General features: G+C 41.2%; 1 protein-coding gene and 1 long non-coding RNA gene across 14 annotated transcripts in view; both read right to left on the reverse strand.

Annotated features, from left to right (window-relative positions):
- Positions 1-2,402: 2,402 nt before the first annotated feature.
- CD47 (CD47 molecule) lies at positions 2,403-54,290 on the reverse strand. Of its 13 annotated transcripts, XM_053663039.1 has the most exons (13): positions 54,039-54,290; positions 41,325-41,672; positions 30,650-30,739; positions 15,983-16,090; positions 14,767-14,859; positions 13,633-13,731; positions 12,137-12,229; positions 6,587-6,618; positions 5,863-5,922; positions 5,197-5,221; positions 4,541-4,573; positions 3,294-3,341; positions 2,403-2,632 (listed from the first exon to the last, which is right to left on the reverse strand). In XM_053663039.1, exons 1-13 carry the CDS (start codon positions 54,082-54,084, stop codon positions 2,628-2,630), a joined length of 1,080 nt encoding a protein of 359 aa, XP_053519014.1. In that variant the 5' UTR covers positions 54,085-54,290; the 3' UTR covers positions 2,403-2,627. The 13 variants fall into 13 exon arrangements, 10 of the variants coding, with proteins under 10 accessions (XP_053519014.1, XP_053519015.1, XP_053519016.1 ...); XM_053663040.1 differs by lacking the exon at positions 3,294-3,341 and having other exon boundaries at positions 54,039-54,289; XM_053663041.1 differs by lacking the exon at positions 5,863-5,922 and having other exon boundaries at positions 54,039-54,288.
- Positions 54,291-66,149: 11,859 nt separating this feature from the next.
- The window catches only part of LOC128627049 (uncharacterized), a 7,451-nt gene continuing 1,511 nt past the window's right edge, over positions 66,150-72,089 (reverse strand). The window contains exon 2 of the long non-coding RNA XR_008391123.1: positions 66,150-66,364. This is a non-coding gene — a long non-coding RNA (uncharacterized LOC128627049). The remainder of the gene's footprint in view (positions 66,365-72,089) is intronic.

Below are 72,089 nucleotides of genomic sequence, written 5' to 3' on the forward strand. Positions count from 1 at the left end.
GAGAAAAAGGAAAAAGTAAGACAAACCCAGAGAGCTAAGCAGAGACACATGAAGTGCTGGGAAAGGTACGTGAGGACAAAAGAGGCAGCAGGTAGGCAGATGGGGACAGACTGCAAAGGGGAGACCGCGGGGAAGGGACGGCTGGAGGATGATGTTTCATGGCAGAGGGGAAATTTGATTTGGCCAGAAAGGTTGATAAGGTTGTTGCACAAATGGCAAATGGCATCACTCGGAGGACATGCAATAAATAAAACTGAACCAAAGAGTCAAGGGCAAAAATCATATCAGTGAGTAAAAAATCAGATTAGAGGGGGAACACATATATGATGCCCAAAACATTGTTAGCAATTTTCATTACGTGTGACAGAAAACTGGGAGCCATTACAAGTCTGTTCGAAAGAGAATGAACTGGCCCAGTGATGCCCAGGCGAGAGGGTTGCTGCTGCTGTGGTCCCTTTTCCAGGGCAGCTGACCACTAGTAAGAGCAAGAGTTGATTGCGTCTGGCCTTTCTCCTGCTACCTTGCTGCGTTGTCTAGGGCAGTGAGTGCCTCAAAGGATGGGCAGCATCAAAGAGAACACAAAGGACAGGTAAGTCCCAAGACTGAACCCCCAATGAAGGAGAGTTTACTATGTATTAAAAGGTATGATGTTAATTCATTAAAAAGTTTACTAGAAACATTTTCATACCTGACTTTTTCTTAAGAGAATAGGAATTTGGATCTTTTTCAAGTCCATCGGTTTTTTTCCTCCTTTCATCAAAATTGGTTTCTAAAGTAACAAACGATATTACTAAAATACAAATATTTTCAGAAGAAAAAAGAGCAGTGGGAGCCATGAGATCTGTATAAAGGAATACAGCTCCCTCTACATAGGGTAATATTGTGGACAGCAACACAATCAGGGAAAAATTATTTTTGTTGTGTTTTTCAAGACCTGTCTTCATAGTGTGCTCAGTTTTCTGAGAGGCATCAGCAGGTCATAAATTTTGGTTTGCCCTGGACAAACCGCTTGGTCCCAACACGAAAAATGACAGTTAATTTGGCATAAAAGAGGCACATGGGGACATTTAGTGGACTAAGAAATAACTATCTGTAACACAATTACAAATATAAATGTCTTATTCTTACAGAAACAGGAAGAATCGCTAGTATTTTTAGACAGGATTGGTGAGCGGTCAACAGACTTGGCAAATCACCTAGAAATTTTGAAAGTTTTAAGTGATCCATTATTTGCATCCAATATAATCCCACCTGACAAAGATCTTTGTTTTTCAATGTTTTGCTAAGAGCGTGAATTAGCATTGGCTCTCCTGCAGGTCCCCCACTGCTGTCCACACGGAGGACGCACGCGCCCACCTCACACATGTGCACACAGAAACACACGCCCACAAAGGAGGAAAAGGGGTGCTAATAATCTAAAAGTACTCCAGGCAATCACGACGGTCAGAATGTTGATTTTCTTCTAATGGGGTAAAAAATGGGGGGGTTTATGTTTTCTTCCTCAATCTTCGAGTCAGGGGAATATGAGGCAGGACTACAGGAGGAAGATGATGCGTGTTTATCATGCAACAGAGACACAACAGCAATAAAACCACCCTGTCGAGGGCCTGACGGTGACACACAGTATGTTGCCATGCAGGAGACACATAGTTAAAACCTCAATCTCGGTTTTTCATGCCCCAGATCAGAAAAGAAGTGAAGAAACACCATAGATTGTGCCTTCGAATCCGAGGAAGGGAATACATATGTTACAACCATCGCTATTTTTGCTGACAAGTGTGAACATAACTCTCTGAGAACAAGTCTGGCTCCTTTCCGCAATGATGCTACCATGTCTCTGGACCATGTTCAAAGAAGAGAAAAGGTGCTACAGCTTGCACAGCAGAAGCAAACAACAGGAGGACAAGACAGGGTTTAAAGGGTTGTGTGAATAAAAGAAAAAGACATCCATCAATAAAACTACCCTAAATCTGGAAAGGATCTGTTACACTGGACGTTGAAGAATATGTGAACGGCAACCCCCAAGAATGAGGAGCATAATCTCCATCAACGGCACATTTCACGTCAGCAGTGCATAAAATGCTTCCAGCCCAATTCCTGTCTGCACTTAATTGGTCATTACTCCCTTGATCCAGAAGGGCAGGCACATTATTCAGCTAACACCGTGACTGCCCATGTGGCTACAAACCTGAGTTTGCTGAAGTCTGGTGGAAGCCCCCGCTCTTCAGCAACATCTCTGGGTAACAACGAGGTTAATGCCAAGTAATTCTCAAGTTGAACCAATTTAAACCGATGACCTAGAGTCAAAAGGTCCTAGGATCTGAAAGTCATCATTCTTGGAAGTTGCCCACTCTACTTTTGCCCCTAACTGAAGAAAAATAAAAAGAAAAATTGGATCTCAATTGGGCACACAACACATCATAATTCTTTTATTAACTAAATCACAAATGCTTTGAATAAAAACTTAACTGGAGTAACCATCCAAAAGTCAATGATTTACTTTTTATTAAAGATGAAAGTCATCTTCTCTTGCCGAGGGAGCAAATCAAGGCCGTGGTGCTTAGACACAAGTGCATTCTTTCCATGTCTTACTACTTCCCAAATCTGAGTCCATCACTTCAATTCAGCTAGTCTGAAAAATTGAAAAATGAGTATTATATACTATTCATGTTTCTGTTCTGTGCATTAACAAGTTGATGTAGCCTAAAGATTTGGAGTTGTTTGAGGTATATGATATCTAAAAATAAAGCCAAGGTATTTAATCTTAGATGTGCAAAGGTCACAGATAAAAAGCAGGCAAACCGTTAGCCTTTTTGGTCGCAGTAAGTAAAAGGGCAATGCCAAATGAAAATAAAGATCAACCAAGTCTGGTCATTTCCAGTTGCTGGATTAGCTGAGGAGAAGCCAAGAGGTGTTAATTTTTCAAAGCAGAAGATATTGCTCGTAGATTAATATTCCATCACATTCACTTTAGGTGTACAGCATTCATTTGATGTTAAGTGAAATAAACATGTGATTAGGTATAAGCGAAAGAGGAAACGGCTCCATGACCCCAGGGGAGTACTATGAACCTTGGCTGCTGACGAGGCAACCACACTGTGAGCATCAAGCAGTTAGTTGTCAGCTGGAAAATCCCACCAGACAGACATTTAAAAATAACTGGCAAATTCTGAACAGCTAAATATTAGTAAAATTAAAGACATTTCAAAGGTCATGGTAGATTTTACACGTTATGAACAAACAAGCACTGCTGTATCTCCTGATACAGTAGATCAAAAACAGGCACATCTTACGGGAACTCAAACAAAGGAAGAGGTACTCAAGGTCCTTATACTGATTTTCTGACAATAGAGAAAAAGACTTCAGCTTCTCTACACCACTACAGAAGAATGACTCCACAGCAGAAAAAGGAGAGAACAAAATAAAACTTAAAAACAGAATACCAGAATAAAAACATGAACAAACCATGCTACAGTTCTAGGCCTCAGTTCTTTTTTTTACATACCATTTGAGTTATTCCTACGAACTACAATTTTTTGCAGGGCCATGGTTAGCACAGTAAAACGTGCATTTGTAATAAAGGCTGTGACGCGAACCTACAGAAGCGGGGTCATTCTGTGCCTCCCAGCTGAACGCAGCCTCACCATTGTTTTAGACTTAACCCACCAACCCACAATCAGTGTCATTTTACTCTTGGACTCAGGGGAGTACAGCACCTCAAGTTCAATGCTGCACTCTGCTCCAGAGGTGAGCAGGTAGGTCACAGACTTTAAAACAGCAAAATGGAAAGTGAAATGTTCACATGATCAAGGCATGACTGCAAACACCACAGGTATGAAGAAGTTTGTGATAAGATAAAAACAGAGCTGAAGTATGGCAGCATGTTAAGGTAAAATTAAAAGCAAACACTTCTAGGATTCAATATCTCTGACTTCTTTAAGAACAAATGTGTCTTCGAAATACTTAATAAAAACTTTAAGTTGTTAGCCCAGCACCCCCCGCGCCAAAAAAAGCAAAAGCTGGAGTGATTAAACGTTTTTCCCTTTAAATCCTCTCCCAAAAGGTTAGACCCAAGTTCCTTTGTGGAAAAGCAGAGATATTAAGCCTCCATGAATTATATGAAACAAAATCACCAACGCAAGCACAAAAGAAACTCTGTCAAGATTATAAAGATTTGTGTCAGGGTATCTGTGTCATATAAAACCCTGTGATTTTTACATGTAACTTTTAAATCTGGTGACTTTAAAGTTACAGTCACCAGACACTGCATGTAAAATACAGTTTTTAAAAAGCGGTCATTTCCCTTTGCTACGAGCAGCGTGACGGACAGCCTGGTCAGTGGCACCCTGCAAGCTTTTCCATCACCATTTCGCGATTTCGACAGAGTGGATTTAAATTGGGTAAATCAAGAAATGTAAACCTTTATGATTTGACAGTGTCCCTTTTATTTAAAAAGCCATGTTTTCAAGAAGCCATTTTATTTCTTTTTCAGTGTCCATATTTTAAGCAGTCTATAATTGTAGGTGCATTTTACACTTACCATCATTCATCATTCCCTTTGATTCTTTAAATGCTAAGAATTAGTAACAAGCCAAACAAGCAATTAGTAAGGTTCCACAATTAAAAATCATTTGTAAATAAACAAATATGCAGTAATATCATGCCAACTACTCCACAGCTGTCAGTCCACACGGACTGTAAGGCATCTGATTACAATGCCTTTCTGTGGACCCTGCCCAGAGCCCCCACCGCGGACACACAGCCAGTGCAGCAGACAGATCTAGACTTGGGGAGAAAGAAAGGGAAGTGTTTTGGCCTCACTCCATGGTGATAGACTGTATCATTCTAAATTTATAAATCAGAGATGAAAGCCCATGGAGATTTTTCTATACTGGGGCGCTACACTTCGTCACGGCCAATACAAAAAGGCAACAGCCCCCGCTGAGCCTCACCTGACCAGTGCATACAGCCACTCGTGAGGCAGAGAGCAGCGCGCTTCCCTCAGTGGTGAGGACATTACAAAAGCAACAGTGCTAATTCTTGATTAACAATCAGAAAAGAGGCCAAGGCAAGGAAAAAAAACTAGATTCTTCCCAAACCATAGACAGAATATTCTAACTGATTTGGGGACCAGTTCAAATTATGATCTGGTAACAGATGAAGGAAAATATATACAAGTTTGTAATAACCACATACCATTAAGGGGTTCCTCTACAGCTTTCTGGAAAATATTTAAAATATATTTATATAAAAATAGAATATATTTCATGTCCTTCATACTGAAATTTACATAAGCTAACGTTTAAACTATAGTAACCAGTGAATCCTATAGTCCCAAAACAAGGCAATAAAGGTTAAATGCAAAGCCTGCCAAGTCTCACTAATAGTTTAGTAATAACTGTACTGTTCCCTGAACATTCACTTTCTAGGCAAAATTTCCCACCCCACCCAAGCCTCTCTCAATTCAAGAAATCCTAACTTCTCAAAAAAAAATTATTAAAGTCCAAAGTAAACAGCAACAAAAGCAATACAGTTAAATAAGAAACAAGAGCAAAACAACCATTTTTAAATCACGCAAATTAAACTCAGTGACAGGGAGAGAGGATGTGTTAGTATCTGAAGGTCTGCTGGCTGGATTGTCTCTAATGGAGGCACGTGAGAAACTGCTGCGTGTTTGTGACTGATGTGGCCCCGCACCATTCTCTTCGGAACAAATACCGGTGGCAGACACTCCCTTCTCTCCCTGGCCTGCCAGGTTTGTTGGTTTGTTGCAGGCTTATCAGATTGAGGAGCATAAGTAATCCCCACTTCCTGCCACACACTCTTTGGGCATTCCCGCACAGCTATCGTTAAATCCTTTACCGGAAGATGGGTACGGCACAGCACTTTCCAGGTTTTATTCGCATAAAGTAGCTCCTGCACCTGTCACCACAACAGATCTCTATTTATAAAAGTTTTGTTTAACTCCCTCATTTATTCCCCTCAGTTTATCTCCTAAATTTACTCTTTTTTGTTGGAATTTTCTCAGGTAGCTTAATAATGTATCCAAGATACAGTCAAAACTAAAGTACAGTTTAGAGGAAGAAAAATGCTTATAAAATAATGAGGTAAGGAGGGAAATAAATCATCATTCCAAATAGGTATTTTAAAGCAATGTTTACATTTACTTTATAGATTATTATTTTAATAACATCAACTCGCTATGAATCTCTCCCTCATCTGAAGTCCGAATACTATTTTGTACATGCACATGAAGTAAATCCGACAGGTGAGGAGGCCCTGTGCTGCAACCAGCTTTGCTCCAGCAGAGATAAGGGCCATTATTCCTGGACATAAACTTTCTAGTTCCGGCTACAAGAAGTTAGCATCATCTTAAGGAATCATTTATTCTACCCCGTTGCTACTAAATGACCAAACATTTAAAAGTAGAATTAGATCTATTTGTGCAAAGGTCATGACATGACTTCAACGTGTTCTCCATTGGTTGTTACACTAGACAGTAAAAGGGCTCAGCATCTCGATCATCTTTCCTCAGTCTATGTCATCACGTGATCAGACCCAATTCATGTAAGAAATGTTAACTTACCCTAGGAGGTTGTATAGTCCTCTGATCAGATGCTGGTAAAATTAAAAAATAAGAAAAGAAACGGAATAAATGAAAGCCACTAAAACAATGCAATGCACCATTTAATTTTAAAATAAAATGTTCAGGCTGAAACTAGAGGTGCCAGAAAGTCCATTGAAAGAGTCCCAGTTTTGACAGTCTATTAAAAAATACAGGACATTCCTGATTATATGAACTGAGAGAATAAAATGATGCAAATAATCCACCTCCATCAAATAATAAACATACACATTCCCTTGTTTGCACATGCCAAAACTTCCCCCACTCTATGGCGGAAAAAGTCTGCCATCCGCTCACACCATCAACTCCATATCCCTCCCTACTAAGTGGACAGAATGTGACAATGACCAGTCTCTGTCTCTACTCCACCCTTAGCTCCCTGCTCTCGTGCCTTAAAGCCCAGTCGTCTTTTTTCTTTCTTTCATCCTTCAAAGCTCCAGATAGCTACAATGAAAGAAAATATTCCGATCCCTCTGCGTTTAAAGAATTATTCTAGACAGGCAGTTTTAGCTGCAATCAGGCCCTTCTCTATGTGTTCCTTCTTAGCTGCCCCTTAGCGTAGCTTCCCCTTAGCTTAGCCATTCAGAAGTGCTGCTCCTGAATACACTGACTGGTTGGTGAAGATGAAGGGTATGAAGGGTACCCAGGGTACCCTTCCAGGGTATGAAGACAGTGACAAAAGGACAAAGAATTGCTCTAGTTGTGTCAAGAAGAGAACACTTTCTTACAAAAACGAAGTGACGAGGACCCAGAGCAGCTACAACCAGTCCTCAGGACAGAATCAGAGTCCTACAGACACGAAAGTAGCAACCAGCAGCAACGCCCTGCCAACGACTCTAGAAGGGTGACGCTACTGGTTAGTGGATTCCACTGCTCCACGAACTGGATGATAGTACGGGAGCTGCATGTTAGCAGATGGAGGCAGGCCCTCAGAACTGCTCTCATTTTCTATGTTACTTATTTACTATCTCTCCGTAACCGCTTTATGAAGCTCCCAAAGCTGATGGGAAATACGGGTGAGTGGGAGCCGACCCAAGGGCAGCCACCTACAGGTGAACCAGAAGCTGACAAGCCTCTGAAACAGGGAAAATGGCAACAGACTGGCCTGGAAAGTTTCTTTATCCTGGGGAAATCTGAAGGGGGAGAGATAGAATAATGACTAGAAAGTTGCTGACAGTAAAGGAAGGTGATAAGGAAAGTAAGCAAGGAGAAGCTCAAAGCTTAGAGCTCTAGGTAAGAAAAACTAGCACTAGAAGACATAAATTGGATGCAAGGTAAGGACATAAAGAGAGAGGATGGGCTAGTTGGCTAGTAGGTGAAGAATCACAGAGAGAGGAACTAAGTAATTGTAAACATAGGAAGGATTAACCGACTCTGGTCCCTCAGAGGGCAGCCAAGATGACTCAGACCTTTGAGACGTACTTCCAATTCCTTAACTACTTACTGTTCCACTCTGTGAGGCCCAGTTATGTATGAGGTGGGCTCCTTGTAATACAGGCTTCCCCCTCTAGGTGAGTGTTCTAGGAACCCACTGGTATCATGTACCAGCTGGCGTTGTTGTGAAAGCCTGTGTTTGGTTTGAGTGAAAATTTTTTGAACACTCTTTCAGCGTGTTTGCCCATTTCATGAAGGTGATCTGCTAGTGCACCTGCCCACGCTGCACTGAGTGTTCACTCAGTGACCCTCATGTCCCACCCTGCCTATTTACCTGATCTTGCCTTGAGGAACTCTTTTTTGTTTTGTTTTGTTTTTCCAATGTAAAAAGCCCTCAGAGGGAAATGTTCTGCCGATGCAGAAGAAGTGAAACAAAAATGGCAGAAGCACTAAAGGCATCAAAATTGATGAGTTAAAAAACTGTTCTAGGCAGTGGAAAAAAAACATCTCAATACATGTATTGCACTTAATGGAGAGTACTTTGAAAGTGACTGAACTTTAAACATGTCAAAATAAATACAGATTTTTACTATCAATTCTAGGGGTTTGGGGTCCCCCCTCATATCTGCTCTCATGAGATTCCCATCTCTGTTACTCTCATGTGTGGCTTTAAAGTAAAGCTCCCTTATTGGGAGCACATGGAGAGTGGTTTGGTCCTTGCAACCGAAGAAGCAGGAAGCTTCTTTTTAAAGCACTATGGATCACTCCATAGTGATCCCTAGTGGATCCTATAGGTTTGGGAATATGAGTGAATTCACATTTAGCAAACTTCCAAATAAACCAACAGAATTACAGAACTTTATTAGGCCTATCATGACTGTTACATGTATAAATAACTTACTTCAACTAAGCCATGTCCTGTATCTACATTCCATCTGGGAAACAAAGAACTGAACAGCTATGGAAACTACTAATTGGTAATATGAAGAATCAGAGGCAAGATTTTAGAGTTAAATTTTTGAGCTCAGAAACTTATTCATCAGAATTAGTACTAAGAACTAACTGCCAAGTAGCTCCTTTTCTATCCTAATGACTTATAAAGAATAGTTTGTGCGTTCCCCTTCTCAGGCACAGGAATATCACATTTAGCTAGCTGATTCTGAAAAAAAAAAAGAGATCTATAAAGAACAGTGATTCAAAGGCACATAGATCTACTGAGATCCCTTTAATATGATATACCCAACCAGTGCAGAAGTTAATTTCACTGGACTTAATCCTCTCCAATAAGCATATGACCTATGTAACGATTGTGATTTATCTGCTGCCGCTGGGGGCCTGAGGCAGTGGCAGCCATAGCTCCGTAGTTTTAAGACCTCGAAGCCTTAAGCATTTCACATGAGCTCACTTGCAATGCTTCTTGATTTGTTCTTCTCTCCCTGAAATGCCTGAAACATGCCATAAATATGAATACTCTTAGATTTTGAACTTTCAGAAATACTTTTTGCAATTGATACCAAATGCACCTCTCCTCGACCACGGGCAGGAAAATGTCCCTAATTTATATACATATTTCATGTCGTTCTAATATATTTGAGATGTGGTAAATATGCTCTCTGACGGCCTGTAGGTTGATTTGTATCAAAACACGATTATATGTACTTGTAGTGGTAATGGCTTTAAAATTTAACAAGTATATAAACACCCTACATAAATAGCAAGTCTAATTTTACTGCATTTAGTTAGTTCCTTTTAACTTTCTGTACGCTCTCCCATTGTTATTGTCCCCAGACCCTAATTTCCTTTCATAAAGTTTAAGTGTTTCCATTAAAAAGATATCTAACATAATGGAAAGACCAGAAAAAAATGAAAGTTAAAATCTTACTCTTTAAAGTAACAAGTAAGGCCACAAATTTAAACTTGGAAATAATGAAAATGATAAAAGTTAAACCTCTCGTTGGGACATTAATTTTATCTTAAGAAATACCTTGGATTTTTAAAAAAACTATCTGAGAATTTTATTGCATTTAAGCCGAGACACATTCATTAGGCTTTTCCAAAGCAGAGCATCTGCGAAGAATGAAAGTTATTTTGGAAACATTTGTAATTTTAGTTCCTGATTCGAATGTTCAAATTTGCAACCTTAATGTTACGTATAATCAGATTTACAGATTCCGTAAGAAAAACGCATCCATCCTCCCAGTCTCGTACAGTAGCCAGAGAACAACTTTCCTGTACCTTTTCTCTTCTCGCCCTTCAACTGAGGGAAGGTGTGCCTCTGAGCTCTGGTATCGGACAAGTTGATTGGAAAAGTTAATTTAGATTACCCTCATCATGTCAATAAAATTGGACTAAATTCTTAACTTATAACAGGTATATTTATATGTTAAACTATGATAAAAAATAACCCGGGGAAATTTTCATCCTTTCACTTTCACTTTGATTTTAATGTGAGAACAGTGCGTTTGTAGCGATACTGGTTCCACAGGCTTCTGAGGGGTGCCAGCAATGGAGAAGGGGGAGAGCAAAGTCAAGGGCGTGGCAGCTGGACAACGCCTATCTCCACTTGAGTCAGCATCTCCAGACCCACTGCCAAGTGTACTGAACATCATTCTTTGTTACACGTGGAAGGCATGGCGGACCATGGCAATGAAAGGGAGAGCAAGCCAGATAATAAGGGAAGAAAGAACAAGGGTCTGACCATCAGGCAGGGACACCGGATACTGCAGAATGTCGTGTGGAGACTGTAGCTTACGTACTGTTCTCAAGCACTCATAGGGAGGGACATAATCAGCAGTGTCATCTTCAAGAACCAGACCAATGGTGACTGGACGAATCGACCAAACAGAGTGTGTATCAGCACCCACAATGTGATGCTCACCATAGCTACCAAACGAATGTCACTCTGCTTTAGAAGTCTTAAATGTGCTTTAGGATGGAGGCAGGAACTCAGAAAATTGCACTGACGAAGAAACTATGACTTTATGAACACATAAACTAAAATAGGTACAGTTAAGTATTGTATTTTAATTGTGTACCTAATAAGTATTAATTAAAAGAAGACAAAGAATATGTAACAGATATGAATTTCAGTGATCAGCCAGCAAAAGCTGAAGTTCAAAAATAAAGATTGGATTTCTTTGAAAGTACTGTGCAAGTCATATGGAACATTATTTGACTATGTGGATTTGTTAAAGGCAACAATTATTTGAATTTAACAATCCAAGCTTTGTATGAATTTTTAGAAACACACACAGTAAAGTTCACTTAAAGCAAAGTAGAAAGACTGATTTTTTTTACTCCAAGAGTTTGTAACTTCTGACTATTTTACTAGGGGTTTAAAAGCACTTGCTTTACTTCATAAAGGAAAGCAAGTAAAAAAGTTTTTTTAAGGGATACTAATATAAACCAGACTTTAGGAAACATCTTTCGGCACTAATAAAAGCAGTTATCTCTATATATGTATTAAAAATAACTTATACAGAAAGCTGTCAACTGCTAATTGGCAGATTAAATGCAAAGTTTAGAAACAATAAGCTAATTCCACACTTAGTAACAACTGATTTTAAAAGCAATAAAAGCCTAAATTTAAAAATTCATATTCTAAAGTCGAGTATCAGCGGACACTGTTCTTTAATTAGCAAAAGTGACAGGTTTTGAACTTCAATTCCTGTCCACTTATGGGTGTCAAGGTGTAGGAACAATCTTCAGGAAGAGATCCTCTGTGAGAGAGTGCTATCATAAAAAAAATGGGCAGATTAAAAACCTTTTCTATTTATTAAAATGAATCCTCAACCAGCTCTCCTTTTCTATAGTATAAATAGGTATAAAACAGTATAGCAATATTTAATCTATAATCTAAACTTTCCATTTATGTATAGGATTTCTACCCTCTTTCGTGAGTTACCAATACATTTCTTTGATCCTAACTTAAAGAACCAACCAAAAAGCACTTTCCTAGTGACACAGGGTGAGGCAGACGTAGGTTTACAGTAGTTTAGGTGGAAAACAATAGAATAGTAAATCATAATATAAGAATAAACTCTGTATTTGTACGTACTCACGACTGTAAACCTACTTTTGCCTGACCCTGTATATCTGAAATCTTATCACAGACTAACAAAAATAAAATTAACTTACCATTAAATTTCATATAAACTAGTCCAAGTAACTCTGCTAAAGCTACAACACCCAAACCTGAAATCAGAAGAGGGCCGTGCACTGGGGAACACGCTGTAAAACAAATAAAATCTTACATTAGAAATTCACATGAAATAACTGAACTTCTTAAAAGAAACAATAAAAGTAATAACATCAAGTTGTAAGGAAAATAATTATTTTTCTCATTATCAAGAAACAAAGTTTACCTACATATATGTTCACTCATTCTTCACTCAGTGAAATGACTCCAATTCAATCTTTTTATTTTTAAGTGACTCATTTAATTTTTTATTAAAATAAAAAAACTCCTTGTTTACATAATGTGTACCTTCTATCAGGAATAACGGAAGACAGTCTGTAAAGCCTACGTCTCCAACCATTTGAAGCCTGGTTATTTTAAAAGTTCTCCCATGATTCTAAGCAGTTTGGAGGCAAGAACAATGAGCCCATAAGCCACATGTAGCAAAACGTGGAAAGCACTGATCTCAGTGGGAGCAAAAATGAGAATTTCAAATAAAAAGCTCACAACACGCAGTGCTGACAAGAAGACAGAGCAACAGAAATGTCCTTTCGTTGCCGGCAGGAACACAAAGTGGCAGAGCCACTGTGGAAGACAGTTCCCTAATTTGTTGCCAAACTAACTATACTCTGAATGTGCAGTCCAGCCATCGCACTCTGTAGTATCTATCCCAACGAAGTGGAAAAATTATATCCACACAAAACATGCACTTTTATATCTTGTGTCTAGATCTGTGATTTTAGAACAAATTAGTACCTTTCCAAAGTACCAAAAGCAACCAAGATGTCTCTCAAAAGGTGAATGGATAAACAAACTATGGTCCATTCACACAACGGAATATCACTCAGGGCTAAAAGGAGGTAAGTTATCAAGCCACAAGAGACATAGAGGAACCTCAATACATACTAGTAAGGGAAAGAAGTTCATCTGAGAAGCCTAGATATTATATGACTCCAAGTATAAGGCATTTTGGAAAATACAAAACTATGGAGGCAGGAGAAAGATCGATGGTTGCCAGGGTTTTCAGGATAGAGAGGATGAACAGGCAGAACACAGAGGATTTTTAGGGCAGTTAAAACTTTTCTGTATGATATTCTATGACTATGATCCATGTCATTACACATTTACCAAAATCACAGAACATACAACACCAGAGTAGACCCTAATATAAACTATAGGCTTCGGGTGATAGTGCTATGTCAATGTTGGCTCAACACAATGCAACAAATGTAGCACTCTGGTGGGGGCCGCTGATCGTGGAGGAGGCTGTGAGGATATGGGATACAGAGGACCTCTCTGTATTTCCCACTAAATTTGCTGTGAACCTCAAATGCTCTAAAAAAATAAAATCTATTAAAAGAAAAAGAATAAGAAAAACAAAGAAAAAGAAAGTTCTGTCCAAGAGAAAGTCCTGGTAAGAAGAGAAATTGGGACCAGAGAAGAATGTGACCCTTACCTGAGACACAAAGGCTTAGTCCAACCACAGAGAGCACAAAGCCCAGCAGCTGAATGACCAGTATGGCAATGCTGAAGGAGGACAGCCCAACAGCTGGACCTTTGAGGAAAAAGCATGTTGAGAGTGTTTAAGAAGCAATCACTTCGACTTGTATTTTGTACAAACAAGGCTAGTATTGTATGACCAAAGACCGACTCTAGAGTTCCTTGTCAGGTGGTACATGCTTTCCCAGTGATCTAAACCGTAACATTCTACCCCAGTAGTCAGCTCCAGATTCTCACACTCGGCAGCCTTTTATTTGTGCAGTGAGCTGAGCTAGACTGACAGTTTCCACCTAGAATCTTAGAACAAGGCTGCTGTTACCGCACTTGTGCACTTTATGTGAATGGCTATTATGCAGGGCTTTCCCACACGCCCACAAAACTGCCCTGTTGGAGAACCATTATGCAGGCATGTCATTGTGAACACCACAGCCTCTGTATCGGGTCTAGATCTGTGTTTTTATAACAAATTAATACCTTTCAATGTACAGCAACCCAGAGAGAGACTCTAAGACCAAGAGTCGAATGTGCAAATAGAAAAAAGTAGACTCTTTGATTGTAACAAAAATATTCAGTGATTCACTCCCCAAATGTAGTGAAAATGGTACCAATTATAGGTTGGATATTACATATATTCCTTTAAAACTACAATGTTAAGATTTTCCAATAACTAAAAAATATGTACTTTTTTCACTCTATCATTTGTAACTAACTCTATTTTGTAGAACTACTTTTTTAAAAGTGAGGCTTAGCAAAAGAAGAGAATGGGAATGTTTACTATCTACAACTTCAGAAAACTGAGATAAGAATAGGAAGATAGTCATTTAGAAATCATATAGCACAATTTTTAAAAATCAATTGATGTGTATTAAATATATCTATTAAAATCACTTTTTACAATATAATTAAATACCTTGAAAACCTAATATAACCTTAAAATTAATCCATATGGGGAAAATTTCACTACAAATAGCCAAGGAGATAAACCAACTTTCACTGTGTTATAAAAAACCATACAAGAATATTTTAATCAAAAATGCCATTTTTAAATGAAAAAGGTAGGCCCAATCATGCAAAAACGACAAATACTTACTTATCATAAACACAGAGTACTGAAGTAATATTAATATCACTGTAGGAACCACAATTAAACCAAGTCCACTGGCTTTCTTTGTTGAATATTCACCTATTAATAAATACAAATAGTATTTAAAATATTTTAATACATACTTCCTACTTAATTTATTAAATTTATTTATAATAATACTACTCTTGTAAACTATAAAATGTTGAAGAATATGTGCTTCCCCCCAAAGTTCACACAAAATAAGTGACTACTGTTTTATTTAAAACCAAACTTAAGATAGCTAAATGTCGACATCTACGTCTCAACATGCCAAAACCTGGAGTTGGCTTTGCTTCCTTCTTAACTACCTTGGAGCCTGTCTTACCAATCCCTTAATCTGCTGTATTTAGTATGTCCCAAAGTCAAAATAGTTATTCTTTCTAACTGCCTCCTGAATTCCTCTCCTTCCTCCCCATATTCTCACTAACTCCAGCTGCAAACAAAGCTGCCAAATTTATGCTCCTAAACATTACACCCATACAGTATTCTGCCCAAAAAACAACGGCTTTCCTCAGTCTACACATTAAGTCCCAGCCTATCTTTGCTGTTCTTCCATGTGCTGCAGACCCTCACGCCCCACCCTCCAAACGCAAATGTAGCTTCAGGTGGATTTGTTTCCCACATTTATTCCCATATCCATGTCTCGGCCAGTGAAGTTTGCCTCGGTAGTGGGTCGAACGATGACCATAAAAACATGTCTACCTCTTAATCCCCAGAGTCTGTGAATATTAATTTATACAGCCAAAGAGGAAGTATTCCATTATATGGCAAAGGATACAAATAAATTTAGGATCTTGAAAGAAGCTTATCCTGGACTAACTGCGTGGGCCCTAAACCCAGTAAGTATCTTTGAAAGAAAGAGGCAGGAGGAGATTTAACACAGGGAATTGGAGTTATGTTGCCACAAACCAAGGAGCTGCAAAGACTGCCAGCAAACCTCAGAAACTAGAAGAAGCAAGGAATGGATTCTCCCCTGGAGTCTTGGGAGGGAGTATACCCATGATGATATCTTTATTTCAGACCTAAGGTCCTCAAAACTGAGGCATTTCTTCTTGTTTTAAGACACCCAATTTGTGGTGATTTGTTATAGCAGCCTTAGAAAACTAATATTTCATCCCCCACCCCCGGCAATGCTCTCAACCTCATTGATCCTGACTTCCCTCCCAGTAACCGTACAGCTTACCTGGGACCAAAAGAATGGCTCCAACGACGACAAATGCAGTGAGCGCTATTCCAGCAATAAATAAAAAAATGGACTTCTCCCTCGAAACACTGGAACTATATTTAAGTGCTTAAAAAAAACAAAAACAAAAACAAGAAGAATTCCATGAACTAAATCTCAGAAGTGAAGGCATTTCTGTAACTTACAAAGTACAGCAACGAACTGACCACTTCCTATAAGTGAACAGCCCTTGAGAAACAACCTCTTCACATCACACCGAGCCACCTCCAGTTTTTTTCTTAAGAAGTCAATGGCTAACAGTCATGACAGTATAAATACAGATGCTGAATCTGTAGGTGCCACTTTTATCCCCGTATACTTTATAGATAAGTCATGTACCTTACATTAGGCTTTCCCAGTTCACATTTAGGGCCAGGTAGGTCTGTGTGGGGGAAGGGGGTTGCTCTGTACACAGAGAATGTTTCGTAGCATCCCCATCCCTACAAACTACATGCCAGGAGCACCCGCCGCCGCCCCCTCACCAGGTTGTATCAGTCAACAGTGTCTCCGTCTAGTGTGAAATGTCCCATGAGGAGTGAAACTGCCTCAGGTTGACAACTGGTATAAATAATGCTCATCGAAACAATTGACTAACTAGTAATACCGAGAAAAAGAAAACCTTGTTCTAGCTCATATAAAATTAGTAAAGCATCTGGAAATCTAGATATTTTCTTTTTAAAAAGTAGAATACACATTGGACAAATCACACACTCTAGAAATCCTCAGGGGAGAAAATGCTTACATTGTTCAATTAAAATATTTTCTTAAAACTATACTATAAGTACTCAACAGGATTCATTATACATGTTACTGATTTTGGTGCTAGCTCTACTGTCAAGAATCTGGTACCTTCCTGAAAGAACAATGTAATGGATAAGCCTAATAATATTATTTCTTTTATTATATCTTCACTTTTTGGGGTTTCGTTTTGGTTAATATTAAAATTAATTCTTTACAAAGAAAGTTGTTGAAAGTAACCTAAAAGCAGACTGAGTAACAGAGAAACAGTGCATATCTGAATTCCGTTTGGTTCCATCCAGGTTACTAGTCAGTATCCTGAGGGGGCAAAATTTTTTAAATGTTATATTTAGCATTAAATTTGTTCCACTAAAATGACAGATCAAATACAGTATGAACAACGAACAACCCCTTAAATGACCATGCCAGTATCTATTTGAAAGGTAGTATAACCTAGGGTTATATGATAACCTGGGGTAAAGTACTTGAGGTGTAATATAGGCATCTGAAGATTTTCAAAAATCACTTCCTCCTCATACGTTAGATTGTAAACCTCAACTTGATTCTCTTTAGGGAGAAGATGGAGAACTAATCAATCATCAGTCCTGAAAATGAGTAACCGGAATTCAGATTCATCAGAAAAGGAATAAAAACCATACGGCAAGTTCCCCAAGCTTTCGTTTTATCCATGCAGGCTGGGAACTTACCCCTCAGCTACATAAGCCACCACTATGACTCAGTTGCGCCCCTGCCTTCTTCTGGGGCACAGATTTTCACTGACTCCCTATTTTCTAGGCTCAAACACTAATGAGGATAAAATTCAGTGTATAGGTTACAAAAGGCACAAACATAGAAAATAAACTTTCTCTAGACATACGTGAGCTTTTCCATTTAATTCAATGCATATTGTTATCTAAACATAGCTTGAAAATTCTACAAAAGGGTTATAAAATAGGAGCTGTTTCAAATGCCCCTTACAATTAATCAAACATTCAAAAATTACTCTTCTGAGTTTAACTGAATACATAAAAGAGCTACTAAGATTAAGCAGCAAGAATTCACCTTTAGAGTACATTAGAAGTTCATGCAAAAAGGCTGACATACCATTCTTAATAAAAATAAGAGTTTGACGCTTATATAAAATTCAACCCTCTTGAGGCTTAGAAGAGTTAAAGGAAAAAAAACTACTACCAAGAATAGCAACAAAAATAAAAGACCATAAAATACTATGATTGACAGTGTTTTACCATAGAATGACCTTTTCAAAAGCTTTGCATATAAATATTGGAGGTAGCTTTAGTTTCTAATAATTGGTTCAACCACTATTTATTTTCCAGGCTACCTGCAACTCTCCCTTAAATTAAGCAACCATTTCTATTTATTGAGTTTTGAGAGAGGTGAGGAAGGGGAAGGAGGGAGGGAGAGAGAGAAACATGGACTTTGTTGTTCCACTTATTTATGCATTCATTGGTAACTTCTCATATGTGCCCTGTAGCGCCGGCCAGGGCTTAGACAACCATTCCTAACAAATATATTAGTGAGATCCATTTACGTAAACACAGGAATGAAAGAGTATCTATCTCCATGTTTCCTTTAGTGAATCTTTTTAAAAAAGGGTTTTTTTTTTTGTTCATTTTCTTTGCTCACAATGGCCACATTTTGGCACATTCCACAGCAAGTGGGGAGACAGTATTTTGCACCCAGTTGTCAATTTTTTCATTGTAGCAAAAGGGCTTGGAATCTAGTATAGATGCTATAGAACTCAATAATCGTGAGGATCTGTTTTTGTGTGTATGATCTTTTCTTGTCCTTTAATAAATAGATTTATCCTTATTTATCAAATCTATAAAAATTTAAATATAAACAAAGGAAATACATTTAAGTAACTCTACAAACACTTAGCATTAAGATAAAGATAAATTAATGTGCTGCTATGAACATTGGGGGGCATAGGTTCTTTTGGATTGGTGTTTCAGGGTTCTTACGATACAATCCTAGCAGTAGAATTGCTGGGTCAAAAGGCAGGTCGATTTTTAGTTTTCTTAGAAAATTCCATACTGTTTTCCATATGGTTGTACCAGTCTGCAATCCCACCAACAGTGAACTAGGGTCCCCTTTTCCCCACAAAACCTCTCCAACATTTGTTGTTTGTTGCTTTGTTTATGAAGGCCAGTCTGACCGGTGTAAAGTGGTATCTCACTGTGGTTTTAATTTGCATCTCTCTGATAGCTAATGATACTGAGCATCTTTTCATATGTCTCTGGACCTTCTGTATATCCTCCTTGGAGAAGTGTCTGTTCAAGTCCTTTGCCCATTTTTAAATTGGGTTGCTTGTTTTCTTAGAGTGGAGTCGTGTAAGTTCTTTGTATATTTTGGAGATTAAACCTTTGTCTGAGGTATCATTGGCAAATATGTTTTCCCATATAGTTGGCTCTCTTTTTATTTTAATACTGTTTTCTTTAGTCATGCAGAAGCTTTTTATTTTGATGAGATCCCATTTGTTTATTCTTTCCTTTATGTCCCTTGCTCTAGGGGACATATCAGTAAAAATGTTGCTGCATGAAATATCTGAGATTTTCCTGCCAATGTTCTCCTCTAGGACTTTAATGCCCATCAGTAAATGAATGGATTCAAAAACTATGGTATATATACACAATGAATTCTATGCAGTGGAAAGAAAGAAGGAGCTCCTACCCTTTGCAACAGCATGGATGGAACTGGAAAGCATTATGCTGAGTGAAATAAGCCAGGCAGTGAAAGACAAATACCATATGATCTCACCTTTAACAGGAACCTAAACAACAAAACAAACAAGCAAGCAAAATATAACCAAAGACACTGAAATACAGAACAGGCAGACAAGGACCAGAGGGGAGAGGAGAGAGAATTTCAGGGGAAAGGGGGAAGGATTCACAGGAACAAGTATAAAGGACACATGGACAAAAACTAACAGGGGTGGAAATGGGAGGGAGGTGGGGAGCACTGGTGGGGGGATGGGCTGGGATAGGAGTAAAAGACAGAAAACTGTACTTGAACAATAATAAAAATATATTTTAAAAAAGATAATTTAATGTATTCTTAACAGCAGGCTCTTATCAAACTTCCTCATATGATTTTCTAGCTAGTTGGTAAGGCAATCTATGTATTATAATTTAAAAAGTCTGCATGCTTTAAAAGATTCCCCTCAGCTAAAAGTACTGAAATCTATATGCAACATCAAATATTAGAAAGAAGAGTATTTACACTTTTTAAATACTTTTTAAGCACCAGTTGAGCTTTAGAACAGAATTCAGAGGGAGGTACAGAGAACTCCCATGCCCTCCCTGCCGCTATAACCATGTCCGTCCCCCATTACCAACATCACTCACCAGAACGGCACAGTTTTCACCATGAACCTATACCGACACATCATGATCGCCCAAAGTCCACAGTGTGCCTTAAGTGCTGTACATCCTACGGGTTTGGACAAATGTAAAATGACATACGTCCATCACTACGGTATCACACAGAGGGTTTTCACTGCCGTAAAAACCCTCTGTGCTCTGCCCACGCATCTCACCCTGTGCCCCACTGCTAGCAACAACCCGTCTTTTCCTCGTTTCCACACGTTTGGCTTTTCCAGAACGTCTTCTAGTTGGAATCATAGAGCATGTAGCCTGTTCAGATCGGCTTCTTTCACTTAGTCATATGCAGTTAAGGTTTCTCCATGTATTTTCATGCTTGATAGTTCATTTCTCTCTATCTGGATGTATCACAGTGCACTTATCCACTTTACCTACTGAGAAACGTCTCGGTTGCTTCCACGTTTTGGCACTCATCTATAAGGTGCTATAAATATCCATGTGCAGATTTCTCTGTGGACATAAGTTTCAACTCCATTTGGATAAATACCAAGGAGCACGATGGCTGGATCATCGTACAAAATAGTATATGTGATTTTGTGACGAACTGCCGAACTGTGTTTCAGTGTAGCTATAGCATTCTGCATTCCCACCAGCAATGAGTGAGGGGTTCCTTCTGCACCACATCCCCGCTAGCACGTGGTATTTTAGTTACATTTTTAAACCTTATGACCAGAACTTATAACCTTAGTACTACCTGACACAGGCATACCAAAAATAGTGGGAGGCAATATTATATTTCTGTCAAGAAATTCGGAATTTGAAAGTTTCCCCTCTTATATCACCTATAAGACATTGGATACCATCTATAAATCTAGCCAGCTACTTTTAGAAATGAGCTAGGTAGCTTCATTTGTTTGCTCTAGAAATAGGTACTGTGTAGCTACAATGTAGCTGGCCCTTTCCTTAGTCCATCTCAACCAAGTCAAGATACAAGTAGATTACTTTATTCAAGAATTGACTGAGCACCTACTATGTGATAATTAACTATTCTAAGTGCTGCCTCAAGACCCTTATGTTCTAATGTGTGAGTAAGTAAGTATGTGTGTTTGGGGCAGGGGAGGAATGAGGGATGGGAAGTGTTTCTCCCAGATCTTCCTCTTCAGTTAAATAAAAAAGCATGGGTCTATTCTAGCCTCAGAAAGCCCCATTACGTAATTCATTCATGTGAATGAAGAAATGCCAGGTCCCTCTAGTCACCTGAAGAAACAGCTTGTGTTAAAAATAGATACTCCAGTAAAGTTTTCTCCTTTCCTGGTCACTGAGATAAAGCACATGTAAGATAGAATGCAGGTTGTGGTTAATGGAGCAATTGGAGGTCGATGTGGAGATCAAATAATATCTGTCATCTTAGTTTTCATAATACTCTGAAGACCGAATGTCACAAGTTCATATAGGCCCACACGGACCATAGCTCTGATATGCATGAATTTCAGTCACCATGATGTAGTTAAATAATACAAGTTCTCTAAAATTACAGTTCAGATTTCAGTACCATAATATATTGAGTCATTGCCTAAAGTTCAAACTTCACTGCCATCTGTTTAGTCCACAAATCACAACATAAATAACAGATGTGTATCATGATCAGTGACCAATCATGTCGCTTTTCCCCAAGACTGTTGGGGACTGGTCACTGTACATCTATTATTCACCACATGCACAGACAGCAAAGCATATGCCGTGTTAGCTCCCATTTCCCGGTGATAAACCACTCTGACATTTACAATGGATAATCCAAAGAGGAAACGGGGCAATAAAGATGAAAGAGCAAAGAAACGAGAAGTGACGATGCTGGAAGTGAAACTCGAATAGCACGTAAATGACATTGCAGAAGAAAGAGCTGACCGTGGGAATGTCAATGCCACTGCTATTTCAGAGACTATATACGCAGCCAGAGAGACTTCACAAAAGTAAACATATTGGCATAAATTAGGACAGTCTCTGTGACACAGAAAATAAGATGTCCCGGAAGAAGTGACTCTGGCAAAAAACTTCACATGAAAGGAACTCTTAGAGGTCATTCATGACACTGAAAATGCACAGGCTAAACCCCTGGAACCCGAGCTGAACTTGGAGGGAGGGTGACAATTCACCAAAGCACAGAAAAGATGCTTGTTCTCCACAAGTTTTATGACAAGAAAGCAAGCGTGTTAAAACCACTTTCACTTTCAATGTCTACTAAATAGTAGGGTTATTTTTTATTTTCGAATACAGTTATTACTGACAGAGTTTTCTAACAATTTTTTCCAATACCAACTGACATACAATGTTCTATTCGTTTCAGGTGTACAGTAAGAGAGTTTTTAATGTTTTGACAAAAAGTTCCAGAGGTCATAGAGCAATAGTCATTTTTCATACTTATTACTAGCTTGCTCCACAGAGTTTCAGCTTCCATGGTCATGCGTCTAGTCTCACAGGTCTGCATAAGGCGAAGACTCCTTACAGCAAAAGTTCCAAGAAGGGAAAAGCAAACCTAGACACACCTATCTCAAAGAATTTCAAACTGTTAGCCAGTTCTTGACATGGAGTTGAACCATAATCTTGTAGGAACAAGAAGTCATGGTAAGCAGCACTTGAAATCTTTTATCAAACATCTAAATAGTGAAAGTGCCTGTCGTATTACCAAAGAATGAGGACGAACCACCCTAAAAATCAACCAGGAGCTCCATGTCAGTGGAGTGGGAAACTGTGAGTAAGGACAAAACCAAGTGCCTGAAATGCATTACTACTTGAAATTCGTTACCTCACTTAAAGCTCAGCATGTGATTCCAGTAATCTCTGAGCTGTTTGCTAAGGCTAAGATTCTGCTTAAAAGTCCTTAAGTTCAGCTAAAGGCAAAGGCATTTAGGGACATCTTCCTGCAAGTGAACTTTGTCTTCAAAAGGTATCTGAGAGCCCTTGGCTTGGCTTCAGGAGTTCAGAAGTCTTCTCGGGCTCCTTCCTCAGCAGGAGCAGTGGTCTCCTCAGATCAGTCCAAGATACTGTCCTGGTACACAGACACTCTTTCTCTTCAAAGTGAAGGCATAACCTGCTGTCTTTACTGAATGTTTAGCCTATGGAAGGTCCACCAAAAGATGGACACGCAGAGCTAGAAAAACCCACTGACAGAAACCCCCTGTGGTCAAGTACAGACCATAAATGGTAATCACAAGTTAAGAAGAACTAGAAATCTACAAAGTGGAAGCCACAAGAGTCAGAATTACTATTTATACTTTATAGCACAGGTGGCAAACACAAGGCCCGTGGGCTGAATGCGGCCCTCCACCTTGTTCTATCTGACTCAGCACCTTGTTTCTGCCTGGCGGCAGCGCCGACCTCTTCCTTAACTGTTAAGGAGGAGTGACATTTACACAGTCCTAAAGTTACATTCAGCCCTTTGAAGGCAACCTCGAGGCTGATGTGGCCCCTGTGAAAACGAGTTTGCACCCCTGCTTTATACCATATTCTAAAAAGTGTACAACCAGAGCTCTAGTGAGGATGGTAGATAGGTAAATGTGGTACTCACATCCTCCCACAACCACATCAAAACTACAACTAAAGTACAGGACAGCATTGTTGAGAACTGTCTAAGACCTAGCTAAACAGAAGTTTTACAACTAAGGATACAGAGACAAAGCCCCATGAGACGGGTAGGAGGGGCAGCCATGGGCAATGAGCTAGTCCCACTCCCATGTGTGGCCGATAAAAGGGACAGCTTGGCTGCAGAGGTCACCCCTGAGAGGCGAGGGGCCCCAGTCCCACACCTGGCCCCCAAGCCCCGGGTTCCAGTGCCAGGAAGGGGAGTCCCCATACTTGGGCTGTGGCCGAGGCTGTGGAAACCAGCAGGGGTTGTGGCTGAGGGAGATCAATGACTCAGGGAGTCCCAGGCAGTTCCTCTTAAAGGGCCCACACATGGACTCACTGGCTCTGGGCTCCAGTGCGGAGGCTGCAGCTTGAAAGGGACAAAAGGGACATACAGGGAGGCTTCAGGGGCAAGGGCTGAAGGGCCAGTTTTCTCCCAGACAGAAGTACTGACAGAGATCACTGTTCCTTTGCTGAGACCTTCCCACATCCAAGTCTCCATCAAACTGGCTCACACTGTCAGTTCCACCCTGATGATTCCCTGTGACACCGCCCCACCCAACAAACTGCCTGTCTTAGCTCAGATTTTCCTAAAATCTCGCAGAGCTTCACAAACCCCAAACAAGCAGCACCTGGCCTCAGCATGCCCCATCCCTCTTGCTAACTGGCCTCAGGCCTGGCACTAGGGGGAGCTAGGCTTGGTCTGCAGCTTGGCCTCCTTCAGGCATCTCTGGCCCAGCACAAGTAGCAGCCATCTGCAGATCACTGTGTAGCTCATGCCCAGTGGCTCCAGGCAGGGCACGGGCAGAAGGCGATCTTGGCCTGCACTTGCAGGGAGGGCCCAAACCCAGTGGCCAGCCTCAGACCGTGCCAGAGAACCACCTAACCACCTCCACCAGAGACACGCTCAAAGGGCGGACTCATCGGACACCAGAGCCTACAGAAGTTAAGTCCCGGTCTGTGGGGTTTGCCCCTGAACAGCAGATCCTCCACTGTGCTGGCAGCCAGCCCTCGCAGCCAGCTGGCTTGAGGGTAAGTCCTCCTACTGACGTGCCAACAGCAGTCAGGGCTCAACTACAACAGGAGGGCTCAACTACAACAGGAGGGCTCAACTACAACAGGAGGGCTCAACTACAACAGGAGGGCGCACAAAGCCCGCATGGGGCACACACACCTGGGGGACCAAGCTCGGGTGACTGGGGAGGCTGCACCCCTGGGCCCTATAGGACGCCTGCTACATTAGGTCACACTATGACCACCAAGTGACATAGCAGCTCTACATAATACACGGAAAGTTTGTTGCATAATACACAGAAAGGAGCCAAAATGAGAAGACAAAGAAACATGTCCACATTGAAGAAGCAGAACAAAATTCCAGAAAAGTACTAAAAATAACAGAGACAAGCAATTTTGCAAATGTGGAGTTCAAAACACTGGTTATAAGGATGCTCAATGATTTCAGTGAGAACTTCAACAGAGAGGAAACAAAAAAATGGAGACAGAAAGCATAAAGAACCGGTCAGAAATGCAAACTACATTATAGGAAATTAACAGAGCAGACAAAGCCAAGGATCAAATTGGTGATTTGGAAGATAAGAAAGTAGAAAACACTTAATTGGAACAATAGAAAGAAAATAAATCCCCCCAAAGCAAGGACAGTGTAAGGGCTCTGGGACAACTTCAATCACACTAACGTTTGCATCATGGGAGTGCCAGAAGGAAAAAAAGAGAGAGCAAGGGATTGAAAACCTATCTGAAAAAATAATGATAAAAACATTCCTTAACCTGGTGTAGGAAACAGACATACAAGTCCAGGAAATGCAGAGATTCCAAACAAGATGAGCCCAAAGAGGCCCGCACCAAGATATGTCATAACTAAAATGCCAAAGGTTAAAAACAAAGAGATAATCTTAAAGCAGAAAGACAAAAGCAGTTAGTTACCTGCAAGGAAGTTCCCGTAACTGTCAACTGATTTCTCAACAGAAATTTAGCAGGCCAGAAGGGATTGGCATGAAATATTCAAACTGATGAGAAGCAAGGACCCACAACCAACATCACTCTAACAAGTAAAGCTGTCATTTAGAATTGAAGGCTAGACAAGAAAAAGCTAAAGGAGTTCATCACCAGCAAACCTTATTGAAAATGTTACAGTCTTCTTCAAAAAGAAAAAAAATGTGAACAATAAAGTGGCAATAAATACATATCTATTAATAATCACTTTAAATACAAATGGATTAAATGCTCCAATCAAAACACATATAGTGTCTGAATGGATAACAAAATAAGACTCTTACATATGCTGTCTACAAGAGACTCACTTCAGACCTGAAAGGCACACACAGACTGAAAGTAAAGGGATGGAAAAAGATATTTCATGAAAATGAAAAAAGCTGAGGTAGCAATACTTAAACACCAGACAAAATAGACTTTAAAATAGGAGCTATCACAAGAGACTAAGAAAGGCCCAGCAATTTCATTTTGGGGTATTTATGAGGAGAAACCCAACACAGTAAATCTAAAAGACACACGCACCATATATTCATTGCAGCATTATTTACAATTGCCAAGATATAAAAGCAATCTAAGTGGCCATCAATGGATGAATGGATAAAGAAGTGGTACTTACATACAATGGAATATGATTCAGCCATAAAAAAAAAAAATGAAATCTTGCATCAGCAGCCACATGGATGGACTAGAGGGTATTGTGCTGAGTGAAATAAGTCAGAGGAAGACAAATGCCAGATGATTTCACTTATACGTAGAATCTATAAGTGAACCAAAATGGGTGAACTAGCAGAACAGAAATATCCTCACAGATAAAGAGAACATTATGATGGCTGCCAGATGGCAGGGGCTTGGGGGGATGGGTAAAAAAGGATTAAGCAGTACAAACTGGTAGTTACAAAATAATCAGGGAGATACAATCTGGTAGTTAGAAAATAGTCAGGGAGACACAAAGCACAGCACAGGGAAGGTAGTCGAGAGTACTCTATGTGCGTGTCACATGGATCCTAGATTTATTGTGATCACTTTTTAGTGACAAAAGTCTGATCACTATATTGCACACCAGAAAGCAATATGATACTGTATATCAACTGTAACTGAAAAAATTTTAAAATATTTAAGAAAGAAAAAGTGTGCAATCTCTAGATTATAAACATAGCTGCTAATCCACCTGCAGTTGGTAATGATCATGATAATATCAAAATCCCAATAAAGACAATCAATGGAGAAGTAATAAAAGGTGAGACAAATTTAGTAAAACGTTTATTTTTTATGTGGATTAATATCTCTGTGACTAAAAATTTAAAATAAAAATGGTACTATTTTATGTTAGTACATTAAACAAAAGTATATAATTAAGCAGCAAACAGAAAACCGGACTCTCCCGCTGGTTGAACCTCTGGGCCATAAACAGGAGACCTCTCACCAAGGGTCCCGCACCACTCCCCCAAAATGGTAGATTTAGATCTGTGTCTATCCCAAAGATGTGACAGATGACAGAACGTGCATGCTTACTTGTCCCCTGCACAGAAATATGAGTGCTACAAAGCCAGGGAGAACATGCATCTCATGTCCACATCACGTACATATAGTCCTCCGCCTAGCAATCAGCGGGCACATCTTGTCAATAGACTTTGTTGAATAAATAAACAAAGCAGGTTCATGTTCTACTCTATCAATAACAGTTTCACTTGGTCTGTGTACCAAATATAGGTTCACTCTTTGCGGAAAAATACAGTCTCAAAATAATCTCACAATAAGTTCAGGACAGGGATGCAGTACAGAGTAGTGGTAAATAACACTAGATCAAATCCCAGCATTGCCCAGAAACTGGGTAATTGTGAGCAAACAGCCCAGCCTACACATGCCCCTCTTTCTTCTATAAAATAGGATGTATAACAATAGTACCCGCACCCGTACAGTTCCCAGGAAATGTGAATGTGACTTCAGATGGACAGTACTCTGCATAGTGCCTGTCACTCAGCACAAGAGCTCCACAAAGGGTCGGGTGCTATTTTTATAAACACCTTTAAATGTGAATCCAGGCTGAGTGAATGAAATATGTAGGTGCCTTCCATACACGCACGCACCACCCCCCACAGTTGTTTGTTCTTAGATGAGCTAAATAAAATACCGCCACCAAAATATTTAGGTCCATAAGCACATTCTTTAAAATATGAAAAGTACAGTAAGTATAAAAAAGAACATTCACCTCACTAACACAAAAATGAAAATTAAAACAAGATCTTTATCACCCAGCAAATCAGCAAAGATTTTAGGACAATGACGTCAGGATTGTGAGGTGAAAGGCAGGTAGGTGGTCTCCCTGCTATAGTAACTGATACGCTGGCATTTCCCACCTTACGTATCTTTAGCAGAGTTACTTTCAGAGTATCAAAAAAACTGGAAACAATGTTTAATATCCATCAAGATAAGAGTTACGTAAATTACAGTGCATCAGTGAAAGTAAAGCACAGGCAGCTATAAAAAGATTTCTGAAAACATGGTGGGGGATCAGGATGTACATAAGCTATATGACTCTGTTTATGGTTTCTCTCTTTTTTTTTTTTTACAAGAAAGGTAACAAAAATACATAGAAAAATACAAAAAGGAAGCAGAAAATTCACTAGACTAAACCTCTAGTTTATTTTTAGGTTGTGGGATTCTAGACTATTTTTGTTTTTTTCTCCTATAACTTCCCATATTGCATAAGGTATTCTAAAGTGATATGTATTACTTTTTAAAGTCAGCAAAAAAAATTGTAAATCTTATTTTGTCAAAACATGGCTGCCAGGAACAGACTCACTCACTGTTCCACTATCACGGTACCAATGAGGATGTCCTGATCAACAAACTATAATCAACCCGACTGCAACAAATCACACTCTTTGAAATAACTTCATGATCTTAAGAAAAGGCATTTTTTTTTTACCAAAATTATATGATATAAGCCTTAGCGTCTGGTCTGCCAATAGGGTTCAAGGCTTCCCTAATGTCAGTGAAAACTGACGAGGCCTTGATCCTGTACCAATCATTTACTTGATATAAAAGGCTTCTTAAAATTCTAAGAAAATTTCTGCAGCAATTCTAGACACCCTTTCAAAGTGAGAGAAGTGAAATGTCCTGACAGTTGTCACTATGAGCCCTTTCCTTTTTTTTTTGCCTTTTAGACAAAAATTGAGAACAGCTTTGAAATCATTTTCAGAGTGTTGTACACTGAGAAGAGCCTTTAATATATATAACCAGTCATCTCCCTTTCCGTTGTTATATAATCATTTTAGATATGCATACCTTAAACTTCTGAGTAAAAGTAAAATTCATGAAATATACAACAGGCCAATCCACTATAATAGTTTACTAGTTTTCACTTTTTTTAAAAGTTGCAGGATGAAATAGATAAATGAAATCAGCACTGTCTACTCTTTGCCTTGCGTAAGTGCTGATTGACCTTCAATGACTATTTCAGTGCACTATTGGGAGACAAGGAATGACTCTTACATGTTAAAAGTTTAAAAGTTTAGACTGTCGCCTCAAAACTTCACTAATTTTGTAGATCTCCCTTCTCACACTGGTATGCAAATACAGTTGACCCTTGAATACACAGGGGTTAAGAGAACCCACACCCCCACCCCACACAGTCAAAAATCCCCAAGTAACTTTAAACTCCCCCCAAACTTAACTACTAATAGCCTATTGTTGACCAGAAGCCTTACCAATAAAATTAACAGTTGGTTAACACATATTGTATTTTGTATGTTGTGCATATTATATAGTGTATTCTCACAATAAAGTAAGCTAGAGAATAAAATATGTTATTAAGAAAATCATAAGAAAAATATACTTAAGGTATTTACTGGGGAAAAAATCCACACAAAAGTGGATCTGCACAGTCTACAAACCCTGTGTTGTTTATGGGCCAAGTGCGTGGTTGAGTACAGTCCTCAACCAGAATGCACATTCCTGTTTACTCGGCAGTGACAACTCTACAGCGTTGATGCTAATCTTTTGCAGCACGAGGAGCTGCCCTGAGTTCGTTCACATGGCTATTCAGCAAAACACAAGCAAAGAACAGAACCCTCCTGTGGCTACTTCCTAGAAGCTGAGGAATTGCACAGTAAGCCTGACAAATATGGTTCCAACTCAGCTTTTCCAAGGATGAACACACGTAGAAAGAGAAGCTCAAACTGGAAAATAAACTGGGAAGTCTTCATGTTCAGAAGTGAAAAATCCTATCTTAACACAGGGGCTGTTTTAATTAAACCATGAAACTGAGAAGCAAGAACACAAAAAAAAAATCACAATTAATATATACTATTAAGTCCTGCCAATCTATGGTCAACAATATATTTTATTATGGAGATAGAAAATAAAGATAATTGATTAAAGCTAATGTAGGCTGTGACCATTGCCTCCCCAAACAAAATAATGTATGTGTAAGTGCTCAGTAAACATTAAAATCAGCATGTGTTTTAGATATGTTATTATTAGGATTCCCACTATTTTTTAAAGATTTTATTTATTTTTAGAGAGAGGGGAAGGGAGGAAGGAGAGGGAGAGAATCATCAATGTGTGTTTGCCTCTCATGCACCCCCCACTGGGGACCTGGCCTGCAACCCAGGCATGTGTCCTGACTGGGAATCGAACCAGCTGCCCTTTGGTTCTCAGTCCAGCACTCAATCCACTGACTCACACCAGCCAGGGCCCCACTATTCTTTAAAAAAAAAAAACTTCTTAAAAACTGCAGCAAATTATAGAGGACAATATACACTTCAAGGAGAATATTAAGACTGTATATTCTTATTTATAACATTATCACACTTCCCGATATGATTTAAATAGAATATTTCACTAATATTGCCTCCTAGAAATGACAATTTTATCACTAAAACATAAATGAAAAGGAGAAACAAGTACTTACTCACAATACCAAACTGTCCCCAGAAGAGAAGCACAGCCAACATTGGGAAAATAATGATAAGAATATTTTCATTTGTAGAAAACCATGAAACTGAGAAGCAAGAACACAAAAAAATCACAATTAATACATACTATAGTAACTTTTAAGTTCTGCCAAGCAATGGTCAACAACATATTTTATTATGGAGATGGGAAATAAAGATACTTAATTAAAACTGTGACCTTAAACAAGTACATAACTAATTACACATAATTTACTTACATAACAGATATTTATGAAACTAAAAATACCGGTTAGTTGTTTCCCACAACATTCTCCCTAAACTGGGACTTACATAGGAGGCAGCACGCCACAGGCCCGGAGCCCAAGGCTCTGCAGCCACTCCTCCCGGGTCTGAGACCCGGCTCTCACTTACAACCCCTGTGACCTTGGACGGTCTTACCACCTCTCTGTTCTTCGGTGGTTATGCCAGTACAATACAGCACCTACACCTTGAAGGATTGTTGTGACTGTTAACAAAATTAAGATATGAAAAGGGCTTAAAACAAAACTTGGCACGAAGAATTTACCTTAAAGAAAAGTTAAGTCTTCCTGTAAAGACTGACCCAGGGAAGGGAAGTGAGGAAGTTGTACAACTGGGTACCCACCCCCATTACCACAATCTAAGACCCACACAGAGGTGGGCCCTGTGGACCCGAGCTTTTCTGAAACTTACTCTGGAACAGAAGGTGTACTCACAAGTAATTAGGCTTAAACTGACTGTTTACATACATACAAAGTAATATGAAGAGCTTTAGGTGTTAAGGAAGACTCTATTAATTGGGTCGCAAGTTACCTAAACAGTGAAAATATAGCCACCCATTCTATATAAAGAAAATTGTGATACTAACACTTTAAATGCAATTTGTTGGGAACTTTTAAGACCATATTTCTATCTGTGAAATTTATCCTGTAACAGCAAAGCCAAGTAAACTCACCGAAAGCATTTCAAAGTCGGCCTGTCTGGGAGACCCTGCTGTGTGAAGAACACTTCCGAATCCTGCACCACACAAGGGTGTGGCTCTGAAATTAACCCTTTCAAATCCTCTCCTATATCAGGGTACATGTAAGGATCCTTGTGGGCTTTTAAACCATAATGCTAGCTATGCATTTCTTGCGTTAAGCTCATAATGTTAAACTCTGGTAAGTGTTCACAATAATCCCCAGAACATAAAAATACTCTAAATTCTTATCTTTGAGATACTAGCCTTCCAGAATCTAGCATTCTGCACTGTGCACAGCAGAGACTCAGTAGGTTTGCTGTTCATGGTGGCAATCATCGTAAGAGAGTTTAGTGAGTGAAGAGAAGACAGGTGTAGGGTTTTGAGTTTTTGTTTGTTTTTTTTTTTCCTTAATGCTCCAATGGTTGCAGAAATGGTTTTCAGGTACTCTGAGTCGATACCACCTTAATTTCCAATTGAATTACTGAACATCTCCCTATGCCAAAGAAAAACCATTTCAATTCAGCCTAAAATCCTACAGGAAAAATACCTTTGTGAATTATCCTTAGGTTTTCACATGCCTGAAAAACTTGGTAAAAGCTCTATGTTCTAATGGCTATTCTTAATCAACTTATTTTTCTCTACCCACTTTCTCTATTATTTTGTTTTGAGTTAGGAACATTAACTTCTCAAATCCTTACAATTATGTCTTAAAGATTTTATGTACTTATTTTCAGAGAGAGGGGAAGGGATGGAGAAAGAGAGGGAAAGAAACATCAATTGGTTATATTGACCGGCTGCCATGTTATATTACACTGAGCCATGCTGGTCGGGGTCAATTATAGGAGGAATTATTAACCTCTGCTTATCACTGGGAAAACTGAGGCACAGTGAATTAAGGATGATAATTTTGTATGTCCAAAACTGTATCCAAAACTGACTCTTGACATCCCTCTCCCCACCCCTGTATTAAACCTTCCCTCCTGGTTTTCACCATATCAGCAGTGGTAACTCCACTTCTCCGACTGCTCAGAACAAAAATCTTGGAGCCACCCCTGGCTCCTTGGCTCCTCCAACACCCCACCTCTGTTCCCACAGTCAATCCTCTGGGCTCTCCCTTCAAAATGCAGCCGGTATCTGATCTCTTGTTCAAGGTGAGCTGACAAAGAAATGGTCTTTCCCTGGCCTCCCTATACAACAGAACAATCCTCAACAACCTCAGGATCTAAATATTAGTGAAAATGAGAGGTGTGTTTGACCCTGGTGGGACCACTCATTTTGCACTTGTTACACATTTATTGAAAGCCCACCATGGGTAGGATACTCTTCTAAGTATTTGAGCTGTAGCAGTGAACAAGGAAGGTGGGGTGATGAGCTTGAGGAACATGAGCCGCAGATGAACAGAACCTTGTGGGGTGGTGAGGAAAGGCCTCTGGGGAGAGGAACTAGGTCTGAGCCTTGGATGGAAGGAGCCTGCCATGTGGAAAAAGGGAAGAAGAGACTAAAAAAAAACAGCAATGGAGCAATCCAACGTGGCTACGAGTGAGTGATACAGACGGGACAAAAAGAGTTTGTTGGGGCAAGATCATGTTGGGTCTTAACAGTTTGTTAAGATAGTTTGTATTTTATTCTAAGAGCAATGACAAGTGACTGGAAAGCCTCAAACAGGGAAGAAAAAGTGACCCGACTGATTTAAAGCCTTCTTTGGAAGCCGTGTGAAACAGGACCCATCAGAAAGTCACCGCAGCAGTCGGGTGCTGGGGCGTGGCCCACACAAGCACCCCTGCCTTCGGCTGTACTCGTCTCACTCCCAGGTAAACAGGGGATCACTCCAGAGAAAGGTGACCAGAATGGGGGCCCTGGAACCATGAGCAATGGCGGACAGAACTGGGGATTCCCACCTTGGAGAAGAATAAACTTGGGGGAGAAACACTGTAGGCTTCCTAGTGAGTTAGAAATTGCAAGACTGCAAACCTTAGCCTGACGTACAGGAGAACTGGAACTGCCTGATGATAGGAAGTTAGGGTCTCATCATGACAAGCAATTAGGGAAAAATTGTGAATGACCAATCAGCTGGGGTATGATAGAAGTAATTCCTGGATTAGATGGCAAGATAGACTACATAACTACTAATGACTCAAAGCCTCTGTGCAGAAATAGTAAGTGTAACAGATATTTCAGCGACATAAGAAGGTGGGATTATAGAATACAAAATATTATTGTCTAAGTAAATCTTACATGAAGCTTATCAGAATCACCTGGGGGTATTCAAGCTTCACATACTCTCCCCTCTCAGCTCCCACCCTAAGATTTTAATAAGTTCCCTCGAGTAAGGGTATGTCCAGGGGGGTCGGGCAGGGGGTGGCAGGTGTTGTCCATGGTTCTCAGTTTAAAATCCCTGCTGCAGACCTTGCTGTAATTCACACAAATGGGCTCCCTCCTCTCACCAACATGAATGTGTTACCTCTCTTTAATTTGTTAAGGTGGGAAGAGTTCGAGGATCACTGAATTGGACGTTCAAGAACCAAATGAGAGGATGGGGAGAAACCCAATGTTTTCTATAAAACCACTTATGTGCCCATTACGCTATTGATTTGGTATGGTGGTACTGTCAGGTGGCTTTACCTCTTGTTCCCCAAAGGGGAGAAGGAGACAAAATACTTCTCCAAGGTCCCCTTCAGCTCTAAACTCCTATGGCACTAAGAAAATAAATCAACTTACAATGGGACTAAGAACAGTATCCAATATTTGTCCACCTCAAGATTAAGAAGGACAAACCAAGGCTGCCAGCGCTCCCACTCCACCTAAGCGGGGCGGACGCAGACTGTGCCTGCGCCTCTGCCCCCACTCCTGGCCAGGCAGGGCAGCTCCCAGGAAGAGACCCTTCGTATCAGTGAAAGAGCCAGGAAGTAGTATTCAAAGAGTGTGGTATATGCATGACTGTCTAATTTCGGCTCCCAAGCCTAAGTATTATAAAACCCAGTACTTTATTTTTCTTATCACTGTATAACGCAAAAAACTAGAGATCACCCCAATCAATTAAGTGTGCCTCTCCTTCAAATACATATGGCATACCTCGTTTAACTATGCTTCACTTATTATACTTCACTGATGCTATGTTTTTCTAAGGCAAAACCCTCCACCAGCATAAAGATTACAGCTTGCTTTATCACGATGCTCGCTTTATTGGGGTGGTGAAGAACCAAACCCTCAACCCGGCCAAGGCACACCGGTACGTGGCGCACCTCCACAAACACAGAGAACACCAGTTCCCACAAAAGAAGATCGCAATAAAACTTATAACACTAAAATTCAAGCCAAAGTCTTACTTGATGTTTTAGGATTGTGATGGCTTTAAAAAATATTTTATTTGTTCATTTTTAGAGCGAGGGGAAGGGAAAGAGAAAGAGAGGCAGACAAACATCAACATGTGGTTGCCTCTCACAGGGCCCTCGGTCCTATGGCCACAAGGAACTGAATTCTGCCACAGTCATGTAAGCTTAGAACAGGACCCCGACCTCCATACAAGAACACAGCCTGGCCCATGCCTGGATTTTAGAGCCCAGTCATACCTCAATCGGAACTGCGACCTCCAAATCTGTGAGCTAATAAATGGTTACTGCATTAAGCTGCTTTTTTTGTGGTTATTTGTTATGCAGCTAGAAAACTACTATAAGGATCTTGAGATGCCTTCGGGTCAACATTATGAACATAGTATATACCATGTTGTGAAAACAGAAGCAGCAACTGTGCTGTACTTGAACTGACCTTTGTAAACAAAATCCTAATAGCTTGCTTGGACAAAATGTAAAATCTTAAACTTCTAAGCTTCTGTATCACTAATAATTTAAATATAGACATTAGTAACAAATTTTATAACTAATATTTACATTTAGTATTTGATTGTTAACAAGGTGTTTGAATGGAAACTATACACCATGGTTAAAAAATACTGGGTTTTGAAGACAGATCTACACTAAAATCCTGACCACGACTCTGACTTTGAACAACCCTAAATCTCTCTTCTGTTGAATGGTAAGACCTATATCTATCTCCTCGAGTTGCTGAGATCATAGGATGCAATATACGTGAAGTATGTGGCATCTGCTCAGATCAATGTTAGGTTACTTCACTGTTCTTATTTGTACTGTTACCACTTCATTGAAAGCTTTAGTCCCCACTAAATTCAAATTCAAAGAGCCTAGTACAGTGCCTGGCCCATAGTAGATACTCAATAAATCTTTGTTGATGTATGAGTAAGTGAGAGAGAGAGAAAGAGAAAGAGAGAGAAGGAAGGAAGGAAAAGGAAAAGAAGGAGGAGGAGGAGGAGGATGAAGGGGAAGAGGAAGGGAAAAGGGAAGGAAGATGGGAGATTTGTTGTTCTACTCACTGGTTCATTTTTGTATGTGCACTGATTAGGGATCAAACCAGCAACCTTGGTGTATTGGGGAGGATGTTCTAACCAATTGAGCTACTAGGCCAGAACTCAATAATAAATCTTTTTAAAGTAAGAAAGAGATTAATATATTTACATCTCAAACAATTCTTTAATGAAGACCATATCCTCATTCTACAGATAGACCTGGCTGGTGTAGCTCAGTGGATTGAGCACGGGCCTGTGAACCAGACAACCGTGGTTCAATTCCCAGCCAGGGCACATACCTGGGTTGCAGCCCAGTTCCCTACAGACCAGTTCCCAGCAGGGGATGCATGAAAGGCAACCATACATTGATGTTTCTCTCACTCTCTCCTTTTCTTCCCCTCTAAGATAAATAAATAAAATCTAAAAAAACAAAAAACAAACAAAACTTTGCCTCATTGATAATATTTCCACAGAGTCAGTCCTGTGCTTCCCAACAGGGAACAAAGAATGGCCACCATTAATCTACATTCTATTAAGCTGAATTCTCCATTAAGCAATTTCTAGTTCTCATCTATGCCAATCTTTGCAAAACACACAACACAGTAAAAATGGATTCTATTGCTTAATCCCCAAAGTTCAAAGGATGGGAAAGCAAATGTATCACAATAAATTTGCAAAAGCCCGGCTTCAATTAACCTTTTTTGTGCAGAGGAGTTTCATTTTTTTTTCCAGTCAAAAATGGTACAAAACAGTGACAACACTAGATGCTGGCATGGATGTGGGGGAGTTAGATCACTCATACGTTGCTGATGGGAATGAAAAAATGGAATAATCACTCTGGGATACGTTTGGCAGTTTCTTTAAAAACTAAGCCTACAGTTACATACAGCCCAGTGTTTGTATTTCTGCACATTTACCCAGGGAAATGAGGACTATGTCCACATAAAAACTCATATGTTTATAGCAATTTCATTATAATAGCCAAAAACAAGAGGGAACAATGAAAATGCCCCACAGCAGGTAGACGGTTACACAAGCTGTGACATCTCCATACCATGGAGTACTACTCAGTGCACGGGGTGGGGACTGGGGGTGGGAGAGGAGACAAAGACCTGATACATGATGCCACAGCATGGATGGATCTCAAGGGCACCGGGCTGAGGGAAAAAAAGCCGATCTCAAAAGGTTACATACGCCCTGGCTGGTGTAGCTCAGTGCATTGAGTGTGAGCTGTGAACTGAAGGTCACCAGTTCGATGACCAGTCAGGACACATGCCTGGGTTGCAGGCCAGGTCCCCAGTAGGGGGCATGTGAGTGGCAACCACACAGTGATGTTTCTCTCCCACTCTTTCTCCCTCCCTTCCCCTCTCTCTAAAAATAAATAAATAAAACCTTATAAAAAAGGTTACATACTTTTACGTAACATTTTTGGAATGACAAAAGTATAGACATGGCAAACAAATGGAGGAACTGACTATAAAGCAGTTGCATAAGGGAGATTTTTGGGTCGATGAAATATTCGGATTGTGGTGGTAATCATGTAGTGTATACATGGTATCTCTTTGTACTTGCTGGCTGTGACATTTAACTACCTTTATACAAAATGTAAACATTGGGGGAAGCTAGGTAAAGAGCACAAAGCACCTCTCTTCTATCTTTGAAACTTTCTGTGACTGTATTAGTTATTTTAAAAAAAATAGAAATGGGTGTAAAGCCAAATGTCACAGTCCTTTGATATAATTTTTTTACATTCCCTACAACAAAACCACACCTTCTCATTTTAATGGCCGCAACAGTAAGCATAGTTCATATTTTTATAGAGTACTTTGAAAACAAAGATGAAACAATCACACATAAAATTATAAACTTTGTCTTTATCTCAGATATTGTTACTACTTTCCCATCCATCTTCTAGCCTTTCAAGTCTCTTGAGTTTACCAGTTTTCCTCTCAGTGACCTATACTAGCTTCTCAAATTGCCACTCCCATTTATTTATTTTTTCATTCCTATGAAACTGTACATTCCCCTCAGAAAAATTTCAACTAGATATTAGGTTATATAATTCTAGTCTCTCACAGTGCATATGACTCAATGATTTGACCCCTCCTAAAAAGCTTACTTTAAAAAAAATGTAACTCAACTTAATATCAAAGTAATGAGACTTCCGGCCAAGATGGAGGCGTTTGGGCCATATTTTTTGTCTTGACACACCTGTTACATAGTGAGGGGCAGAGCCTTAGGTGTTCACCGGGAGGGCTAACCCACGTTGCTGCACTGTGACAACGTGTGTGGGGCAGGGGTCCGAGAAGGAACGATGGGGCTTGCCACTTGCTCCACTCTCTGCCAGACTTCAATCACTTCCCCTGCTTCCCACAAGCAAATTGGGCCCTTCTGGTGCTGATCCCCGGGTAGGTGGGTTTGCATATGTTCTAGGACCCTCTAGGTCTCTCCAATGAACTCTCCAGTGAGGCTGGGAGTTTCTCCAGCACCTCAACCCCCACAGGTGTTTTCAATCAGTGGATTAAGGCTTTATTGCCCCGTGCCAGAGCTCTGGGTTGTGTGATCTCTCTTGCTCCCCACTTATTCCTCCTGGTTTATCTGCGAGTGATTGTGGGACCACCCGCTTCACCAGCCGCCACCTTGCTGCAAGTCCTCTCTGCCGCAGCTGCCCCACTCTACCCCGCCTACGGGTCTGGGTGAATACATCTTTAACTCCTTGGTTGTCGGACTTCCATACAGTTCAATTTTCTATCAGTTCTGGTTGTTTTTTGTTTTTAAATTGTTGTTGTCCTTCTTTTGGTTGTGCAAGGAGGCAATGTGTTTACCAAACAAAAGAACAGATTGAAGCTCCAGAAAAAATACAACTAAGTGATGAAGAGATAGCCAACCTATCAGATACACAGTTCAAAGCACTGGTGATCAGGATGCTCACAAAATTGGTTCAATTTGGTAGCAAATTAGATGACAAAATGAAGGCTATGCTAAGTGAAATAAAGGAAAATCTACAGGGAACCAATAGTGATGGGAAGGAAACTGGGACTCAAATCAATGGAGTGAACCAGAAGGAAGAAAGAAACAATCAAACAGAAAAGAAGGAAGAAACAAGAATTCAAAAAAATGAGGAGAGGCTTAGGAACCTCCAAGATATCTCTAAACATTCCAACATCTGAATTATAGGGGTACCAGAAGGAGAAGAGGAAGAGCAACAAGTGGAAACATTATTTGAACAGATAATAAAGGAGAACTGGTAAAGGAAATAGAGTTCCAGAAAGTCCAGGAAGCTCAGAGAGTCCCAAGGAAGATGGACCCAAGGAGTATCACACCAAGGCACATCATAATTACATTACCCAAGATTAAAAATAAGGAGAGAATCTTAGAAGCAGTAAGAAAAAAGAAGAGAGTTACCTACAAAGGAGTTCCCATCAGACTGTCAGCTGATTTCTCAAAAGACACGTTACAGGCAAGAAGGGGCTAGAAAGAAGTATTCCAAGTCATGAAAAGCAAGGACCTACATCCAAGATTGCTCTATCCAGCAAAGCTTTCATTTAGAATGGAAGGGCAGATAAAGTGCTTCCCAGATAAGATCAGGTTAAAGGAGTTCATCATCACCAAGCCTTTATTATATGAAATGTTAAAGGGATTTATCTAAGAAAAAGAACATAAAAAATACAAACAGTAAAAGGACAGTGAACTCACAATTATTAACAACCACACCTAAAACAAAAACAAAAGCAAACAACTAGAACAGGAACAGAACCACAGAAATGGAGATCGCATGTAGGGTTAGCAACAGGGGAGTGGGGGGAGGAGAGAGGGGGGAAAAGTATAGAGAATAAGTAGCATAGATGGTAGGTAGAAAATAGACAGGGGGTGGGTAAGAATAGTATGGGAACTGTAGAAGCTAAGTAACTTATATGTAGGACCCATGGACATAAACCAAAGGGGGGGGAATGTGGGTGGGAGAGAATGTGCAGGGTAGAGCAGAGTGAAGTGGGAAAAATGAGACAACTGTAATGGCATAATCAATAAAATATATTAAAAGCCTTCTAAAATCTGCTAGACTGCTGTAACCCATCTCTCACCCATTCTTCACTGCATGATCATCCCGCTCGTTATTATATATACCTACCCTGGCTTCAGCAACTCAGTACCTTACTTCACAACATAAACATCCCAGCAACACAACTATTTGGGAAGTACTTTGGTTTACAAAGGGCTCACACACAAGGGGTCTCACTTGATGCTCACTAGACTATAGAGTGCATAAAAACAGGAATCTATTTTCATCCCCATTTTAGAGATGAGGTAACTTAGACTCAGTGAAGTCAATATAGTTAAGTTGCATAATAGGAGATATAATCAGATTTCCTGATTCCTCATCTTAAGCAATGTCAAGATATTCCATCAAACAAAACACTCCATTCCCAATCTGGTAACAGACTGGAAATGATAGAAGAATAGAAGGCAAATAGTTGATCCGACTGAACTGTCCGATGCCATCTAAAACAGAGGTTCTCAAAAAATTGTCTAATCCTGAGACCAGGAATACGTCTAGTGGTTCTAAATAGAGCTTTCAAAGCAGAAAGCCAGCATGCATCTATCTGTGGGTAAAGTAATCAGTTGGTACAGCAAGGAATAGATAAGTAAGCAGACTGTTTACTTCAGCTAACTTTCCAGCTTTATGAAACTCACCAAAGCAAATCTGTGAAGAATGGGCAGGATCGTGGTGCTATACCCAAGGCTGAATTCAAATTAATTACATTGGATCCCTCAATCTCCCACATCTTAGCCTCCCACCGCAAAAAAAAAAAAAAAAGACAGAGCATCGTAGCAAGGCTAAACAGAGGAAACCTCAAGGAAACATTATTATAACCCGATTTTTAATCTCTTGATTCTCCTTCTAATCGATTCTTCCTAGCTGGAACAAGGCTTTGACTTGTCAACCCTTGAACAACGTGTAGGTAATAAAAAATAATTGGAAGGAACCTGGAAAATTAATCACATGAAAGAAAGTACTTTTGATAGCAGCAAACAGAAATGCAGAGTGGATGACCTCAGGACTACTCACTCCAAAAGAATAGTTCTCAGATCAAAAGTTTGAGAACCATACAATATACAAATACCAAACAGCAAAGGAGTTTTGTTATGAAAAACAGAGAGCAAATCCTATAACACTCAACCTCAAAGCTGCTAAACATTCCATAAACATTTATTATTAATAGCCTATTTTTTGATTCCTAGGAGTTCCCAGCCCCATTTTGCCCCATTTCTAATTAGCATCAGGTTGCTGCAGGACAAATAACAGAAAAGGAAGCTTTTATAGAATGCTTACCTTCACGATACTTCAGTTCTATGATGGTTTCACCTTCTCTGCTTAATTCTGTTACTTCACAAGTGTAGTTTCCTGGGACAGCATCCTTCCTTTTCATCTTCAAAGCTGCAATGCCCTTTAGCAATCCAAGTTTGTTGATCTCGGCACTGCTGTAGCCTTCGCTGTGGTTGGAAACATCTCTATCTCCATCATAGATGAAAATCCAACTTTTCCCAAATTTCCACTTTAAATACATTTCTTTAAGGTTATCTGCCTCCACGTTATTAACAAAGCATGGGATGATGACAGTGTCATTGCAAGCGGTGTATTCTACAGATTTGACTGCATTAAATGTTAGCTGGGCTGAACCTGGAAGAGAAAAACAAATAGTCTCATTTTATTAGAGAATTCTATACTGTATTTTAGATATGCTACAAATCCTTAAGCTAAAAGAGCAATGATTCAATTGTTCACTTAAGTAAGCGGTGCACCTACAGAGAGAAGACAGGCAAGTTGAAAAAAAGAAACAAATTATTTTAATATAAACATGCACAGCTGGTAGACAAAACTGTAACTTTTCCTTCTTCATTCTCACTAATACAAAGTACACATTACCATACATCTTGGGAATAAACTCAGGAACCTGTGTTGGAAGATGCAAGCATCTAGCTTCCAGAACTTTGAAGTAACCATTACTGTTTGCTCAGGTATGTAGAAAAATATTTTCCTTACCATGGGAAATTTTTGAAGAGGAAATCAACCCAAATATTACATTCAGTCTCACCTTCTATATACTTTCTCCAAATAGGACTTGCTAAAGTGATATGAAGTTTATCTCTATCTTTATGTAGCATTTCCAAGAAATGTGGTGAGGTATTCTGTACTTCAATATAAAAAGTAAATCAGATAAATCACATCACATCTTTCCACTAAGATGAAAAATATTAGAAAGCCAAGGAAGAAAAATATTCTGTGTGGCTATTTCCCCATCGCAAAATACAGAGGGCAATAGACATTTTGTGTGCAAGTTTTATAAAGGATTATATACAATTAAAAGGCATTTTCTCACCCCCACTTTTCATTGAAACTATAGAAAAACAATTTCCAAATGAATTATTACTGGTATTCCTTCCTCGTAGAAACCACAAACCCCTCAAAATAAAGCTGAAAAACGAGTGGAAACCAAGAACAGATACTGCTCATAAATAGGGTGTATTCTATCTAACTCTTCTCAACAGGATAAACTACCATTTGTCATACGACATGGGGAATGGGAAAGTAAATGCGATCACTCATCTTCCATCTAAAATGTGCAAGACTGTGAAGAAATTGTGATTGTCTTCCACATTTTTCAGCCATTTACCAACACTTTTATCTAAGAAACTAGATGGTTTTTCCCTCAAAAAACAAAGCACTAACAAATATAAATAAAACGTCAACTCTAATAGTTCATCCTTATGATGTCTTCCTTCTATGTAAATTGGGAATAAAAATCAGGAGCACAGGATGTCGTTATTCAACACGCATGTTGAATAAATGTCCATTAAATTGAAAGCTAGGATGCATAGTTTTGGGGAACCGCCCTGCCTGGTTTCAGGAATTGTAACAGCCTCCCATGGCTAAGTGAGCGACCTCCGGACTGTGGCCACAGGAGACAAAGCTTGTCTCTGGCAGCAAGCGCTGCTTCTGCCCCTGCCCCCAAAGCATGGTCAATGTCCATGGCAGGTACGATGCCTCAGAGGAGGGGCAACCTAGGCCAGACAAGATCACTTGGGAGGACTTTGGGGTGGGGGGGCTGCAACAAGGAGGGAGTGATGGACCCTCATCCCCCTGGCTATTGTGACATAGCCCAAGTCCCCATTTCCGTCTGGGAGAAGCTCTTTCTGGCTCTAATCCATTTAAGCCTAAAAATCTTTGATGAGGAAGTCGGTGCAGCCCTGTGCTGGAAAGGGTGGGTATCCAGGGTAAATCAGGCATGAGAAAGAATGTGTAAAAATCCTGTGAAACCTGCTTTATTTAGAATGCTCTCATTTAAATGATAAGGGCCCAAGCAAGAAGTCTGTTCCACAAAGTTTTATGGCTCGTTAGCTATCTGACCCTGACTGAGAATAAGCCCTCATAGTTCTTTGAATGCTATCTATTGTTTGATCCTTACCTGTATTCTTGTGCAAACAAATCCGATAAAAGCCCCTTGAGGAAGGGGCTCTTGGCCCTTCTCCTTTGAGGGACGGGCCACCTCTCCTCCCCAAGCAGGTGATATGTTGGTAGTTTCACTTTCATCCATGGCAGACTGGGGGACTTTGCGGGCAAAGCTGCCCCCACACATAGTGAAATACAAATTGGTCAGTGTTCAGAAAGCCTGAGTACAAGTCCTATCTGTCACTTTTCGGTATGTGATCTTAAGCAATCTGCCTAACTTTTCCATGTCTTGGTGTATTCTCTGTAAGTAAGAGGATCAAAAATGAACAGTAGACTACATCGCAGAATAGTGGCGGGCGTCAAAAGAGAAAAACATATGGGCAAGCGCCCTCCAAACGATACCGTGCTACAAACGTACCAGGTAATACTATAAAAACTAGGTACAACAGCAGTTTTATATAATGAATGACCTATTGACCTTCTCTGACTAGCAGGTGCGAATGTTATATGAGTTTTCTGGGAATTTGCAGTCTGAACCAAGCTTGCGGGCATCCACAGTCGCTTCTTCCCAGTTCCCTGCATTTCTAGCCATCCAAATATTAGGAGGCCCCAGGCAAAACCTGGACTTCCAATTGCATTTTTCAAAACCATGGGGTTCAGAATTATTTCCCCTGAGAAGGAGGCTTTGAGAGAGAGGCTATAGAAAGTATACAAACAAGGAGACCGAAAAGTGGCTGGCTGTGATGTTGGAATTAGAAAAGAAAGAATGAGTCAGAAAATATGGAGAACAATTTTGTAATGGACAAAAGGATTTCTCAGTGTCTCTTCAGTGGAGCTCCGGGCATTGTCTGACAGGTCCTTCGGGAATATCTGATTTTACAGGGGCCTGTGCCTTTCACTGTGTTTGACTGAGGTATTTAACAACTGATGGTAATGCAAGTAATTCATGTTCGTAGAGATACAAATAAACTTTGTTCCGCAATTGATTTCCACCTGGTGGAAGACAGGATTTCTATAAATTACATTTTATTGCCCTAGGGATGTCGACCAATTTGCATATCTTCACAAATTCATTTCAGGATTCCTGATTGCCTATAAATGTGTCCGTTCTTCCAACGTTCTTTAAAAACTAAGATGGTCTCACCATCTTGCTGGTTTGCTTATTAATGCATGAAATAGAATCTTTGACACATGTTCACTTTATATTTGTTTGAGTCAAAGTATTACTTTCTAAAAATTACCCTTTAAGAAGAAAAGATTATCCAAAAAATTGATGGATCACCCCACCAAATGGAACAGTCAAGGAATTCTAAAGACTCCATATTTATTGTAGTCATTGCAAAGCAATTTGAAGTTAGACCAAGATGCTCCAAAACTCGCCATTTAATTCCTTGGTTATAAATAATCCAACAGGAAACTCACCCCTAGAATTGGCCCTTGGAAATCAGAATAGAATCATTAACCAGTACTTGGCCTCTTAGAGCCACGATAAATGTGCTATAAAAATGTCAAATACATGTGATATCTTTTGTGAGAGATCATGTTAGTGGCACAACATGAAACTTTAAAAAACCTATGTGGATGTATAGTTCTATAATTATAATAAGACAACAAAGGACATGAATTTTATAACCTCTCTGCACCAAGTATATCCCCCAAGTATATCATCATAGCAAGGGTATGGGCACTCTATTTTAGATTGTAAATACATTACATATTTTGCCTCATCAAAAAGTAAATGAACAAATAAATAAGTAAAAATAAAAATTATCCTTTAATAAGATACAAGAGCTCAGTTATCCTAGTGAACATTTTTTAGAAGGCTCAAGGTAAGTAAAAAGTAGTCACCAAACACTTCACAATTTCATAACTCATGCCCAGTGAATGAATTTACTACAGAATACAGGAAGTACTAATTGCACTTCATTATTTGCCGTAATAAAAAAAATCTTACAGCTAAAGCAATTTAAAAAGAATTAAGGCTGTCAATAAAACTCAAAAAAAATTGACATGGACAAACCAAAACCTGAATAAGGCTTGCACTAATAATTAATAAGTAAGGGTAGTCCAACAACATCACTCTACCTGCTGTTAACCACAACTTTATCTTCTAAAAACACTTATTAAAACACTGTTACATAATAAAATTATGATCTGGGTTTTCTTTTTGCCTACTGCATTCTGATGGAAGAGCAAAGTGAAGAAAAGATTTGAAATATAGAGAGAAAATAAGGGAACATAGATAATTAACATGAATGAGGAAATTCTGAATAATCAAGATAGGCTTATAGCAGTCTAAATCATATAGAAAGATATAAATATGAGCATCAGTGATGCAGAGTTACCAAGAAATTTTTTAAAAATGGGAAGATTATTTATATTAAATTCCCAAACTATTGGCCATTTACAATTTCTGTTAATGCAGATCACCAACTTAGACCACCTCCCATTCCACAGTCCTGAAAACAGATAATATGTAGTCGCCAAGAAGGCTCAGTACATGGAAGACACAGTCCACAGGTCCAGCTCAGAAATTTAAAAACTGCAGGCAACATTAACTGAGAATTATCTGATCTGAAACATTGTGATAGGATGTGAGGATACAAAGATGAAAAAAAGTATGAATTATCTTTGAAAAGCTTACAATTCTCACTTGGGAGAATGATATGTACCTTTTATAACACAAGGTTACATAAGTGCTATCCTTTCTGTATGAACAAAGAACTCTGGAAGGGCAGGAGAGTAATCAGTCTTACAGATTTCCAAGAAAATGTATGTTGCTACCAGGGGAACAACAGAAAACTGTTATAGTCCCCACCCATTAGGGTGGTCTACAATCTTTTAAAACATGATCCATGTAAATTTTCTCTCCTTTGTTAAGAGTTCTTAAATTACTCTCTGGCTGCAAGACTTATCGTATGTTCTCCAAAGCAGCCCTGTCCTTATTACTTAATTGAAATTGAATCCTTCAGATGAGAATCCAAAAGCTTCAAATACTCCCCAGCTATAAATTCACCTGCAACCCCAACAACCCACACCTGTCCCCCACCCACACTTCTCTTCAGAAATGAATCTCTTCACCTGAGATCAAGTTTCCATTTCTGCCTCCACACCTATCAATCTCCTCGAGGACTTTCCCTAGTTGATTATCGGCCTCCTACATCCCCCCATTCCATTTACATAAGTTTTTTTTTAAGCATTTAAAAAAATGCTTGAATGCTCACCAACTTTTAATGATCTCTGGTATTTCTCTTTCTCTTCCTTAGCATCCTAAAATAATAACTTTAAAACATTTCTTCACTTCCACTTCATTTCTTAAACCTCCACCACCTAGCTGCAATTTCTCCACCCCTACTTCACAACAGCTCTTGACAAAGTCACCAATAATTCCTTGTGAAAAATCAAATATGCATGGTTCACTTTCTATCTTAACTTCTCTACAGTTCTTGAGCCAGTGCGCAGGTCCTTTCTTGTTCTTGTCCCCTGGTCTCTATGATGTCTCTGAATTCCTAATTTCTTTCCATTGCTTAGTTTACCCATCCCAGCTTCCTTTCTTTATTGAAAACTATTCATTGATTCACAATAAACATCAGTGTTTCTAAAAGCTTCATATTCAGTATTGCCTTCCCCTCTTTAGTATTCTCCCATACTTCCTGGTTTTAACTACCTACACACATTTTAACTTTTTTACAAAATACGTTTATTGATTTTTAGAGAAAGAGGAAAGGAGAGAGAGAATTGAGAGAGAGAGAGGCATTGATGTGAGACAGAAACATCAACGCGTTGCCTCCCATATGCGCCCCCAACCCAGGATCAAACCTGCAACCTAGGTATGTGCCCTAACTGGGAATCAAACCAACCTTCTGGTATACCAGATGATGCTCCAACCAACTGATTCACACCAGCCAAGGCAATTACCTACATATTTTTTATTTAACCAGTCCTGCCTTTCTCCTTAAGACCTGGGAAAGCCAACTGTCTGCTGTGCATTTCTACTTGAACGTACTACCTTTAATTCAAAGTCAACATGTCCAAAAATCAATTCACCTTCTCCCTACCCTTCTTCCAAATCCTCACCTCCCTAATGTATATTCTATTATCTACTAGTCAATCAGACCTAGACCTAAGAATCATACTAGATTTTTTCCTCTTTTTTAGCCCTGGAGAATTTTTGGTGGACTTGGCCTATTTACCAGTTCCTAAATCCAATGTCTGCTTTATGAATGAATTAGACATTCATCACTTCTGCCTTGAACTACTGCCATTTACATGGCTCCCTGACTCCAGTCTCAACATTTCCCCACCCCAGCCCCCATGTATTTTCCACAGTTCCCAAAAATAAATGTTCTAAATGTAAATGTGCACACCCTTCTCTTTTCTCAGGCTAAATTCTAAGTGTATTAATACGAAATACAAACTAGGTCCTCCAGATCCTGTCTAGCCTCACCTCCTATCCTTCTTCATTTCCAAACCAAAGTCCAATCACAATGACAGTCTCAAAATCCCATAAATATGCATTTGTACTTTCATATCCATGTCTTTGCACACATTCCCCCAGCCCAAAAAGGCCCATACCCTTCACTGGGTATACAGGTAAGAGCACATACTTTGGAGTCAGACCCTGGCTCAAGACTTAGTCCCTCCTGGATGCAAATTATTGATGCAAACCTTAGGAAAATTATTTAACCTCTGCACCTCAGCTTCCTCATCTATATAAAGTGAATAGTGATAGTATATACACCTCATAGAGATTTTGTCAGGACTTAATGTGATAAGGACCGTGAAGTTCCCATCACAATGTCTTTCACATACATAGCAAATGCTCAGTACATGGCAGCTAGAGTTGAGCAACTCTGGCTCTTCCTGCTAAAGGACAGTTGAGAAGTTTAGCGCTGTTCCCCTTCTCTACCACTACTCAGCTGTACTGATCCTCTCTTTATTGCTCCCATCATCCCCTACCCAAGCCTTGTCACTGCCCTTATTACTGAACCTTGTATTAATGCTGGACTTTACTGGTCTCCCCATTAGGCTCAAATGGCAGAAAAGGAAGGACAATGTCATCATTTGGTATCCTATGGATTTAACCCAAGGTCCAGCAAATAGAACTCAAGATATTCTTTATGAATGTAAAAAAAAAAAGTATGAATCTCAAGAAAGGAAATATCAAAAAATCACATCAGGGAGGATTCATTTCGCTTCCATGTTTCAAGAGAATCCTCCACTTCTTCTAGAACCTGATTATGGGATCATGAAGCTCTACTATTTCAGTAGAAAATCTCAATTAAGTCAGCTGCAGGTGAGATGGAAGAGTTCCTAAAAATCACATGAGTGTACCAAAGGATGACCTCCCTAGAGGGTGATGTTTAAACTGGGTCCTGAAGGATGAGCAAGAGTGTTATGGACAAGGATGGGCTTCCTAGGCAGAGCAGTAACATGCACAGAGGAAGAAAGAGAATAAATAACTGGAAGATTATTCAGGTGATCCCTAGAAAAAGGGACTGGAAAAGATGGTTAAGAAATACTGAAAGGCTTCCTTGAATAGGATTTTGAGGAGTATGGACTTGATAAAATAAGCAACAGCAAACCACTCACATTTATTTACACTTAAATGAATAATAAAGCAATATGATGGGTGAATTGAAGACAGGAAGGGAGACAAGAATGGGGAACCCACTAAGAGATCATTGCAGTAGTCCAGGTAAATGACAGCTGGAGAGAAGGCCAAACATTACAGTAAATAAATAAATAAAATCAATGTAAATCAAATGTAAGAAGTAAGAGGAAAGAAGAGAAAAGAGTTAAGGTTGTTAATCAAAATAGGATGTGTAACCAGTTAGATTGTGGCTTAACTGCAGAGAGAAAAGATTTAGAATATTTAGGGGAAAATATTCTTTTAATATTTAATAGGCCAAGTATTACAGTACCGGTGGTACAATGAAATGGAGATGTCCAGTAGACCCCAGGACATATGGATCTAGGATTAAGAAAAAAGGCTGGAGCTCTAAAGACTTGGGAATCACCAAGAATATAGCTGATAATTGAAATCAGGAGCATAAACAAGATTGCCCAGACAGTCTTCGCAAAGCAATAGAGCAAGTACCAGAGAATTAAATGTTGGGGAATACCAATGTTCATGGGGCAAACAGTTAAAAAGGAATAAACTAAGGAAGCGTGAAGTAGTGGGAGAAGCAGATGAGGCAGCAAAGAACTCCAGCGCAGACATCAAGGAAGGGTCTTGATATGGACAAAACAGATGTCAAATGGGATAAGTACAAACAGCCTCTAGATTAAAAATCACATTAGCTTCTTTATCTGTAGCAATGTCCATAGACTAGTGAGATCAGAAGTCGGACTGCATTTGGGAAGTCAATGGGAGGGGAGAAAGAAGGGGCAATTATCCCCTCAATAAACACGGAGGCTAACAGAGCAGAGAGAGAAGGCGATAATGGTAGGAGTTGGAGGCAGGGACAAGGGCAAGATTTGTTTTGGTTCTTCTTGCTTGGTTCTTAATATGGGATAAAATTTGAGCACGTCTGCAAGCTCAGGTGAAAGAAACAATAGAAAAGGAAGGATCTAAGATAGAACACTGATGAATTAAACTGGTTAGGTCTCCAAGATGGTGGAAGTGCAAGAGCTGTAGACAAGTGATCTTTTCCCTAAAAGGGTGAATAGGTATACTTCTGACACTGGGTGAGAAAGGATAAAGAGACAAAGGCTACCTAAGATTTTATAGATAAATTTAGAAACGATGGGAGGGAAGTCGAGACAGCCTACACCACACACCATACTTCTTTTTGTAGCAGAGTAGGAAGTTAATTATCTGCTTGGAATGGATGTTTAGGAATGGGGTAAGAAGGCCCAGCAGTCACTACATTAAATGAAGCAAAGCTCGTGAGTAAAGATACCTTCTAGAAGTGAATTCTGTTTGCCATCAGACCTTGACTCTGGTATAAAAATGAGGGCCGCCAATGGAATTGGGTTAGAATTATGGTAAAAAAAAGGAGGACTTAGTCAGATTGCTGCTCAGTAGAGATCAAATAAGGTCTGGAATAAAGTGGGGGTGTGCACAAAGTGTTTAGTTCTGGCTCAGAGTAAGCCCTCACTAGATTTTGAAGCGGCCTTACAAGAACTGAAGTGGTTGACCTAGAATTACAGGGAGAAGGGCAGTTTAAAGTCAGCGTCATACAGAGTTAAGGCCTTATCAAGCACTTAAAACATATTAAGTACCACTGAAGGATAAAAACAAAAAAATCCCTACCATCTATAAACTACATTTTATGTTATTAAGGGGTACAGGGTCTGAAAGTTGTCGCTGTGTCCAAGAGGGCCTTGTAAAATGCTTGGAGCATAACGAGGGCTCAAACTTCGCTTGAAACAAAACAAAACAAAAAAGCAATTCTGACAGACCCTGCACTTGCCAATTTCCCTGCCTTGTCTTTTAACCCGTGAGTGTGACATGTATTCAGATATGCACAACTATTCTCAAACCCTGGGGCTGACCAGATTCTGAGTTGTATACAACTGCTCTGTGGATATGGGGTGAAACAGAGAAGGGTGAAGCTTCTGATTCCTGTTTCTCTCCACACAACCACAAAGAGAGAAAATCCAGGTTCTATTGTTTTAAGTCTAGGTCTGTCCGAATCAAATTTCCTGGTGCTCTGTATCTTTTACTTTAGTATTACAATGAGCTCAGCCACATTGACCTGCACTAGTATTCGTATTCTTTTATCATAGAAAAAATATCTGTGCTAGTACCAGTCAAAGTACCTTATGACAACCTAAGAGTGCATTATGTTAGGCTCAGACATAAGATATAAAAATGTTGAGTATTTTATTTTGCATAAAAAGCTATGATAGTAAAAACTTAAAAGATGGGGAAATGGCTTTATGAAAACTGTGTCACAAAAGTAACATTAATGTATTAAAAGCAATGCCTATACTAGCAATAGCTGGATTGACATGAAAGAATACTGACTTAGTTTTAATAATATAAGTGATAAGTTTGAATTTAGAATATTTATCAATTTTGGGAAAAACACCTATTCTCATCTTTAGAATCTGGCCTATGAAATCTCCATTAACAACTCAGTGGCAAAGATAAAACATCTGCCAAAATACTGATGACAGCATGAGCCATCCCCTGATGGCAGACGTTGAGTATGAGGCTCTGACACACTGCCTCCAGACTGCTGGGGCGGCCCCATCCATAGCTACTTTAAATAGGCATTTACTTCCTTAAAATGGCAACTTCTGTTTAAAAGTAATGTATTTTCTGAGGAGAAAACATTTTCTTTTAAGCAAGCCAAATTACTACTAGACTTAGACAATAAACATGTTTTTTTAATCATGTGTACCCTTGCTTTCAAAAACTCACTTTGAAAAATGATTCAACCACTGACAGTTTATATACGGCCATTATTTGAGTATGGTTTTATTTACCAGTTCGTGAATACCACTGGAAACGTTGATGTGCTTTTAAACAAAGTACAATTGAACATATGGGATGGAGGGGAGGAAAGGAGCATAATAATTCATTCTGCATCTTGTAAGCCAACACAGGGGCTTACAGTTTGCCTGTAATTAGATCAAATGGGCATTTTAGATACCTTATTTCACTACAAAGATGAACTGGAAATGCCCAGGAAATCCCCTTTGATTACCATTTACAAGAAATTAAAAGCAAAACCAAAGATCAAGTATAAATGAATGTACAAATCCATGCACTTTCTTACTCATTCTAGATTCTAAATTCAGTCTCTCAAATACCTTGCTTTGGAATTACTTGTGTTCTGAGACTGTTAACATCTATTCAGACATATCCTTTTAAAATTAAATATTAAACACACACACAAAAATCCACTGTACTTCATGGCAAATACTATCACTTCCTTGTTTATACTCAACATTTAACAGAACCCAAATATATAATGACTCTATTCTGTTTTTTATTTTTTCACATTATTGACTAACTACAATAAAATACCATAAATTCTCAATTCTATGACTCTATAGGGACTCGGGCACACTAATATTAATTGTGAATAGTGTTAATTGTACATAATCTTAACTCTTACTAAAGGAGGCCTAACAGAATTCCTATCCCCCAAAGTACCATTCCAGCAGTTCTTTCTAATTTACTTGAAAACAGATCCCTGTTTTTAAAGCAGTACATAATTTATAGTTTTTATTCTTCAGATTAGCTTTTGATGCCTACAGTATGAATTAGTGATACTTTATCACAAATTTATAATCTCATTCAACATGCTTTCTGATCAGAAGACAGGTGTCTGAAAGCACTATTATTTTAGCTATTTTTATAGTAATAGCAACAAATCATTGATGATAGTGACAGAAAACACTACTTTAATGTCAACTATTTAGGAAAGAGATACAATGATTATTAAGTTCCAACATCCTAGGATATTCAGAGAGTGGGGAAAGTGGTAAGCAGGGTCTTAAGAGCATCTTCAAAGCAGCTGAAATCACAATCCTTAATGAATGGAACAGTGAAACTAATAATCCATTTGAGTTCTAATCAGTTTAGTATTGTAGAATTAAATATGACAATTGCGTGTAACTGTTACTCAAACTCAATTTGAATCTTACAAAAAGTTCACAAAAGGAGCTACCTAAAGAAGCCACAAAAACTCCTATTCTTTCCTCAGTTTTTACAAAGCACCCCCCTTTTTTTTCCTTAAATACATTCTGAAAGCTTTAGGGTCCAAGACGCTTTCGGGGTGGAATCAACACCACATCTCACTTAGCTGCAAATACGTTTTGACTAAGGGTTATCGTCTTCATATTTCAAGCGAAATCTATACTGCTGTTAAACGTTTCCCAAAAATAGAGCGGGGAAACTTGAATGTGCAATTTGGACTGTATTAACGTGGTTGGTGTGGCGTGGGGGTAGCGAGAGTTTCCAGGAAGCCTATTTCTAGGGTTTAATATATATATATATATATATTTTTTAAACGGCCAGAAGATTCTTCTGATTAAATGGTGGGTTGTAAATAAAACTTAATTGTATCCATTATGCCCCCTTGACTTCTGTGCTCAAGGGAGAGGGCAAATAGGAACAAAACAAAACAAACGAACAAACAAAAACCCGTCTTGCAGACTTCGCCAAAATGCGCACTTCCATCGCAAGAGGCCCGGGCTCTCCCACTCTCCCTCCTTCATCCCCACGCACTGAAGCACTGAGGAGGGAAGAGGGGTGCGAAAGAGGGGGGACCGCAACAGCTGCCACCCACTCGCCTCCAATCGCTCCCTTTCTCTCTACAGTTAATTTGCACTGGGGGAGCAGGGTTTGGAGTCTTCCTCGCTGTGTGCGTCTGGAGGCGGAGAACGCGGGAAGGAGATGAGCCCTGCTGTCACCCCTGGGAAGATGAGGAGGGAAAGAGGAAGGAAGGGGGCGTCTCATTACCCGCGGGGCCCTCCCACGTTCGTCTAGGGGCGTGCAGGGCCCTCGCATCCAGTACCCCGGCCACCCTCCCCAGGGCACCGCGGAACCAGCCGGGGCACAACGCACACGGCCGCGGGGGCGCCGCGGAGGCGACGAGGCGCGATCCGCAGAGCCAGGATCTAGGGGCCACTCACCGCAGCAAGCCGAGCTCAGCAGCAGCAGCACCACCAGGGGCCACATCTCCGCGCCCGCTGCTGCTGCCGCCGCCACCGCTGCTGCTGCTGCTGCTGCTACTGCCGCCGCCGCTGCCTCCGCCGCCCTCGTCTGGAGCAGCCACCTCCGTCACAGTCAGGACCCTGTGCCACCGCCTGTCGCAAGCAGGACCCACCGCCCAGGCTGCCCGGCCGCGCGCACGCGAGCTCCGGCTTCGGCGCGCACCCGAGCGCCCGCTCCGCACACCCGCTCCCGGCGCGCGCGAGCCGCGCACGCGCACTCGCCCTCGCCCAGCCCCGCCACCGCGCCTGCTGACGCGAGTGGTCCCCATTCGCGGAGTCGCGTCTACGCTGTCCCCCGGCTCGCCGAAACCGGGAAGTGGCAGAGGCCGGGCTTCCCGGGCACGCCCCGCCGCACCCTCCACCACCCCGCGCCCGGCCCCGCATCGCCGCCTGCCACCGGAGGCTGGGCTTGGGTTCCAGCGCTCACTGGGGGCCTGACTGCCCCCGCGGCTCCCCGAGTCCCCTGCCTGCCTCTCCACCGCCCTGGGCCCCGCTGTCCTCCCTCCACCTCCTGCTCTTGCTGGGAAAATGGATTCAAAATGTGGCTCCAAGCCATAACATGAACAAGGTCTTTCAATATCTCACTGAATTACACAGGCCATATCAATCACACCGAAGCGAAGCCCTTTTAAAACTACCTGCAAATTTATCCTAAATAATGAACTCCTGTCACAGAGTCAGGCTCTGGTGGCTCCCCTAAGGGGCTGCTATCCCGGCAGTGCCTCTGCTTGTTTTTCTCTTACCTGCTGGAAAAGAAAGCAACTTTCCACCACAATACCCCACTTTTCCAAATCCTATACCCATGGCATCTCAGCCGTCGCACCCCATCCCCAAGTAATACAATCCAGGAAACAAAATTTCTGCTCTCTGACACTCAGTAGCAGTGTATTATGTACTATGTAACTCTGTGTAATGGTTTTCTTATGTAAACCTCTTTCCCACGGCATTAACAATTCTTTAAAATTAGACAGAGTGTTTTAAGTATTCCCTCTTCTAAGACTTCCTATTCAACTGGGCAAACAAGGCGTTTCATAAATGTGTCGATGTGACTTGAGGCAAGCATTGCTCCAGTGAAATTTGATTGTCTTTAAATGGTTAAAAAAAGAAAGGAAAACAGATATTTCACTAAAACAATGGTTAATAATCATGGCGGTCATGATTTGAATGGCAGCTTTGACACCCCAAAGCTATCAAAGGGACTGATGGATTCTCCTCCAACTGCTGCTTCTGCGGATAGGAAAGAATCACCCACCAGACTTGGAGCATTGAGGACGTGGTGTGTTACAGAGCAGCTGGTTGGCTAAATACGGCTGTCAGCTGTCTCTGAGACTAACCAACCCTCCCAAAGCGGAAGGGTGAGTGGGAAGGGACTGTCCCCAACCTTCAGAGGTAGATTTGGAGTGATGCTCTGTTTTGTCCTGGGAGCTGCTGAGGCTGTATACTAAATGTAGCTTTGTGTGGAATGGAGTAATCTGTAGTCAGGTGAAGGAGAGGCCGCCCAAGTGACCACCTCTGCTCTGGGGAATCTAGCTGGAATGTGTTTTGCCAGTGGGGGAAGAGGAGGCCTATTTTGGGACACAGAATCCAAAGCAAGCTGCCTAGTTTTGATTATCTTTTCTCTGAGATAACTGTGTGCTCCTTTCTCCAGTATCTAAGTATCTTATATTTCTACTTCTCTTTAACACTTCCAAGCATTTTTGTTTGGATTTTGAGCTCATCTTTACGTAAGGAGTTTCTTGGTTGGAAGGTGAGAGAGTAATTAATGCATATTAGAATGTTTTGAACAGAGGTAATACACATTCAACTTATCGAAATTAATCTTTATAACAGCCTTGGAATGGGTGTTGTGGCCTCCATTTTAGTGCTGAGGAAAGGGAGGGAAAGAGGGATAATGAGTACTCTGCCCCTGGTTATACGTGACACTTTTCTGTCTCTGTCTCTCTTGATTGTGTCTGTCATCCTGTCCTCTTTTTCCTACTTTTTCTTCTCACCCTGTAACATCTAATTATCTCTTCCATTGCACTGTGTTTATGATGCTAATAAAATGTATCTATATATTTCTTTATACATATCTGTCTCCTATCATGTTACTTAGGAGAAAATGAAATTTTTCCTGGGTATATTTGTATTTCCAGGGTCTGTCACAGTGTGTGGTCGATACCTAAAAGCTGAGTGTGTGGACTCAACCAAGAGAATCGGTGTGATATGTGGTATACAGAAACACACTAGCCAAGGTTCAAGTTTCAGCTCCAGCTCCGCACTATGCTTAACCTTGAACGATTCACTTAACCCTTCTGAGCCCCGTTTTCCTCAGTTCTAAAGCTAGATGATAAAAATAAGAGAAATTAACTCTTTAAATTGAGAATTTAATATGAACATTTTTACAGCTACATAGAGTAGTGCCTGGTGCACAGCAAGCACACAATCAATATTAGCGCTTGTTATTACAATCTTCTTATAATGAGACAAGCCTCCTTAGAAGAACAGCAACAATTATTATCTAAAGGATCACCAATTGCTGGACTGAAACATTAAAGAGGCACTGTGAGTTGGCAAAGTGTCTACAGTTTTGATTCAAGCTTGAGGTGCAAGTCCGTGCCCAGCGGGTAGCCCTTAATCCGCATGCTCTTCTGTACACATTGCTGGCGACTGAACACGGAGGGACCCACATGTCTGATACCTGGCTCAGGGCCCGGTGTCCTACGAGACTATTTCAACTAGAGCCACTTATTAAAGCATAGCTGTCCGAGTCATCAAATAAAGCGGTGTAGCAATGAGTGTCTGTGCTCAAAAGGCAATGTCTGGGCTTAGATGGTCAGGCAGATGGAAGATACTGACATGCAGTTAGAGAGATGGATTTGGCTTAGGGAAACAGAGGGAAGTCTCCAGCAGCAAGAGATGGTCTTCTTCCTGGCCTGTGCTTCAATTAGGGGAAAATACTAGAAACGGAAACTGCCTCCGAGGTGGAGGATGGCAGGACTAAGGGTTTCGGGCAGGGGATGGCCTACCAGAGGGATGACAGTGGGGTCTGGTGCGAATTCCCATCTGGACGTCGCTGTGCCCAGGCTTATTTTGGCCTCAGTCGGGAGAAGCATAGTGCTTCTTATTCCTCTTGCTGCCGCGACTGGAGGCTGCTCAGGCAGGGGGCCGTGCTCATGACAGCTGGAAAGCACTAGAGAAAGCCCGCTCCTAGGTTAGTTGTAAAATCACAGCGGGTGGATTTTTTTGAGAGTACATCATAGTTGGGGTCCTGGGAAGGCGTCTTTGGACCTTGCCCAACTCTCCTCTTTGTAGTGGGCCTATACTATGCACTGAGAGTTTTCTACACTAGCGTATTTATTGACTGATGCCACCAGAACAAACTAACACAAATTTGGGGGCTTTAAACAGTACCCATTTATTATCTCACAGTTCTGTAGAAGTCCAGTGGTTTTCCTGCTTCTGGTCTCCCAAGGCCGAAATCAAGGCACTGTCTGGGATGCCTTCCTTCCCTTTGGAATGCCCCGGGCGAGAATCGTTTTCAGGTGCATTTCGGCAGTCCACAGAACTCAGTGTGTGTAGGGCGAGGCCCCCATTTCCTTGCTGGCTGCCATCTCCGTGCGGGTTAGCATCTGTGGGCCTGCTCTGGGGAACAGTAAAGCCTTCTCCTGTTGTCACATGTCCACTGCCCCCTTCCTCTGCCACGTTTCCATGACTGCTCTTCTGCCTCCCCTTCCACTTGTAAGTACTCGAGTGATTGGTTGGGTCCCTTGAGGAATCCAGGATAATCTGCCCATTTTAAGGTCTGTAAACTTAATCGCACCCACAAGTCTCTTCTGCCAGGTAAAGTAACAGATGCAAAGATTCCCAGGGATTAGGGCTTTGGGAGGCATTATTCTGCCTATCACAGTTGGGTTCTCTTTGTATTTATCTCCCTGGATCTTTAAACAGCTCAGTAAGGGAAGCATTGTTCTACCCATTGTACATATGAAGAAACTGAGGACCAGAGATGTTCATATCACAGGTAGTAAATGGTGGAGCTGGAGTGTGTCCTGCTGCTGAGCTTGGGCTCCTTCCTCTGGAAGGAGAGGTGGAAGCAAAGCAACCGTGTGATTGTCACTCTCATTGCAGTTCCCACTGTGGCTTCACTAGTGTGGCTTCTCAGCTCAGTGAGGACGTCCCCACCCTGTCCACCAACTTTCCAGCTCTCCTTTTAATTGCACAATATGTGTATCCACTGAGTCTCAGCAGAAAACAGATGGTGCGCTCAAATAAAGATACTGAGACGAGATTAATAAAGGCTCTGTTTACAAGGGTGTCGGCTGGGTTAAGGGAGAGTGACAAGGAAAGGAGAAGTGTTGTTAGCTAACAACAGCTGTCGTCCCCTGGTCTCTAGTTCTGGAGGTGCAAGGAGAAGGATGGTTGTGAGAACCCTGAGAGATAGGAGAGACCGAAAGAGGGCTTCCTGGCAGGAGCTGTGACCTTCGGAAGAGGAACAGCCAATACCAGCCTGGTGGAGAGGAAGGTGTCCTAGTAAACACCATGACTTTACTCTCCTCCTACATTCTGAACTTTTGCTTTGGGCAAATAGCAACCAGAAGCTAGGCAGAAGGGAGTCTGTTTATGCACTTGCAGGCTCCGAGTACCGAAGGGGAGAAAGTGGATGTAAGGGAAGCTATTCAGCGCAGCAGGACTGTCTCTCCCAGCTCCCTCGAATCTGGGTAGGATACTGTGCCTTGCTTTGAGCTCAATATTAGTTTCCTAGGGTTGTCCTAAGAAATTACCATAAACAAGGGGGCTTAAAACAAGAGAAACTGGTTTTCTCATAGTTCTGGAGACTAGATATCTGAAGTCAAGATGTCAACAGAGCCATCGTCCAGCTTCTGGAAGGTCTCGGCGGTCCTTGGAGTTCCTCAGTTTGGGCCGCCTCCCTCCAGGCTCTGCCTCCATTCTCACCTGGCCTGCTTCTCTGTTTCTATGTCCTCTCTTATTCTTATACGGACGCAAGTCATTGGATTCAGGGCCCACCCTAAATCCAATATAATATCATCTCCAGATCCTTAACTAAATGCATCTGCAAAGACCCTACTTGCAGATAAGGGTCATAGATTCTGCAAGTGGCCATGAATTTTGGGAGGATACCATTCAACCCACAATAGCCAGTAAATGTGTTACTTCTGGGAAGAAGCATCAAGGCCTAGCATGCTATTTGCCCCTCTCGCTTTCCCTCTCCCATGGCAATCAGCAGGGCTCGATGCGGTGCTCCCTCAGCCTGAGCTCTGGAGTTACAATGAGGCAAAGCAGAGCCCCAGCTGACCTACAAAGGAAGTACAACAAGCATAGAAATAAATGTGTCATCTCTCCTGACAGACATCATTGACAGCATTCAATAACTGCAGTCCCGCCCTTCAGAGATCCTCCCAGCAGCTAAGGCAGCTACCCACTTCCTTCCTTACAAGTGAAAGCACCTTTAATACGGGTGTTAAACAAAAACCAGTTTGCAGCCTCACTGGTCCTTATAGTTCCAACTCTGTTGGTAATATTTCACTGCGCTGTATTTCCTCCTTGGGGCTAAGGTATAGAAAGAGATAGATTTTTAAAACAGCCTTTTGTATTGAGGCAAGTTTTCTAGGGGTAAAAAAAGAATGAGGGCAAGAGCACATGGGTGATCTCTGAAACTAACTACAGAGTAGCTGACTGCATGCCACGCTGTCTCATTTCCAGTTTCAGAAGAGGTCCCCCCTGCAGCAGCCAGAAACCTCTGCTGAGAAACTGTTGCTCTCTGCCGGAAACTAGGGCCCTCTCGGGGTGCTCCTGGCTGCCCTGCTGTGGCCACTTGTGCAAAAGTGCTTGAGACATTGTGCCTCATGAGGTTTGTTTATTAATGCTGCATGAGTTCTCTGGGCACACCTGCCAGTCTGCTTTTCTCTAGTACTAGTTGAGTTGCTATGGGTGTGGGCCAGCAGACTCAAACTATTATCAGATGGGCTTTAAAATCAAAGTGGATAAACTAGGATCAAACTGGCAGACAAGAGGGACGTGCGTATTTGGAATCATGAAAAAGGTTGCGTAATTTCATGTCCCTTTAACCTCACTTAGTTGCCTGTCTTGTTTGGCAGCCTGGGCTTGAAGGCCCCCACATGCCAGCTGCTGCAACTTCCACACTCTGTTCCCTAAACACAGGCTCCATGAACCACAACGGTCAAGCGGAACAGAAAAAATTCCATGGAGACTGGGCTGAGAGGGATAGCTCTCAGAATGTGGCACCTGGGTCTGCAGCATCGGCAGCACCTCAAAGCTTATTAGAAATGGCAAATTCCTAGCCTTCTGTCAAACCTCTTAAACAAGAAACTCTGGGCTGGGACTCAGCAAGCTGTGGTTTAGGGTGTCTTCCAGGTAACTGTGGTACAGTCCTAAGTTTGAGAGCCACTGGCTTAGGGACAGGTGGCCTGTCAGGGACGTGATCCATCCTGGTGAAAATATCATCAGCAATTCTGCCTCCTTTGATTTGGTGGGAAAGGCCCTCCTAGAGTCCCGTGGAGAATCCCTGGGAAGCCTGGCTGTCTCCTGGAGCACTGGGCATTTTCTATTAGCTGTGGTCACAAGCGCTTGTCAGGCGGCCGCAGTGCCCAGCGACAGAATCCTGCCAGCTCCAAGGGCGGCCTCTCGCGTGGAGCAAGAATTCTGTAACATCTGCTGTGAAGGGGCAATACCCTGCTTGTGTTCTGGTGGAAACCTATGTGCACTTCCAGGGGGTCTGAGGATCTCTTTAGTTCTATATTCAGTGAGTTTAGAAGTGGTTTAAGAAACTGGTTTCACTGTGGTTTACAAACTACCTTTTTTTGTGTGCCCATAAAGGTACTGACTATATGATATCTGTGCTAATCTCTTGTGAGTTTCCACTTACAAGGTGCCATTTTGATGAAATGTACCGTTCTTTTATATGGTTACCTAATTGCACCTTTTTGTCTAGAGAGTGAAGTAAACAAACCAAAGATTCCCTGGAGGGAGGACAGGTCAATACCCATTCCACCAGATGACAAATTCAGACGCACCTCCCTGGCAGTAGGTAAAGTAGGAGAGAAACTATTTATATTCTATCATAATTCAAAAGAAAATGATTCATTTATTTACGACAGCCATATGGGCTAGACCACCTGGAGCTGGTTCTAGAATGTTAAGGTAAAGGGCTCATCTTAGCTTCTGCTGTCCTTAAGAGGCAAGTGGCACCTTTGTCCCTGAGCCTGATGAGTGCTTCTGCCTCTGGAGATGTAAGAGCAGCTCCTGACAGACAAATCAGTCAAATTGGCTAAAGGGTATCTATCTCCTTCTTCTTCAGGCAATTCTCTTAATTTCATTTGCCAGCACTGGGTGCCTCAAAAAGTCTACTGTGTCCCTTGCACAGCACGAAATTTTCTAAACCAGAATCTTTTTTGCATAAACGAGATATGCAAAAGTAAGATAAGATAAGATTTTTGCTTACAATCTTATAAACCAGAATTTGGTTTTGCAGGCATAACCAGTCCTTTACTGGAGAAAAGGTTGTACTTTTCAACCTTTTCTTCCTCCGAATCCTCACTGTTTTGCAGCGTGGTGAACACGTCCCCAGAAGGCCAATGGAACATGCTTGCGGCTATTTGTGCTTCAATAGTCACCCCCTTCCCCTCTCTCGCCGCTCTTTGGAGGCGGAACCCTATTCCTATCTAGCTTCCTTTTCCTTCCCAAGAAGTGTATCTTTGCTAGTGGGACTGTAAACGGGAAGAAAAGCTATCAAAGCACAAAGGGAAGGAATTGATAACAATATATGTAGGTGTGTACATGTATCGATAGTGACAGACTCATTTCCATGCGAGTGAAGATGTTCTCAGTGCCTCTAACTGACACCCTGTGTATCTGTGTGCTTGGACATGCTGATGAAAATATACACGGCTGGACTCACCCTTGGAGGCCAAGTGGACAGCTGCTGATGGGCTGTGATTTGATTTTGCTGCGGGGACCTCTCCACGGCTACTCCAACTGGCCCAGGCTTGTTGACTGCTGGGAATTCTCGCATCGCCAGCCTCTTTGGATCAGGTACTGAAAGTTGTTTAAATGCAAATTATTTTCTAGGAGGTAGAGACATTATTATTCATTAATATTTGGACTTTAATGAGTTTATCAGCTTAGAAGGGAATAGGCCAGAGTCTTTTAGTAACAGAAGCTGGAGAGATACATGTTAACGATGAGTGGGAAAAAATAGTGAGATATGGACTGCTACTGAAACTATAGCCATGGACTCAAAGAACAGCACAAGGATGCTTGTTATCTGGTAAGAAATAAGATGGGAAAAGGGAAGTAGGAAAATGGGAAGTAAAGTGCCTCCTCAAATCCACAGGTCATTTGTGCCTGTTGCTCTCAATGTTTCTTCCCTAAGTGGGAGTGTGTGTAGAAACTCTTGCTGAGTCACTGATGTGTCTCATGTTCCTGTGGCATCACTGCTTTCAAAATTGCATTTATTTAAAAGTCCATGGCTAGGTGCAGACAAAACCCCTGCCTTCATGGAACTTGGCGTTTTAGAGGGTGATGCGGACTCCAGCCAGTGGTGTCCGCGATGTTGTGGCTGCGACGAACAAATTCACATGGACCGCAGAAGTGCTGTGGAGGAAAAGGGACGGCACGGCCACTCTGTAAGGGGGAGAGGGTCTCCACCGCTGCCTGGACAGGATTTTATTGCTTTTCTGGGAGCAGTACTTCAAGGAAGGTCTTCCTTCATTCATCAGGGTCAGGCAGTAAGGATCAAACAATAGGTAACATTGAAAGAACTTTGAGGGCTTATTCTGAGTCAGGGTCAGTTAGCTAAAGGACCCTAAAACTTTGGGAAACGAACTCATTTCCTGCTTGGACCCTTATCAGAAAATTGAGAGCATTCTTAGCAAAGCAGGTTTCACAGGATTTTATGCATTCTTTCTTAGGCCTGATCACCCCAGGCAACCGCTGGTGCATTCCTGCCCAGGGCTGCACCCACTTCCAGCATTGTTTCAGGCTTAGGTGGAGCAGGGGAAGTAAGGCAGCTGAGAAATTAGGAGACTTCTTGCAGACAGAATGAGGACTGGGGCTCTGTCAAAGCCAAGGGCCAAGGGTCCATCACCCCCTTTTTCTATAGCCTCCCAAGTCCTTCCCTGAGGGCCCCTTTGTGACCATGCCTGTCTTAGGTCATCCCTCCCTTGAGGAATCTTACCCACCATCAGCTAACCACTCCTCCGCCTGGGGCCAAGCAGGGTGAAGTAAAAGGGGGCTGAGGCAGCGCCTCTACCAGAAGATAAGCTTTGTCTCCTTAGAAGCTTAGACTCCCAGGGCCTCTTACTCAGCCTTGGCCATGGGGCATTACATCTTCTGAATCCAGGCAGGGCAGTTCCCAACAAGAGGAGAGCTGGGGGAGAGACAGCAGGCACAACAAACAAGGGAAAGGTGGTACACTTATTAAATGCTGACAGAAGCCACAGAGAAAAATAAAACAATGCAGGGAGATGGGGAGGGAGGGCCATTTTAAATAAGGGGGTCAGAGAAGGTCACTAGATGGTGACAGTTCAGTAAAGAGTGAATGAAGAGTGAGCAAGCTGGGTAGATGTTAATGTGAAAACCATTTGCAGCAGAGGGAACAGTGAACAGAGGGTCCTGTAGCGGGAACACCCACGCCTGGTGTGTCTGAGGAAGAGAAGGGGTACGTGGAGGGAGAGGTTACCTGGGCTGGAGAGAGTGGGCGCTGTGGGCAGGTGAGCATGGACACCACGGGAGAGGATGGGAGGAGATGAGGTCAGAAGATCATGGGGAGGCCCAGTTTCTGCAGAACCTTTATAAAAATTTCGCTTCTGCCCTGAGGGAGAGGGTTTTGAGCAGGGCATGATATCATTCACCTTGCAATTTAATAGTCTACTGAAGGGGTTAGCTAGAGATGGTAAGTATTTTTGCGGGCCATGAGGTGTCTGTTTGTAACTCCTTGGTGCTGCTGTGGTAGCACAAGGTAAACTAATGAGAACAGCTGTGTTGCAATAAAGCTTTATTTACAAAACCAGGTGGCAGGCCAGACTGGCCCATGCTGATCCTTGGGCTGTTATAATCCAGAGGAGAGGTGAAGGTGGCTGGGACCAGGGTGGTAGTCATGGAGGTAGCAAGACAGGGTCAGGTACTGTGTATCTGCTGAAGACAAAGCCTGTCGGATTTGTGGTCAGAACAGATGTGGGTTGTGAGAGAAACCAAGGAGGACTCCAAGGTTTTTATCCTGAGCAACTGGAGAAATGGAGTCACTGTTAACTGAAGTGGGGAAAAAACTGAGAGGTGAGGTTTGATGGGGAAGAAGAGGAGGGGTATCAGGAGTCGGTGCGAGACGTGGAAATTTAAGATGCCTTTAGGAGAAAGGAATTGGATTCAGTGATCCCTACCTCCCCTTCTAGCTCCAACATTCTGTGTCCCTGCGACTGGGAGAGAACAAGCATGTGCCCTGCTGGTGTCTGCTGTGGTCGTGTTCTTCAGGGAGACCTTCCACACCGAATTACTTCATCTTTCCCAAACGCACTTGGTAATTATGCTGGCTAGAGATCAGTTGCTGCAAGGAAGAAACACTGAAAGGAAGGCAACTGCCAGCTGAAACTAGCAGGGGGACTTGGAAGAGCCGCTTAAATGCTGTATGTGCCCCAGGAGGCTTTGAGGGCTGGAGGCAAATTCCCATTTCCTGGGGCTTATTCATAATGGAGGGTTGTCAGTCGACCAGGCTAAGCACATTCAATGTTCAACTTGTTTCCCAAGAAAGAGCAAACTGTCTTCAACTCCACCTCGTTCTGTTCTTAGCATGGCCACACTTCAGACCCCCTGGCCCTCCACAAGATACCCCAGAGCCCTGCGTTCATCCTGATGACCCCCAGAGACCCACAGGACACAGACAGGGTCTCTGTCATTGGCTTCTCCAGGCGAGTTCCTGCTCTTCTCCCTTATCTTTCCTCACTGGGAGATACATCTTCTCTCTGCCCAAATTCTTTCCACCCAAGAAGGGGCTCTGTGCCAGTGGGGTTGTTTGCTGTGTGGAGAGCTGGCAAACCACTTTGGGAGTGAGCTGATAGGAATATATTTAAAATGTGAGCATTTATCAGAAGCAGCAGATGGAGGCAACAGAGTGGAGCTCCCAGAACCGAGGGCAGGGAGTGTTTCATTCGAGTGGAAAGAGCGCACCATCTAGACTCCGCTGGCACCAGCTCCTGAAACCAGTGAAGGGAAGGAGGAAAACAAAAAAGGCCACCTTTGTGCTAGGCTGGGAAGGTCACAGCCCTCCCTGACTGAGTCCTCAGTGCCTCAAAGACTGCATTCACTCCGGGGTGTGAAAAAAACCCTTCCACTGTCCCTTTCCTTCACAGCTTGACTTCCCTAAAGCTTAGTAAGTTTAGTAAAAATTCTGAAGCTCAGAACAAATGGGAATACAGGCTATTTCATTGATAAGGCATGCATTAATTCATTGGACAGGTATTTTTTATATGCCTCAGACATGCCAGGAGCCAGGGAATATACTTTGGGACAGAGAAGAATCAGGCGTTATATATGTTGCAATTCTGAAACATTAGAACTGTCAAAAGTATGTTTGTTTTAATTTCTTACCACCATCCCCACCCCTAAAAGTACAAATACTTTCAAGATCTATTCTAGTTACTATTTGAAGAAAAAAGTGTATTTTTTAAGCAATAAATTTCTTCAGAGCACAAGTACCAAACTCAACATATTAGAGGAGTAAAAAAACAATGACATTATTTCAGATCGCCCGTTTGCCCAGAGCACCATGGGAATGCCATTCCAAGTAGAGGGCCAGTTTTAACAGCTGACCTAAGGTCCGGAGAAGGGTATCAAGCCATGCTGCCAAGGGCAAACAGTTCGCCATCCTCACCCTGTGAACCTTTGGGGAAACACTTGCCTTCTGGGGTTTTTCATCTTCTTTTTTCTTTTTATTTTAGAGAGTTTTTTAAAGGTGCTACCAATAAATAAAGCACATATTTCTTCATATTGTCTTTACGTGAGAGTCCCAACATGTGATCCTTTGCTCTGTTGTGTGTAGAAGATGTGATGTCAAATCCCCTGGTCAGAGTTAATCATGCCTTCCCTTGGTGCCACCCGCGAGGTGTAACAGCAGATTTAAATATAACAGGTTACGTTCTTTGCTCTTCCTCATGACGCACTGTGACTTCCTCAAGGAATGTGCAGCACAGTGCCCAACACAGCTGGCACTGAACGTGGCAAATGTCTTTATCCTGTACAGAAATGCATGCAATTATAAAGAATAAAAAAGAAAGGTTACCAACCATTGCCCATATTTATCAAGTTATGTTCAGTGTAGATATATTAGAAAACATTCAGTTGTTATGGATGACTATACCACTAATCCACAAGCTCTCAGAGTTGTTTTATTTATTAATTATTATTATTTTAAGTCATGTATTCAACAACCTTTGTTGAAGATTTACTCAGATTCAGACTGTGTGATTTCCTGGGAGGTAGGGAGTGATGGAGAGACAGTCCCCGCCTACAAACCGCCCTCCCCCACTGCTAGGACTGGGCCAGTACTAGGTTCGGGAACTAAGAGAACACCACGGGGAGGAAAGATACAGGGAAGCACTGGGGATGGAGGGAGCGGCTGTGTGAACTGAGGCTTGAAGGGAGCGCTGTGTGAATCAGGCTGACCAGCAGTTCTCAGCAGGAGATATTGCCCCTTCCGGGGGTTTGGAAATCGTGGGGGGTATTACTGGTGGTTGCTGATGGGAGGACAGCACTGGCATTTACTGGATGGAGGCCAGAGATGCTACGCGTGCCGCCATGCATGATTCAGCCCTCTGTAACAGAGAACCCTCTGCATCCAACGTGGCATTTGAGTGTTCCATCCCAGACACTTATATAGGTGAAATTCTGCTCATTAGAATGCTCTTAGCCCCAAACCCAACTCTTGTCATGTACAGCCAGAAAGCATACTCTGCACAGTTTTACTTAAACCTTCATTTTGCAAGACTAGGACTCCCTTATGAGCCAGAAGAAGATTGTGTTTTGCTCTCTCTGGAATTTTGCCAGGAGTCGTATCACTGACGGCCTTACTGCCCGTGGTGTTGGTGTCACCAGTGGGCCCGAGTCCACCTTCATCGGTGTTTGTCCATCCCCAGTGCGTCTGGGCAAACACTTCATTACTTTGTTAAGTCTTGGAGAGCCGTTGTCTCTAAGCATTCACATATAGAAATACATATTTTATTTCACATTGCTTCCTTTTTTATTATTATAGTTAAAATATTATACAGGATTTTTTAAATTATTAGCATAGATACGTTATCCAGGGCATTTATTTCAAGATAACAAAGGGCAGGTTGCATTTTTAATACCTAAGAGGGGAGCACTGAAGGCTGAGGACCAGTATGATGGGCAAAGTAGGTGGAAAGAGCATTCTAGGAAGTACAGCAGGTCCTTGAATAACATCGTTTCATTATAACATTGATGAGAGGCAGCACAGACTTCATTTTTGTTTATACCAATTAGCCTATGGTAAAATTGGTTTTGTCAGACATGATTTTGCTTAAAAGTCTCAGAACCTATCAATGATGTTAAGTAAAATCTCACGGTAGTCTAAACTTTTCATGTGTGCAGGAATCACCTGCGAAAAATGTGGATTTGGTTTAGTAGGTCTGAGGTCAGGCCTGAGAGCCTAATTTTCTAACACCCCCAGGTGATGCTGAAGTTACTCGTCCATGGAACACACTTTGAATAGCACAAATCTACACAAAGAATTGCATGAATGAAGGCACAGAGGTTTGGAAGAGCATTTCTGGGAAACAACTAGTCACTTGGTATAATCGGAGCATGAAGTACAAGGTGTTGTGTGGTGAGAGATGAGATTAGAGAAGGAGGCAGTCGGAGCAGGCAGGTCTTTGTACACTCTGGACTTCCCTTTCTAGGCAGCAGAGACCCTGGAAGAATTTTAAGTAGAGGGGTGTGAAGTTAGATCTCTGGCAATGTGCAGGATGGCTCTGCTGGACACAGCGAGTTCAGCAAGAAGGATTTTATAATTATGTTGCTTAAACATAGAAGTAGTGAAAACCTGAATGGAGGAAGCCACCATAGAAGTAGAAGAATGGAGACAAGCTTGGAGGTTTGGAGTTAGATTAAACTGGGACTTAGTAATTGGTTGAGTGAGAGTGTGGAGGAGAGGGAGGATCAAGGGCAACTTGCAGTTTTTGTAAGAGCACTGGGTGAACAGTGATGCCACTGACTGACATAGTGAGCAGAGAAGTAGATGCAAGTTTGGAGCCAAAGTTCAGGAAAATTGGCTTTCAGATAAATGAACTCAAAACACAGAAAGATGGCCAATTGGACTGTGATGTGAGGACTTTTATTAAAAGTGTATTGCATTGTAGAGAAAAGGGAATGCTTGTACACTATTTATGGGAATGTAAATTTGTGCAGCCACTGCGGGAAACAGCTTGGAGGTTCCTCAAAATTTTAAAACTACAAGAACATATGATCTAGCAGTTTCATGTCTGGGTATATTCTCAAAAAAATAAAGATCAGGATCTCAAAGAGATATCTGCACTTCCATGTTCATTTCAGCATTATTCCCAATAGCCAAGATATGGAAGCAACTTGTATGTCTACTGACAGACGAACGATAAAGAAAATGTGGTATATATGAGCAATAAATATATTTCAGCCTTAAGAAAGAAGGAAATCCTGTCATTTTCAACATCATGGATGAACCTGGAGAACATTCTGCTAAATAAAATAAGGCAGACACAGAAGAAAAAATAATACATGATAGCAGTTATATGAGGAATCTGAATTAGTCCATCCCATGAAGCAAAGAGTGGAATGGTAGTGGCTAGGGCTTGGGGGGAACAGTATTAGTCAAAGTGCACAAAGTTTGGTTATACAAATAAATCCTACAGATCTGCTGTATAGCAAAGTGCTTGTAGTGAACCATACTGTATTGTATACTTAAAAATTTGCTAAGAGGGTAGATCTTATGTTAACAGTTCTTATCACAAAAACAGTAATAAATAAGAGGGCAGAAGTAAATTTCTGAAGGTGATATATGTTTATGGCATAGATTGTGGTGATGGTTTCATGGATGTGTATTTATCTATAAACTCATTAAGTGGTATACATTAATTATGTAAACTTTTTTTGTATACCAATTATACCTCAATAAAGTGGAGATTTTTTAAGTATATTTACTGGTTATGCTACTACAGTTGTCCCATTTTTTCTCCCTTTTATCTCCTTCCACCCTGTATCCCCTTCCCTCTAGCATTCCCTACCCCTTAGTTCACATCCCTGGGTTGTATATATAACTTCTTTGGCTTCTCCCTTTCTCATACTATTCTTAACCTCCCCCTGTCCATTTTGTACCTACCATTTATGCTTCTTATTCCTTGTACCTCTTCCCCATTCTCCCTCCTCCCCCTCCCCACTGATAACCCTTCATATGATCTTCATTCCTGTGATTCAGTTCCTGTTCTAGTTGTTTACTTAGTTGGGTTTTTTGGTTGTTGTTCACTTGTTGATAGTTTTGAGTTTGTTGTCATTTTACCACTCATAGTTTTGGTCTTCTTTTTTTAGATAAATCCCTTTAACATTTCATATAATAAGGGCTTGGTGATGATGAACTCCTTTAACTTGACCTTACCTGAGAAGCACTTTATCTGCCCTTCCATTCTAAATGGTAGCTTTGCTGGATAGAGTAATCTTGGATGTAGATCCTTGCCTTTCATGACTTCAAATACTTCTTTCCCACCCCTTCTTGTGTGCAATGTTTCTTATCAGAAATCAGCTGATAGTCTTATGGGAATTCCTTTGCAAGTAACTGTCTCCTTTTCTCTTGTTGCTTTTAATTGTTGCTGCTCCCCTTATCTTTAATCTTGGGGAGTTTAATGATGATGTGTCTTTGGGTCCAACTTCTTTGGGGCTCTCTGAGCTTCCTGGACTTGTATGTCTATTTCCTTTGCCATATTGGGGAAGGTTTTTATTTTTTGCTCTTCCTCTTCCCCTTCCGGCATCTCTATGATTTGGATGTTGGAACATTTAAAGTTGCCTGAGATGTTCCTGCCTCTTTTCATTTTTTTTCTTGTTTTTCATTGTGTTCTGGTTGAATGTTAATTTTTTCCTTTTGATCCAAATAGCTGGTTTGAGTTCTGGTTTCCTTCCTGTCATTGTTGGTTCCCTGTATATTTTTCTTTATTTCACTTTGCATAGCTTTCACTTTTCCCTCTATTTTGTGACCATACTCAACCATTTCTGTAAGCATCTTGATTATCAGTGTTTTGAGTTCTGCATTGGATAGGTTGGCTATTTCCCCATTACTTAGTTTTTTTCTGGAGTTTTGATCTGTTCTTATATTTGTGCCATATTTCTTTGTTTTGGCATACCTATTACATTGTTAGGGGTGGAGCTTCAAGAATTCACCAAGATGGGACAACCCACATCTCTATGTTGTGGTACTTTATGTGAGGAAGGAATCAGAGAGGGAACAATGCTGCTTGCTTGGCTTTCTCCCACTTTTAGTCACTTACCTTGCTACCCATGAACTAACTGTGCCCTTCTGGTGCTGATTCTCAGGTGGGTGGGCTTGTGTATGTTTTAGGATCCGCTGGGCCCCTCCAACAAACTCTCCTGTGTGATTGGCAGTTTCTCCTGCCACTTCAACCCCCACAGATTTTTACAGCCAGAGGTTTTGAAACTTTCTTTTCCCAGTACTGGAAACCTGGGTTACATGGTCTGCCTTGCTTCCCAGTTGTTCCTCCTGGTTTATCTGCACACGAATGTGGGCCCACTTGGGCTGCCAGCCATAGCCCTGCCACATGTCCTCTCTGACCTGGTTCCTTGTCTTCACCCCTCCTACCAGTCTGGATGAATGTTTCTTCTCTAACTCCTTGGTTGTCAAACTTCCGTACAGTTCGATTTGGGGGCAGTTCTAGTTGTCTTTAAATTGGCTTTTATGCCCCTTTTAGTTGTACAAGGAAGTAAAGCATATCTACCTACCTTTCTGTCTTGGCCGGAAGTTCTCCTAAAGTGGTTTTTTAAAAATGTGTATTGCATTTCACTCTATCAGGCATCACTCAAACAGGCATGTTCATTTGCCATTCTTCAGTGAATTTCTGAGACTACAGAGCAAGAACATATGCAGTCCCTACAAGGTCCATGGTTATCCAGGCTAGGTAATATACTAACATACTTAATTTATTACAGAAAGTTGATTAAGTATTATAATCACCTAAATGTCAGTTGTCAGTAGAAGACACAGGTGCATTAAAGTTGCTGCTTTCCAGGGTCTCTTTTTCTCTGTGTGTGTGTGTGTGTGTGCGTCTCTTTCTCTCTCTCACACACACACACAACCAGAATTCTGTCTTTGCTCCACCTCCCCATTTACAGATGTTGGCATGGCAGTGAGCCTGAGGTGGTCCCATGAGGTCATGATCCTGGAGTCCCAATCCTGCACTTAATTGTGTCAAACTCCATGAATACAACGAACAGCTAGTCTTCTTTGAGTGTTAAGGGCCAATTCTTGTCTATAGTATGAACCTGCTTTATCTCCTTCAATTTTCACAATAACTCTAAGAAGAAATTCTATCAATGAGAAAACTGAACCCTATAGAGGTCAGGTAATTTGCTTAAGGTCACACAAAGAGAAGAAATGATAAATCTAGCTTTGACCTCATTTCTTTGCTCACTCATACTACAATTCATTTCCTCTAACCTCTCCCAGTCACACTGAAATAATAGCTGTGGTGCTTCACTCCTCTGCTCCTACTGAATGCTTTGCCTGGGATCCTCCTCTCTGATATTCCGTTGTCAAGTCCTACTTAATATTCTGTCAAAATCCTACCCGGGGACCTCCTGACTTGATGCCCTATATACATTTCCCATCTTGCACGTACCACACTGCTCTGTAACTGTATCCTTCCCTCTCTACAGGCTGTGGGCCCCTGAAGAGCAGGGTCATAT

The sequence above is a fragment of the Artibeus jamaicensis genome, unplaced genomic scaffold, assembly GCF_021234435.1.
Source record: "Artibeus jamaicensis isolate MK-2021 breed Jamaican fruit bat unplaced genomic scaffold, CSHL_Jam_final contig_3126, whole genome shotgun sequence".
Taxonomy (NCBI): domain Eukaryota; kingdom Metazoa; phylum Chordata; class Mammalia; order Chiroptera; family Phyllostomidae; genus Artibeus; species Artibeus jamaicensis.

Coding starts and splice junctions, on each gene's coding strand:
- CD47 (XM_053663039.1), bottom strand. CDS start 54,084: ATGTGGCCCCTGGTGGTGCTGCTGCTGCTGAGCTCGGCTTGCTGCG. Junction 14,860..15,982: donor AGCCATTCTTTTGGTCCCAG/GTAAGCTGTACG, acceptor ATTTATTAATAG/GTGAATATTCAACAAAGAAA. Junction 3,342..4,540: donor AAAGGGAATGATGAATGATG/GTAAGTGTAAAA, acceptor CTCTATTGTCAG/AAAATCAGTATAAGGACCTT.